We start from the raw sequence: 71,279 nt of genomic DNA, 5'->3' as shown, positions 1-71,279 counted from the left end.
AGTATCTCTAAGATCCATTTGGTATCAGAAGACGGATGGCCAGAATCGAAGTCCATGATGTTGATTGGATGGTTTGCTGGTCGGGTTCTTCGCAGTGTACGTGTGTGAGGTATTTGTCGAGGGCCCGGCTGGGCCGGGGTAATTTGGGGCCAATGTATGCTGACTAACCCACACTCAAATTTGCACAAAGTGCTTGTGCAGCCTGACTGCCCAGAATATTCGCAGTATATCTCCGGAAAACTTTGAACGCCATTGGCCAAGTCAACCACAGAACGAAAACGACACCACCGCTCGTAAGTATACCCACATCTCCCCTTAGCTGAAATGCGCGTGGTAAGAATGCTGACTGTTTGCATCCTAGTCAATGAGGGTGTGTAGCTGCGAAGAATCGGGGTGCCGGCAAAAGGTTTACCGGGACCAAAGTGGTGTCGAACAAATGGGGGTCCCGTTGTCGGACGTGTCTTTTCGAAAGCACCAAAGAATTGCAGAATTGAACGTCTTACTTAGAACGAGACCTGCCGATAACCAAGATCCTACCCCACAGCGCAGGTCCCTGGTCGTCAAACCCGAAATGTGTTCAACAGGATCAGGAAATCCACAAAACCAAGCTGCCGTCACACAGGATAACCGCCCAATGGGACTGAACACTAACGACGTGGCTGCTATATTGCAATCCACCACTGCTGGTCCAAGCCGCGGCCTTCACCCTACCGACAATAATCCCCCCGCGGTGCAAAGTGGAGATCTAGACAAGGAGTTTCGCTTCCTCGATCGACATGTTCTGCATGTTTTGCTTCAAGCCTGCCGGTTCCACTTCGAGGATTACGTGAGCAAAGCGGCTTGCGAGAGATTCCTGGCAGACGAGAAGCAGAAGTTAACACGGCTGGGGAACAGGTTTGGTTTTCAAACGGCAATCATGCTGAAGAACATACCGGCCAAAATGAGAACGGTCACACGGCGTCTGGGGCTAGATTGTAGTTTTCAAGAGCGTGCAGCTTGCCCAAAATGTTGGACGCTATACGAAGCAATTCCAGATACCGAAAGTTGGGCCAAACAAAAGATCCACCTTACCATGACAACTCATTGTACGGCTCGATTCTTCACAACCGCAAGGAGCCTATCGACATCAAATGAGCAAATCAGGAAGTGTGAAGAGCCGGTTTTCAAGGAATTCACAGCGTCTGGGAAACCTGCTTGGCGGCCGATTAAGGGTTTCTGCTACCAGAACCTGAAAGATTGGCTGCAGAGGAAGCTTATCTGCCCCAACTTTGAGGACCTGATCGATGCACCGTTGCGTTACGCACGGCAAGATGGTGTAATGAGGGATCTTTGGGATGGCAGCGTATGGACTACTCTCCGATTCCCCAGCACCGATTCGGAACCGTACGCAAGCAAATCCGGCAACCTTGTATTCAGTCTGTACGGCGACTGGTTCAACCCTCACGGCAACAAGATAGGTGGCAAGTGCTTGGAGGCCGGCGCTATAACCCTGGTGTGTCTAAACTTGCCTCCAGGCGAACGCTATCTAGAGGAAAACATTTTTCTGTTTGGGATTACTCCAGGCCAGCCCCCAGCCGATCACATATACAATGTCCTGCAACCGCTTGTGGACGAGTTCTTGGCATTTTCTACTGGGGTACACTTCGATGAAACATCACAATTTCCCACTGGACGAACCATACGCGCGATTATGCTACCCCTGATCGCTGATCTCCCAGCACTGCGTAAGGTGGCCAGATTTGCTTCTCATTCAGCAACCTTATTTTGCTCTTTCTGTAAGCTCCTTCGGTCGAAGATCGACATCGTAGATCCACAGCAGTTTCCTCCATGAAAGCATGAAGATCACATCGAATGGGCCAAAAAATGGCTGGATAGCCCAGACCGTACGCGCAAGACGGCCATAGTCAAGGAACAAGGTGTCCGCTATAGCCCATTGAACGAACTTCTGTATTGGAAGCCCTTAGAACACTCAACTATTGATGTTATGCATGCCCTAATGCTAGGCGTGCTGAAAGACCATTCCCTGTCCTACTTCGGATTAGCTGTCACAGGCAAGAAACTTGAGGCCGATCTGAAGAAGCTTGCAAACAAACAGCCAAGCGCCAAAGCCACCGTGTTTGAGGTGTTACTAGAGAGGAAAACTGCGAGCAAGAAACGTCCTGCCGAGGAGGACGAACACCCTGCAAAGCGCCAATTGACTACAGCAAATCTTCAAGCGTTGGCCGCCACATCTCAGCAGGAGGCGATTTCAGCCGATGCACGACAAGCAAATTCATCGCGAGGATCGCGAGCGTCTGTGGCAACAGTGCATCAATACAGTCTAAGAGCTCGCCTAAGTAACCAAAATAACAGTCAGTCAAGTAAAGCAACAGCCCATCCGCGCAGAGCACGAAGCCAAGGATCCAGACAATCTCAAAGCATGGCGAGCGAAGCGGAAACCAACGACGAGGAGGACAGTGTTGCGGACCGGGATTTAGATGATCTGATGCCTAGTCTACTCCCGGAGGAGCTTCTCAGTGTGCGGAGGGCGATTGAGCAAACCTCACTACCATCTTGGGTGGACCGTCTACCTCACCAGTTAGGCGCCGCCAGTGCAGGCTCCCTTAAAGCAGCCGAATGGGGGATCTTGTACGCCGTTTTCTACCCACTTGTATTATTGCCTTTGTGGAACCTGTGCAATGCAAACAAGGATCACAAGATATTATCAGACAACTTGGTAAAACTAGTTCACATTGTCCATATGTTGAGCCATCGTACAATAACAAACAAAAATGTCAGCTCAATTAGTGAGGCGATCCAACGATACAGGGGACACACTCTCGCCAACTGGCCAAACGTGAAATGTAAACCCAATATCCATATCCTACAGCACTTCCCGGGGGTAATTGAACGCTTTGGCCCGCCTGCTTCCTTTGCAGCTTGGGCTCAAGAACGTTTAAACGGCCTCCTTGGCAAAGCTAAAACAAACAATCACCCCGGTGAGCTCTATCTCTTCTAACCTGTGATTTAAACTGTTAGGCAATCAATCAACTTACTGTAAGCTCCCTGCAGAAACTCTGAGCAAGACAATCTTTCAACGATGGATCAAGCGGGCTACATTGAAGCGTCTGAGTGGTCTGACGGATGATGTGAATCTTGACAAGGGCGCGCAGGGGACACAGCCGACAAAGTCTCTAACTCCGCTTCAGGCGGGAATATACGACAAATGGCTAGATCACCTCAACACATGCCCCCCGTACTCTTCAACCAAATGGGTACGTGATACTCCGGGAGTTGATCAGTCGGATTCTACAATTGTAAAACTTATGGCGTTTTTCCAGCCGTATTTCAAGGATGCACAAAAGAAGAATTACACCGTTGAGACAGGCCATGCTGGAAACTCGTACATCCACTTTACCTTGGGAGGCAAGGACTTCTTTGGAAGTATACAAAAAATCTTTGCCACTGAGCAGATTCCTGGCGCCATATTTGCACAAGTAGGCCTTTTTGTGGACCTTGACCAGCAGGGCTCTCGAGTCAACCCTTACCGCGAGATTTCTAGCCTCCATTACCGATTACTCACAAGACCAAAGCCCCCCAAAACAATTGTGATATGCATCAAAAATGTCATTGGACATGTGGCGGTGTTGGCGAATGTTTCAGGAGTTTTTGGAATAGATATTGAAACAGTTTCGGTGGCCATAGTTCACCATCTAGTAAGTGAACCACCCTCTCTCGCTTCCCTGTTTCCCTATGCTTCACCTGAGCTCACCGCCTCGTCCCCAGGGTATCACACGGGCGAATCAGTCATCGCATGACCATCCGCCAGGACAGATGGCAACTCCTCTGACATCTGCACCCCTCTTGTCAAGTGTTTTGGACGATCGTCCAAGTCTTGATTAACCCCCCGAATTCTGTACCTGCGATTTATCTCAATCCGTCGATTTCAAGCCACTCTTCACTTTGGACGATTGTCCAAATCACTGTTGCAATCAATTGCCGCACCAGTGTTTCTATGCTCCTCTTGGAAGAGCACAGCAGGACCCGACCAATCAGCCTTGTCCTTTGACTTATCTCTCCTAATGTCTTCCGAGTTTTTTAAACATACTTACATAGTGAATGTTGTGTCTAGAAGTCTAACTAACTTGAAATAGCCACTCTACACCCCTCCACCCGGGGTTGCACTGATCGGTCTTGCGCCCAGGCCCCCCGGGACCGTGCCATTACTTTCCCTTACCTACCGGAACTGCATGTGGCTCTTCCGCTTGTGGGTCTGTTTTGCGCACGTCAGTGTCGCTCATGCGGGCCAATCACTTGAAATATTGAATACCACGGGGTGTGGGATCTAATCTTGGCCATGAACCCTAGAAGAATAAATGTAGCCCTTGCCGCGTTGTCATAAACTTCAGGGTACTTTGCAATTGATAATCTAATCACAAGGGTGGCCAGAGCTTACGGCTTCCCAACAAATCCACACGCCCAAGCATGCCTCATTCCCACCACAATGACCTCATGTCTCATGACGATGGTGTGACCCAGGCCTAACGAGTTCCCCCCGGGACGCTTTGTGAGTCCTGAAACATCTGTAAAATTTGCAAGCTTTTTGGACGATCGTCCAAGTCTCAAATCCCCAGGCTTCTGCCTGGAAAGTGTGACTGTTGTTGTCCCCATCTACACTCACATTTTCCCGTTTGGACGATCGTCCAAATCCATGTATAATGAAACCTGCACTTGATGAGTGTTCTTCAGCCGTGTCAGAAGAGCACAGCAGGACCTTAAACCTGTATGCACTTTCCCTTATCTTTCCTAACTCACAGGTTTTGCGAGTTTTGCACACATACCTCCGTACTTAGAGAGCTTGGACGCTATGCTAAGTATGGTGACCAGTAGGCAACGACTCCCACCCCGCACCCTTCCGCCCCCGGCTTGACCAGTCTGCATGCAGAGAGCTAGGTCCAGGACCGGCCAATCCTTTTCCCTCACCAAGATGGGCCACTGCATGCAGCAGCTTACATTAATCCATTTGGTGTAGGTCAGCTTGGTGTAGGTCAGCGTGGTGTAGGTCAGCGTGGTGTAGGTCAGCGTGGTGTAGGTCAGCTTGGTGTAGGTCAGCTTGGTGTAGGTCAGTTTCACTCACGCTAGCCAATCAATAGAAAGATTGGATAGCAGAACCACGTGTCTGGGTGGGCCCGAATTGCGCCGGCTGGTTTTGAGTTCTACCACACGAGTGCCGCGGTTGCCAAGGTCCAACGTGCTTGATCTACAGGCCGCCAGATCAAACAATTCCTTGATCTGGCTCACCACCTGCACCATAGTGTTGGCAGTGGGTGATTTACAAGTGGAGCCCTCCATGTATCATTGATGGTAATTGATGGTGTGTTGTTCTTCTGCCCCTGTCAGTGTCTCAACCCTAGCCCACCGCACCGGGTAACCCAAATCACTATCTCCAATCATGCCCACCTATCATACACACGTGTTTCTTTTGGATTTGCCTCCCAGCAATCCCCCAATGGGGTGACCTGCCCCTGCTTCCCTTGAAGCACGTTTCAAGATGCTTCATCTGGCAGTGGGGACGACGGTGGCCCCTTCCCCCTGCCGCCTGGGAGAGCCTCCTCATATATGAGCCCTAGCCCATCCATTGTTGGTTCTTGTGGCGCGTGCAGAATTCGTAGCTCAATCACCTACCTCACATTTGACCACACTCATCAATGGATCATACAATCCCGGCGCCACAAGGCAGTGCCGGCTCCAAGATTCTCACTGTTGCCCAGAAGGCATGGTTGGACGGGGTAGTTGCATCCATGCAGAATCGAATCAACACGGAACTCGAACCAGCCCACGACTCCAGAACCCCCCTCGAGAAGGTCTTGGCTGATGATCACGTCCTGAAGAACATGCATTATTATTACAACGGTGTAATGCAGGAGGCCAAATTCATGCAGTTGGGCAGCTCACAAATGCCCAACTTTTATGCCCTTTGGGTTGCCCGCCGTGCCCAGCTCCGCAGAGGTTAGTATTTGTCCCCACATGCACGGCGGCTCCATGTACATATGACTAACCATTTGTTTCCGAAAAGGACCGCCTCTCAAAAAGGAACAAACCACCGCATACAAGTCGGCGATTGCTACAGGAGAAATCCCCGCCAGCTACAAAGGTGATTCACCAAAGTGAAATGTTGTCCTGTTATAACTCCTCCACCTCCACCGGATACATTCCATGAATCACCCAGACTTATTTATATCCATCAAACATCCCATAGGATAGCACCGTGTGAAACTCTATATACATGTATATAGAGATAAGATCTTTCCACTACTTACAGTATATATAAGTCGCCATTCCAACCGACGGAGCTTACATGTTTCTATAAACTGAATTCCTAGCCAGATTTTATTTGGTGGCAATTCCGCCTTATTGTAGAGAGTAAAAAAATCAAGACAACAATCCACAAATCCCGCTTGCCATAAAAGAAGGTTCCAATGTCCAAATGTTCCAAGTAGCCCTTCCCTGTCACCGCCTACTAGGCCGCCGACGCTAGAACACACCCCAATTCAAGATTTCTAATCAGTTTTGAGAAAATATATCAACCTTATCAATTTCACGCACATTTATTCTGACATTTGCACCTCAGAACCAGAGGGCCCCGCCGTATTGCTGGAAGCCGGGGCGGGATGCTGTTGCGTTCTTGCATGAGTTGCTGGCGGAGCTGGCCCAGTTTGACCAGACGAGCCATTAACCGCGGGCAAGCCAGATCCAGCGCCAAATGCTTTCCTAACCATCTCGTTCCCGAGATTCTCTATATCCATTGGTTCGGTGGTGAGATGGTCTGCTTGGAATTCTCCCTCTTCGAGTAGATAGTTGGCGTCGTACGCATCTCGGGGGAAGCGGGCAGGGACATGTTGGTCGTTTTGCTCTTCCGCAGTTGGCGCCCGGACGTCCTTTTGGTCCAGAAGGCCTCTCACAGACATTTTTTTTTTGGGTGGTTTTGGCGCGCTTCAATGCGACGCGGTCAAGAGACCGAACAATCTTTTCCATGCCGGGGCTGCGCCAATGTGCACTCACTCGTTGTGGCATGGTGTTCGCATTGTCTTCCTTGAAGTCAGAGACTGCATCCGGGTCACGAAGTAAGTGTCCCAGAATCTTCTTATCTGGGTAGACTGCCAGAAAAGTGTCCGCATGCAGAGAGGCAATCTGAAATAAGTAAAACAAGGTATTATCTTGGTCAATTGGTGGTGATCAAGTCGGATGCAACATAGTTTTGGTACGTCATCTTACCTTCCTCTTTGTAGATCTCACGTACTGTGTGTGTTTCCTCTGCGCGGCAACTTCGACGGGGGTGAGTTGTACCTTTGCCCTTGTCAACCCTTGATTGGTGATCCACTGGAAAAAACGAGATTTAATGCCCGGGATCGATGATTCGGCAACATCAACATGGGTGCGCTTCGCCCACGGGAGCCAATTCCGGACCGTAATGTCCACCGCGACCGTGTTCCACAAGACATCGTGCGCAAATGCAGCATCCCAATTAAATTTGAAACGGTGAAATCCATGCTTGGCTAAGTCAGCTTCCATTTCCCTCTTCACGTGTAAGGAGACTGCCGAGCTGGCAGCAAAGGGAGCAGCGTGGAAGGTGACTGGCACAAGACGACTTTTGAGCTGGTCAATCACAGTTTTACGGATGTGTTTGATTTCCTGCTCATTCGCCTCCGGGTGTTTATCGGTCGCTTCTTTCAAACGCTGACTGAACGCGTCCTTGCGGCGCTCCCTCCACGAGTCCCAAGAGGCGAGTTCCTCTGCCGATACCGTTGCTGGAAGTTCTTGTGGCTTAGCATGAGGTGATAGGCCCATCATAGCCCAAGTAAAGGTCTGAAGACTACGCAAGACTCTCTCACGGTGAGAGGCTTCTCGTCTGCTGCCTGCGTTATAATGTTGGATAAATTTTGAGCTGTTTGTCGCTGCTGAGTGCGATTTTTGGCGGTCGTTCGGCGACGGTTGCTGCCCTCTGCTAGGGTTGCCAGTGGGACCTCTGCAAAGATAACATTGAAGCAAGCAATCCAATGGGTGTCAGATTGTTGAGTACACATTATAGTCGGAGAAAATGAGTTGATCACCTCCAGCGCGTCTTTCAGTGTGATCACCATTGTTCGCCTCATCCGTGAAGAAAACTTCATCGATATTCATGGTGAATTATCCCGAGGCCCCTCACCTGACGCTGGCTCAGGGATCAAACTATGGGTGGGTAGAATAGTGAAGGGTGCCCGCTCGAGAAGCCTAGAAGGTGTTCAGAGTAGATGAACGATTCCAGGGGGTATGTAGATGGATACTACAAGACAAACGAACATACAAATCAATGGGGGCCAACTGTTACTATGAAACCGCACAGGTTTGTAATACCTGATCGTCTGCCACAAAGGCGGGCTCACTGAAAATGGACACAATGCGGCGAAAGACGATCCGATGGGGTATCTTGGAGGCCATAGTTGTACACAAGTATGTAATGTGTACTGTATCGCTGGAGTTAGCCTCTCTACATAATCTTCTTCCTCATTTGGTTGCGCACATATTATGTACTTTAAAGTTGTCAGTGTCAAATCGCGGTCTTGTCATTCGCAAAACCGCGCTATTTTGAAGTGTTACAAATGGAGCCTTTGCCTCCACAGTGTACTAATGAATGTGAACGCCTGAGGCCTCCATCTGTGTCCGAGAGATTCGCGACTAGGGTTCCAACATTTTAATTCATTTCCGCCATTTAGACAAGAAAACTTGCCCGATGTAACTTGTTTTTGTAGAGCAGGGCATGGGAAATGAGCCACCGAGCGATCGAGGTCATAGCCAATCTCTGGTGCCACCAAGCATACTACATATTTATTTACATATTTACATAGATGGCTGTCTCCAAAGAGGTAGGGCGCTGATCGTACAAATGTCAAACCAGGCGCCCTTTGAGTGCCGTACCGACTTTTGTAACCCACACTCCTTTTGCAAGAAGTAAACACAAACGCAACGCAAAAGTACACCCCTGCTGCGAATTCCCACTTTGGACGATCGTCCAACACAAGAACAGAGGCATCACGGTCCTCAGATTTGAATGGTCTTGGAATACGTACTCCGTCAATTTTGGCACCGCTTAACCGTGCCATCCACCTCTTAGCCCGCATTGGTGTGGCGAACGGTAGAAATTGGCTTATTTTACCAAGTTGCAACCCCACATGATGCTAAGGCTTCCCTGTTGCTGATCTGTTTAGTTGTACTGAGCAAGAGAAACTCGACTTGGATGATCGTCCAAATGCAACAAGGGTCTTGAATGCCGGTCACGGGTATGGTGATTGCCACGGCGGGATCTCATACGGCACTCGGACCGCTATACCTGGCTTTCTTATGTGCAAGCTCCCTTCGAAGTATCAGTTACGTACATTCTCACCCGACTGATGGGCCCTGAATATGCATATACATATATCCGTGCCCAACATGGCACCGCACCACGTTGACTGACCAAATCGTCGCCAATGATCTGGCGCCGGGATGATTGTTGACTGCCAGTCTAAAGTGTGTTGACCATCGCTTTCCCCCCGGAGTAAGTCTGCTGCACTTCGAAATCCTCAGATCCAATCACCTCACCTCTCGCCCTCGTTTTGGACCGCTAACCTTGGAGTTTCTTATTTTCACAGCTTGGCAACACACAGCATGAGGTATTCATGTCGATTATCAGCCGGTGGTCCCTGCCCCATCCCTTTTACCCATGGCTCACCGATTACCTTTGCTCTTGCAACATGTTTATGCATGTATATTTTCCTTTCAGACTTTCAATTTTGTGGATTTATCATCCCTTTGAGCTGAACTCTTTTCCTTTGCTTCGTGTGCTAGCTCGGTAGATAGAATGATGATTGGATCATCATCTCGGCTACTTTTGTACTTTCTTAGGCGCACAGCTTCCTTTCACACAAAGTTTCCTGCTTGCTGACCCCACGCCATCGTGACCATGGCGTTAAGACAATCATCATCTGTGAGTAGATTATCTTTGCGGCGACTTGTAATCTGCATTGGCTGCTGCAATCTCTCCCTCACCACCACCCAGTCCACAGTCCACAGGTATATCAAAGGCTTCACCCTCTGTCCGTCTCGACTCCGCTCCCCCCCCTCATACGATCTTCCCTAGCCTTCAACCTATCCCTCACTCAAAATCCCCTTGGCAATCTCCCATTTTTTGTCTACTTGCCATCCGTCAACATATTCTTGCGACTCAATGGACACAGCTCCTTCTCCCGACCCGTCATTCCCACCAAACCCATCCCTCCCGCCAAAGGAAAGTGCTCCGGATGCCCAACCAGACACCGGGAATGTCCAAGGCACTTCTGGTACGTATCTATCATACTGGCCTACCCCCTCCGATACGCCGTGCTCATTGTTGGTTTTGTTCTTGTGCAGCTTTAGATACGCTCAAAGGACCAGCCCCTTCTCTTGAAGCCTACGCGAACTTCAATTCAAGCGCGCCACCTACGCTCCTCCGCAGTGAGAGAAGGCAAGCCGGCAAACAGGAGTATGTTACCAGCTGCTCCAAGCTCGAGGAAATACTGCAGCAGGCGTTGGGTCTTTCGGAATCTATTCCGGTCCCACCAGCGACAATCATTTCCGGCCTTCGAAATATGCATGAGGAGTGCCAAAAAAGAAAGCAAGGTGAATCAAATCTTCTACTGACTCATTCCAGCTCATTCCCCACTGATCGTCTAGTGCTTACTTCGCAACTTCTTCCAGACGTGAGCGAGGGGAAGCCAATCCCTCCTGAGGATTTAATAGACCTGACCAACTAGCCCGACGACGAAAACAACATGGAAAAATTTGTTCAAAGATCCTCTGTGTCTAAACCATCCCAAAAACAAAGGCGCAAGGAGGACAACAAATTATCGGACAAAGACAACCTTTCCAATCAAATTCCCACCAAACCTTCTGATCCTTACCCGGCATTAGGCAAGCACGGTCAGAATGACCTTTGTGCTGGAAAAGATGTAGTCCCGCCTACCCAACATTGTAAGTTTTTCAATCATTGCTCTGCGTCATGCTCCAAGGTTCTAACAGGTCCTTTTGTCTCCACACCTTTTTTTAGCACCTCCAGATACTCAAGATACCGCTGGAGTCCCTCCTAGTCCTAATCCTGCGGGCTCATCGACCTCCACCAGCCTTGCCTTGACTGCGCCACACGTCCCTAGCACTCGATCATCAGTCATCTCGGCTAGTCAGGAGGCGGACCCGGGCACGTTCATACCCAGCTCAGCTGCACCCGAAATTCCAATCAATCCAGCCGCCCCAACTTCAACTGCAGATCTTCCCCCAAGCTCAATTGCCCAGCCCGGTTCTAACTCGACTGGGCCGGTCGGGGTTACGAATCAACCTAACCTACCACCACCCCCCCCCATGATCATTCTGAAGTCTGCCTCATCCAAGGACCCAAATACCGATGTTGCTGCTCCTTTGGATCCAAAACCTAAGCAACCCATAACTCCACCGGCCCCCAATACTCCTAGTTTCATCTTAGATGACGACACAAGGGCCGAAGTCCATGCGATCTTGACCACTTTCCAGGGTAATCTCAACCGTCAAAAGTTCAAGCAAGCCCACCTTGCCGTCCACGCATTCATCGATTGCCGAGCCAAATCTATGCACAAGCGGACCCCACCACCTGAATTACCTCAGTTTGCCTTGGTTCAGTCGGAATCCTCTCACGCTGCATGGCTGAAGGATATTCAAAAATATTGTAAGTCTTTCTCACACTTTGTCTGATGGTCCTTTTTCTTCACAGTCCAATCAGCTCATGTCTTCTTTTTTGACCCTAGTGGAAACTATATTATTACCGGTACATGATGAGCCTTGGTATGCGCCTCTCTTGATCAGCACCTCGAAGCTCAAGTCACTCAAACTGGCAGAGTTGAAAATACAAGGCCATGTCGAATATCCCCTCGCCCTGTTACTCCTTGAAATCCAAAAACCATCGAAGTTTATCTTGTCTCGATGGTCCAACTGCATTGCATCTGCCATCCAGTTGACTGCACAGGAACTTGCAGTTAAACCGGCCTCATTAAGCAACTTGAACCACGACAACCTGGACTCCCATCTGCGCATTCTTGAGTATCTCAATAGCTGCAAGACTTCCGCATCAACTTCAAATTCAGAAGACGGAAAGCTGTGCAATGACATGACACTTAAGCCATTGTATCAGTTACACGACTCGATAATCGACATTTTCATCACCTACTCAATCATTCGAGGGTCTGCGGTTGCCGAAGTTGAACCGGACGCAACTTCCCCTGAAAGTCAAGCATTGGTCTTGCAAAAGAAGGAGCTGGACAAACATCGCTCACGACACAACTATACTCCTTTCTGCCTTTACCTTGTGGCCGGCATGCGTGGTCTCATCTTGGCTCCCAACAACAGGCAGTTTGCCTCCGGTGCATCGGCTTTAGGTTTCTTGAGCGCGGTGGAACACATTTTCACCAAAAATTTTCCTTGACCCGAGGGTTTGGAACCAGTTTGGAAAAGGCTTGGCGCGTACATTGACAAACTTTTTATGGATTCTTTCCTCACCCCCAACTGCCTCTTTAATTTCCGCCAGCCCCAAATAATGCCACTCGCCCAAGCTATCACTTCCGACTTCCTTGCGTGTGTTGAAACCCAATTCCCGGCGCGTAACTTTAAGCTTCCTCGGGCTCTCACTGCTAAATGAGCAGTTTATTTGTGTATTTTTCCAACATATTGCCCCTGTCGAGAGCGCTCCATTTTTACCTGCGCTATCCCTTTGCCAAAATTATTACTTGCTGCTACAAATTGCTTGTATATATCGTGTTGCTCACTTGTGCCTACTGATATCTGAAATGTGTTGACTTTGCCTGACTGATGGTCTATTAGAAATACTACCCTATTTTTAATTCTAAATTTTCAAGTGGACCTGGATTGGCTGGCAAAGTCCTGGCCAAGTCCTTCTGCCTGTCTAAAAGGCTAGGTTAGTCTGAATGGGCAAGACTTCATTAGTTTTGACTATCAATAATATTTCTTACATTTTTGATGTACAGGCTCCGCACAGATGTACATAGCCAATTGTTTGCAGCTCCACAGATAGAACTTGAAGTCATGGAGAATGGTGGAAAACTTGCTCCAAAGGATGAACATGAAAATTGGAAACCTAAAACATGGTTCTGAAGTACGCAAGGCCTAATAGCAATAAAATCAGATGAAAAAAACAGTTAAATCATTCTTTCAGAAAAGCATCAAAGCCACAAATTATACTAACTATGGGAACTGAAATGAATGATACAAAGTAAAGATTAACAAAAAAATAACTTATGGGTAATTCATGAAGGTGATCAAAGACTTGAAGTTATAAGGCTTGGTGGAAAACAGACTCGAAAGGATGAATTTGAGAAAAGAAACACAAAAAAAAATCATAAGAGTGTGTAAAAACTAAAAGGTAAAAATTAAAATCAACTCTTTTGCAAGATTTAATTCTGTGTTTCAGTGGAAAGTAAATCCATAGAAAGCAAGAATATAGTAAAAGCGTGGTTATGAATGAGAAAAAATTGAATCTTGGTGGATGAGCAGTCTGCAGTCAGAATGGGGAGATCACAGTGGAAGAATGTCATATTTACTGATAAATGATACACTCAACTGCCTTTGTGGACTTGAAAACAAGTGGTGAAGTACCTCTGCAAGGAGAAAGTAAATTCAAGGATGATAACACAGCTAAAAAAATACTTAACAATTAGGCCAGAAGCTAGAAAAATAGTTGATGTGATGTTGAATTTACATCTTTATGGGGATTGAAATGAACAGCCCTCCCATCATTCATTGACAGCTAGTGCTGTGATGTATTTCAAAGAGGAAGCTGGTGAGATGCCATAGCCGGAATCAAAATTAATAATATCCCCACAACACACAAGATTCTATACACAAAACAGGTGAAATTTTCAGTGACACAGCTGTCTTTTGAGGGGTTATGCAGGGTAAAGGTTATAAATGTTCATACAAGCTCTTGTAAGTCAAAATTTAGGAGGATATAAAAAACATAGAGGAAGCATATTCACCAGTTGTTCCAGTTTTGTTTGTTGTGTATACAAGTAGTTTTACATAGATGTTTGAGCATGGCAATGAGCCCACATTGCCTTGCTTTTGGGGGTGGTGCGTCATCATTTAGAGAGCTCTAGATGCCTCTCTAAATCCTAAATTAAGACACCTATCAAAAACTCAACCAGTGCGCATGAAAGTAATGAACTGTAGGACTAGGAAAACATTTCCCTTTTTGTCAAAAATTAAGCATTTGGGTGTGTAAATTGAGATCTGGGAGGCTCCCAGACTCGACGGTAAGTCCTCCAGTCCTCCATTACAGGCTAAAGAGAAAGTTGCAGCATCGTGACAACAAAAACTCAGGAATCACTCAACATCTGCATGTGCTACTGTGCTGTAACACGCTTCCAGCGCGGCTCTCAATTCTAATTTCTTGACATTCTTACATTAGTTGGGTATTTATACATGATAAGAGACCGGCTACCAAAAACCCCAAGCGATCATCGACATCACGTATGTCCTTACAAGAAAAAAGCAAAACAACCATTAAAACAAAAATCACAACTGTAGAGAAACCACATCCTCTAGAACTTGAAGTAAAACTAAAATATGATTAGCTGTCTTTTTTGTTCTGCTTTAACCAGTTGGCGCAATTGATTGATCTGATATTTATCCTTTGATAGATGTTAACAGAAGCAATCATTCAAATGAAACAATGATACAGAAGAGGCAATGTCCGAGAAAATTTCAGTCGCTCGTTGAATTTGACAGTGGCAATTTGGAGGTATGGGAAGATAGTTCATCGGCAAATTTTTTCATGAAAGAAGCATCTTCTGAGCCAAAAACTCTCTTGGGATCATCTGTGTATCCGGCCAAAACAAAACCGCCAGAGTCATTATAAGCTTCGGTACCAACAGCAAATATCATTGCGGATGCGTAGGGATTAGGCCGCTGCTCCTTGACCGTCGGGCTAGAGCCTTTAGGCTGTAACACGGTTTTTTCAGAGCTGCTAGGGTTTTGGTAAAGCAAACTACCATCGGGCTCCCTTAACGCACGGAGATGTAAGCCTGCGTCAAAAACTGGAACCGGTATAGGAATGTTGTGACCAGAAATAATCATCGTTCGTCCGGATTCATCTGATTTCCGAGGAGGGAGTACGGCTGTCAGATACACCAGGGAAAGATCCAAAGTTTCCCCGATTAATTGAGTCGCAAGGTCCACAACCTTTCGCACCTGAGGGTTCAAGACTGCATCGATATCTTCGAAGAGACCTGCGCGGGGCTGAGCGGCAGTTTGTGACGGTACTTTCGTATGCAACGATGGCGAGGTGGTGGGAGTGAATATGGAGTTGAGTCCTCTCAATCTTCTGAAGCTGGATTGATTGGAAGATGGGGTAGTCCTTCTGCCACCGGTCGGAGCATCGGGGAAAGGATGAGGCGTTAAACTTAGGGAGTCTTGTCTGTCCGTCGTGGGGCCAAGAGCTCTTTTCACCTCCTTATTCCAACTTTCTTCACTCGCCCTGAGCTGATCCCTTTTTTGCTCCATCTTGCGCGCGAACCATCTTTCGATTTCTCTTCTTGCGTACTCCGCCATGTAGACAAGCCTTCTGCGGTTTTCAGCACTAAAATCCTCTCGAGGCTCGAAATCCCCGACGCACAACGAGCCTATGGGGTATGAGTTTTCTTCGGCTTCTTGACTTCCATCTAAATTGGGTGAGATTAGGGGTACACCTGAGTAGAACAGCGTGTTCAAACTTTGCACTGATGGATTGTTCTCAAACCTCCAATCCTTGCGAGCGTCGAGGATTGTCAAACCTTTGCGATCACCAAGAATGGTATGAGAACCTTATGCGCCAAAGAAAATATAACTTAGAACTTAAGCAAACAAAGGATATTTCCATGTGTAATCAGTTCGAAGTCATGAAATCACTCAACGCACAAAAAGTCAACTCTCGGGGCGCGTCCCGCACTCCACCTATCCCAGCATCAGCCAAACCAGATTCAGCCAATATTATTAAGCGATCGTCATCAAAAACCTGTGTGCCGGAAGTAGACAAAAATGAAATTGTCATTTCGCCAGATACTTGTGATATTACGTAACGATTGCGCTTCTTCTTGATAAGAATAAAAACTCACTGATAGTAGGCTGTATGCGACGCCACAAAGCTCTCGACACTGATTAACAATTTTCCGCAAAACAGGATGCTGCTCTAGCGTCTCAAAAGGTGGACGATCGAATTTAATGTCACTCTCTGTGGCTATTTTATCGGTGGTACTTATGGCAAGGTCATTCATGAAAGAGTTACAATGATTTAGCCAGGGCGATTCGAGACTAGATGGGGCTTTTCCTTCTTCCATCAGTTTGCTGCCGATGTCAACTCGATCCTTCCATCTGATAAAACCCTCGTCTGTTCCATCATATGGCTTTCCTCCAAAAATACCAAGCCGATTCAACACTAGCTGTCTGACTGATTCGTTCGCTGGGTTCGGAGCCGCAAAATATCTGGCTTCCAACACGGAAGGGGCACGCCTCCCATCGTCTCCCTCAAGCATTGGTACAGGAGGGTTACCGATATCGATTTGCTCCTAGGGTGGAAATCAAGTGGAAAATAAAAGGATCAGCATTCAAGCAGAGTGCCTTGTACAAGATGAGCTAAATAGTGGGGCGGCAATAATACATGCAGAATGCTCGTTTCAAAGTGTGAGGTGAATTTTACACAATAAACAGCGTATAGGGGGAAAACCCTGTCAGAGTATGACGAGAATACTTACATTCGCATAGAGTCGAGAGTATTCATCCCATGTTTTTGGTTGTTCCTCACGTGGACTGTCAGCACTGATACGATTTTTCAAAATAGCAACCATCTTCTTAGCTCGTGGTTGTGCTGAGCCTCTACGCTTGAACTTGAGAGATTTGAATATTGTGATCCGCTTGCTAGTACCCTTCGACTTCATAGATCCACGTTGACCGACATCCTCAACCTTTCCCTCTCGAAAAATGACTTCTGTGCTCGTCACAATGCTCTTTTGTCGATTTGTGTTATTAGATTTTGGGGCGAAGGCCTTGAAAGCAATTCGTCTTAGTTGGGTGAAGCGCAAACTTTTCTTTGGTCTGACGGGCGTGTTCTTGTGAGCTGCTTCTTCGTCGTCATCGCTAGGGGTTCGCACGCAGAGATCGAGCCACCAATTATCAGCCTCGAGGCATGGTTCACCCAGTGATCTAGCATCAGAAACTGTAGGACTAGTAGCTTTCTTCCAGAAGTAATCAGGCGGCCGTGATTTGACTTGACGCGTTGATTTATCCCGCAAGGTAACATTGAATAGAGAGGAGTGTGGTAAATTGATTCCACAGGAGCCTGCTGCAATGTGAGCCATATTCATGTGAAGCTGGACTAGAGTGGGTGAGAGAAAGAATATGGGGAGTGAGAGGTCAGCCAGGCAATATTCCTGCTTCAGCTCGCCGGCCCACGCGGGCAGCCGAGTCTGCGCGGCTCAGAGTCGCCGGCTCGGACGGTTTGATAATACCACAGCATCTTCATTAATCACATACAACTTTTGATTGATTACTGTCAACTGCAAAACATGATAGGGGAGTGGAGGGTCCCTGCGGGATAGCGACCCCCCTCCTGTTACAGAGGGACTTAGCTTAGGTTAGGGATAAATACCAAAGAGATTCGTGACAAGATTTTTTTTCGTGACTTCATTTGAAGATAAGTAGACAACGCGCCCTCGATTGGGGTTAATGAAAATGCTTTGGGCCCGTCGATGAACATTTCAGCTGAGCGTTCCAACTTATCAACATATACACCACAGGAGCGATCGACAGAAATCTCACCGTTCCGAGCACGACAGCTCAAGTCTGTCGTCGGCAGAACCCGCGGGACGTTGGAGGGGCGCGAGGGTCGCAAGACTGTTGAGGGAACCCTCTCTCGACGCAGATTGTCTTGCAACGTCCGGGCCAATCGTTCAGAGGACATACCCTTGCCCAAGGGTTTATGAACGGTAGCAAATGGGAGCCCTGTCCCATGAACATTCCCTGAACGGGTGAAAAAGCGTTCAGAGGAAGTTTTTTTTTTATTTCAAAAAAAATGCCTTGGCAAAAAAAGACAAGGTCGCATTTGGTGAGATGGTGGTGCAGTGGTGATAATATCCCTTTCTCATTACATGTTGCTTGGCCCCATGGCGGGCCAGGTCTTTTTTGAGCAACATGCGTCGGTGCTGACTGAGCTCTCAACGCTCCAGGAGCAGTCAGCCGACATCTTGCCATCGGCCCTCATGCAAGTGCCTGGTCGGGAGAGTGTTCCCTGAACGTCGTCGAAACCCAAACCCCAAAAACCAATCGAGGTATCAATTGTCCCGACTGCGCGAGAATGTGCTCCCTGGGCAGGAGCAAATCGTTCCTCGGACAGTCCTGTCCCCCATTGTCAGGACGTTGAGATGGGCTGCATGGTGTAGGCACCATCAAGAACTTCGAGCTCTTGATAAATCTCGGGAAAACATGTGACTGAGCAGGTTAGTTTATTGTAGAAATCATTCTTGAGGTGATCAAGAGGGATCAGGTATCATTATGAATATGTGAACATTTCCATTCCGGCCTTCGTGATGCGCCGTCCGCGGGGGCTACATACGCGGCCTATGAGCTTGCATGTAATGGCCACATGGGTCCCGATGCAACCCGCGTCCCGGCGTCCCGGCGCTCTGCAGAGATGCGCGACGCGACAGGCGTTCGGCCGAGAGACTTGCGTAATTCTTGTGGTTCAGCCCTCCTCTGACCGACTTTTAGCCGACTCCTCCCGACTTACTGCTGGCCACCCACTGGGTCACCTGGAGGTTGCAGCGGGCCACATTGACGTGGGCGGGGGCGTTTCACGGACATCCTATGACGGCACTTCGGTGCCGATTTCGATATGTGAAGTGTCTGGGCCGGGGCATTGTCACATCCATTGATTTTTACGCTCATCTACTTATCTTTCAGCGGCACATCCTACAGTTGTGGTCCAGCTGCTCCCATGGACCCGCAGGAATGCTTCGATGTCAGTATCATCCGGTGAGCCGAGACGGCGCGCGCAGACTCCCGACTTAAACGTACAACTGGAGACGGCTCAGGCCAAGGGCCACTTGATCAAGACGCCATGCCAGAATCAACATCGCTGCGGTACGAATCACCGGCTGATACCTCGTGAGGTTCAAAACGTGTCTCGCTTTCGCCACTCAACCCGTGAGTGATCCTCATCACCTGGAGTCACAAAAGCGGTACGGCCGAGCGTCCTTTTATCGCTGCATACAGTACCCGATTCCGATCAGGTATTACAAATAGCTGCATGTACATGTTGAGGGGCTCTCAAGGGGCAGTCCGGAATTGATAAAGAGGGTGATGTATGTACACAACTATCTTTGCAAGAAAAGGCCACTCCATACATCTTTCAATTACGCTCTTAAACACCAGACTGATTTTCTTATCACCCAAAGTTTAAACCCATTTGATAGCCCTTTCCCTGCGCCACAAGACCCAAGTTTTTCACAAAAATTCTTCCATATTGACTGGTGGAGGTTTGAGCACTATCCTTCACATACCTAAACAATGGGTCACAGTAACTACAATACTGATGCCGAGAAAGCGATTTCACCTGTCATAGCATTATCGAATGCTGGGGCGGAATCGAGTGACTTGCCCGAGTCTCATCAGCTTCATAGGCAGCTTCAAAATCGACATGTGGCCATGATCTCCATGTAAGTACCTTTTGCAATGGAGCTGAACCAGTACAGAAGATATATGAAGAACTTGTAGCAAAAAATGACCCTCTGTCTTTTCTTTTGCTGTAGTGGAGGGGCAATAGGTAAGATTATAAATTCAACTCGACCAATTAGCGTAGACCCCCTAGCTGACGCGCTCAACTGCGATGTTCCCCTAAAGGCACGGGATTGTTCATTGGAACGGGTTCCGCATTGGCCAACGGGGGGCCTTTTACACTAGTATTTGGCTATTCCTTGATGGGATTAATGATATGGACACTTATGTGCAGCTTAGGTAGGCAATTCACCAAGAATCACTCTTCAAAATACCAAAAGAATAATGAAGTTTTCAATAGGGGAGATGATTGCACATTTACCTATTCCCGGTGGTCATCTTGCGCTTGCGGATCGCTTCTTTTCACCAAGCCTATCATTCACTCTGGGATGGTCTTATTGGTATCTTTGGTAACCGTACCCTTGTTTGGATTCGGATTTGTTTTTAGTATGAGATTGACCGTTTCTTTTCGCAATGTCTTCATCTCACCAGGTCAATGACTCTCCCAAGTAAGTATAATCATGCATCCACAGAGATACAGCTGAAAAATAATATTCACTCGGATCATCTCTTATCTGTCACAGCTGAGCTTTCAGCCTCGGCGCTTTTTGTTGGTTTTTGGACAGAAAAGGTGAACATGGCAATTTGTCAGTTATATGTTTCAATGTCCCTGTCACAGAAAATAAAATACTCTTCTGAATAAAGCTACTAGCACTACAGGGATTTTTATTTTCTTGGTTATAGTTTCTTTGATAAACCTGGGGTAAATTAAATATCTACCCTAATTTTTTTTGTTGTGTAAATCTGACTTTAAATTCAATCTAGAGGAGTACGATTTTACGGTAAGCATGGCTAGTGGATTGGAAATTTGAAGTATTCCCTGATTAATTTTTTTGTTGATGTGCATTCTAGGGGAGATGGAATTTTGGTTCTCCAGTGTCAAAGTCATTACAATTGTTGCAGTCATTATCTTGGGTCTAGTTTTGGACCTAGGTGCCGTCACGGGAGACAGGATTGGATTTCGATATTGGAGAGACCCAGGTACAGACGACGACTTTTGCGTATTTTAGTTCATCAAACAGCTTGAAGTCTTCCATTAACCATCAACTTTCACCACGCTTGACAGGTCTTTTTGCTCAGGTATTTTCCCTTTGACTGTGTAATCTCATGGAAACAATCCATGTACAATTTTTCTCACTATTTCAATTCTTTTTAGTACGCTGGCGTACCTGGAGCTTCGGGCCGATTTTTGGGATTTCTTTCAGTGTTGGTTTCGGCCGCATTCTCTTACATTGGAGTCGAGATGCGTAAGCAGTGCACTCTCTTAACATGAGGCTGAGTTACCAACCGTGAAGTCTGGGCCTCCCAATTTTCCAGCTGCGATTGCGGCTGCTGAAGCCAAAAATCCACGGGTAGGTCATGCTTCTAAACAATTCAAAAGCGGCGCACATTTACATAAATATGTTCTGAAATTCGAATTTATTTCAGAGAAATTTACCAAGGGCGATAAAACGCGTGGCCGGGAGAGTTCTGGGATTCGTAGGTCCCCTGCTGATTGTCACATCTTGATGTTTTGCTAACGTCTCGCGAGCGAAAAAAGTATGTTTTGAGTACGATTGTAGTTTGTAAGGCAGCACTATCCTCCCATCAATCAGCTTTCTGATCCAGGTGTTGAGCTGATATTGGAAAACATGTTGGCTAGCAATGCTGGTACCTTCGAATGAACCCCGACTACGTCTAAATTCTTCCACGGGAGCGACGTCACCCTTTGTAATCGCGTGAGTATCGGATCATTCAGCACTTGCGCTCACTGCCAGTGCCTTTATGTCTACCTCAAATTGATCTCCTGCAATTGATCTAGCATACACAATGCTGGTATAAAAGGGTTGTCATCGGTAATCAACGGATCGTTGTTATCATTCACACTATCTGCAGCCTCTTCGGACTTGTGAGATTGTTGAGCTATTAGTCCATCCTCTGAGACGAACCCCCTGCTCACGCTGGATGGCCTTTTTGTTGGTATAGATATATTTCGAGTCGGACTCTTTATGGCTTGAGTATTACTGGAAATGCGCCCAGGTTCCTGTGGGTTTCAATAAACTATCTCCTCGAGTATCTTCTGCTCATGATTGTACATGATTTTCAGAGCAAAAACAACACGAAATGGCTTACCTATTTACTGTTATTTCATTGGGATAATCATGGGGTGAGTATTCCTATGGTTCTGTCACCAGCTGTTCCTTTTTAATTCTTTCTCTGTGCCTTCTTTCCCGAATCAGAGCGCTAGCATTCATGGCCGCTAGTCATGGCCAAGTAAGTAACAGTCACTTCCATTTTAAATAATTCAAAGTGCTGAATTAAGGCATGGCTCACCTCATCAGGCAGGAGTGGTTTTTGGTTACCTTTCAAACATGACCAGTGTAACCGGATTGATGAGCTGGGCGGGTATATTCATCACGTATGTAACGCCCGAAGGTTGAGTGAATCAAAACTGAAAAAACTTTTGCTGATTAACTGTCATATGCTGACTGTGAATAGCTATATTCGATTTCGGGTACGTGAAGGGACGCGAGCATTTGTACTCACACATGCAGCCAAATTACGGGACACTGATGGCTGTCATGAATTTTCTTAGGCTGGAATAAAAGTGCAAGGTTTTGACAGATCCCAACTTCCCTACCAATCCCCGTGAGTTTAACTTTCAGCGCAATTTCCAGGATTGTAATATTTCCACAAGCTAATTAATCAAAACCCAGGGTTGGAGTCACCGGTGCATGGTGTGGATTCATATCCTGTGTGATTATCACTGTATTGAATGGGTTCAGGGTTTTTCTGAAAGACAAGTGGGATGTTGCGACTTTGTCAGTGTTTTTTTTTTTACTTTTGTATTCATCCTAATGCTAACACATAGAGTCTTTTTAATGCTTCAAAGTATCACGTGTTATTTCCCGGTTGCAGCATTTGTCTTGTTATTTGGCGTCCATAGATGGTGGACAAAAGCAGGCATGGTGGAAAAACGACACATGGATTTCGGTGGGTCTTCACATCAATTCACGATTAATGTGAGGTGCCGCGAAGAGGTCACGTATCAATTCTGATTTTCGTTTGTTTGGATTTTGATTTAGTAACGGGAAGCGACACTGCTGGTAAGTGTTAATAGCTGGACTTGGACACACAATTGAACCTCATTTCTCACTGATCTTTCATGATTTGTTGCATTATCCATGCACAGCCGAAGAGGAAGAAATTCCACCCAAAAACTGGGTGGAGAAAGTGTGGAGAGCCCTCATGTAGCCCACCTTGAGTGTTGCAAAATCAGCACCACGGAAAACTTCCGTACAGATCACCAAACAATGGCCCAAACTCCTCTCAATTTTGAGAATCAAAATTAGTTGACTACTAACATTGAACCAATTGCTTTCCGCCACTTTGCTTCTGCTACATTTTGTTCATTTTTCCCCTGTTGTTTAAGTTGATCATTGGCTCATTTTTCTGCAACATGTTATCTCTTATCTTTCAAGCAATCCTCTGAAGAGAGAAACAAATCAGAAACATGAGCAACTAGCCAATTCCCCTTTGAATTCATATTCCTTGCTCCTCATCTATTAACCCATATTTTTTAATACACTACGCGGAAAAGACATCAGGGTGACGTGGAATATCTCAAATCCATTTGTCTTAACCACCTTTGCGCCCTCAACAAAATTTGAGCAACCCGGGATTTCATGCCGACGACCAACCCGTCATCCTGTGAGTCCGGCAAGCAGATGGAAACACAACCATTACAGCAATGATCAAAGACGAGCAGTTGCCTGGCAACCAATGAGCGGCGCCGTTGGCTCATTTTACCGTAACAGCGTTTTTGAGTTTTATCACAAAATAGCGGCAAGCAAAGGCTGCCAATTTTGTGACATGTGCATAGGAATGGCTCCCTTGGCTGTCAATCTCAATGTTTGCCCTTTAATTTACACAACCGTGTGCGAGGTCAGGTAAGGTGTGAGCCTGAGGTATTAGGGTTTTTTCGGGGAACCGGGGATAACGGAAAACTACAGACAAGCTACCAGAATTTCCGGACCTGTTTCCAAGGTCTAATATCCTTTTGCAGTGTAACTTTGACGATGTTTTTGGGATTAGGCTTTACGCGGATGTGAGATGGTTTGATTTGTGAGTGAGTTTGATTTCAAGTTTTGAAGAAGGCAATGATACAAAGATTTTGCCACGAGGGAAAGAGCTCCCTAGTGGCTACAAGGACTTTTTATAATCTAACACAGGACAAGGAAATTTCCAGAATTAACTACAACATGAAAGGATTCCTGGAAAAATGGAAAGGAAAAGAAAAATAAGGAAATTCCTTGAACAACACTGGTGCACTTCTCAAATATTCTTTGTTGAATGTCTTTGATGATCCTGGGAAAACTTAAACTGAATGAAGTTCAGCCATCTGTAAAGGAACCTCAGGATATGGTTCAAGACAGGAATGATGATTTTCATGTATGTAAACATAGCTAGGTTTATATACATGAAAATAATGTGAGAAAAGGGGTCTAGATGAGACCCTCCATGCGTAACCCCCGCTGGGTTACAACACTCCCCCCTCAGCTAGACACCACTCATGATCCGCCCCCGGAATTTCTCAAACGTCTCTTCACCCAGCGCTTTAGTAAAGATTTCCGCAAGTTGCTCCGTCGTAGGTACCCATATGAGATCTGTTTTGTTTTCATAAATAGCTTGGTTGGTTAGAAAAAAATTCCCTGTTGACATGTCTTACCCCTTTGTTCGCGGAGTCATCTGTGCTGACACGTATTGCCGCCTGGTTGTCGCAATGCAAATGTCCTGTGAAGTCTTTCTTAAGTATGTCAGCAAGTAAGTGGTGTATCCACAGTACCTGGCGAGTCTCAATACCCAGCGCCATATATTCCGCTTGGCAAGTGGATGCCGCTACTGTCACAAATCTCCTCGAAGCCCATAAAATTGGACAACCAAAAATTTTTACCAACAAACCATATGTAGACCTTGCATGCTCCCCACCCCACAATGCATCAACAAAACACTTGAGAGCCTTGTAATTTCCTCGAGGGGTTAGGCTGAGTGTGATGTCCCGTGAGCCTTCTAGGTACCCAAGTAAGTGACGTATCCCTTTCCAGTGGTTGACTCCAGGGCTCGCCGAGAACCGCGCCAGTAGTTTTACCACAAAGGCAATTTCCGGTCGGGTGCCTACCGCCAAGTAGCTAAAAGAACCTAAAATGGAAAGATATTTAGTAGAGTCAGCAGTAACACCATTTGGGTCTGTTACCAGATCCAGCGATGTGGGTAGGGGTGTCCTATATGTCAGTGCACCATCCCAATGATCTCTTAGTACCTGATTGATCAGCTTGGGTTGTCACAGGAAGAAACTGTCCGGTTGACGCTGAATTTCAGCTCCTACAATTGATTCTAAGCCATCAGTCCATTTGATTTTCAGTACTCCCTTCAGGCTTTCCTCCAGTTGACGCAAGAGAATATTGGAGGAGCCAGTCACCACGCCGTCATCCACGTGGATCCATACCACACCAATCTCTGACTGATGCTGTAGAGTATAAAGACTATTATCACACTGACTTGCCTTATAACCTAGTTTGTCGAGTATTCCCTTCAGGTGCAACCACCAACATCTTGCCGCCTGCTTGGTGCCGTAAAGTGCTTCATGTATATTCATGGCATGACCTGGCGGCAGGTTCATGCCTTCGGGGGCTTTCACCCAAACCTCTTCATCTATGGGATAATTGAGGTAAGCAGCGACGAAATCAAAAGACCTAACGGGCCAGTTAAACTTAGCAGCCAAGCTTAATAGTAGTTGCAGAGAGGCAAATGTTGCGGTGGGAGCAATTTTTTTATTGAAATCATACCCTTCACGTTGTGTGAAACCTTTCGCCACATAGCAAGCTTTCCATTGTACCACTTTGGACTGATTGTTGGTTTTCTCCGTAAACACCCATCTCCCATCAAGTGGACACCTATCCAATGGGCACGGCAGCGCTGACCAGACTTTCATTCAAAACAGATTCCCCAGTTCTTCCTCAATTGTGTCGCGCCATTTCAGCCAATCCGTTAATTTCTTTGCCTGGAGAAAAGTCCGTGGGACCGTTGACGCAAAAAAGGAACATTCCTGGAGAAGCTTATCGACTACCAATTCCTGTTGTGTAACGAGAGAGTCCGCACTGTGATCGCCCAGACACAGCCTGTTCATCACGAAATCTAGCTTGTGTTTGTTAGCTGGTGCGTCAATAATGGGAGCTGGCGGCGGGTCGACCGCAACAGCAGGCAATTTGGGCTTTATGGAAGGAATAAAAGAAACAGGTCTCTTGACCTTTCAATCTACAATTGTAGACGCCACCAGTTTGTTGGATTCCTTCACCCAAAACACCCAACCTTTGCTGTTGTCACAGTTAGCAACCAACCGTCCTTCTAACACCTGATGGTCAAGTTTCTGTCGCTTCTCCACTGGTACTTGCACAAAACCAATTTCGCCAAAGATCCGCGCAGTGTCAAATGAAGGTAGTCGTCCGTAAAAGGCTTCAAAAGTCAAACGTTCACCGCTTCGTTTGCTGGGAATGCGGTTTAGCGTGTTGCTTGCCCAGATGTAGCTAAAACCCCAAAAAGATTTGTCGAGCTTGCTGTCTATCAGTAAAGTTCTTCCCATTTCACTTAAGGTCCTATTGTATCTTTTGATTGCCCCATTTTGGTAATGATGATAGTGCAGCGCGCATTCAGCCTTGATTCCCTTGTTCGCAAGGAAAGAGAGAAAAACATTACTATTATATTCCACCCCCGTTATTGCTCCGGAAAACACAAACTTTATCCCCAGTCGTGCACTCCCATCTCTTAATGGTTTCAATCACCAACACACAGGCTTGGTCTTTGCTCTTCATAATATTTGCCTCAGAGAATCCAGTGCCGAGATCCTGGATCATCAGCACAAATTGACCATTGTTGAACGTTGGCACCTGGAAGGGTCCTATAATATTTGTGGATATAATACTCAGTTGCGGGAGGATTCAATCAGTAGAAGAGAGTCTAGTCTTAAGTAGGCTCTTGCTGATAGCGCACACCGAGCACTTGATATTTCCCGGAGGAAGGGCAGTGGAAAGACCCTCGCCATTCCCCATCCTGCACAGATGCTTAATCTTTCTCAAGCTGGCATGCCCGAACAAGCGGTGCCAATACATCAGCGTCCGTTTGTTGGCTGTCAAGTCTTTATCAGCAATACTCAGGTCATTTGGCGCAGTGTCAAGAGGCACATAGAAATTATTCCTTATATTCAGAAGTTCAGATGTGGATATAGGACAAAACAGAGGATTGTGAACTTTGTGGACATTGTGGATTGGAGGAATACACTGGGAGTCATAGGCTGCGTTGACAAGGGGATGGGGAAAAATCCATTTGTTGTGTCGAGCCCCAAAAGGGCAGGAAAACACATGTCTACCGCTGCGACTAAAAATCTCATAGCGATCCTGTGACACATCATATGTGAACTAGGCGTTAGCTTTCCTCAACGCGGCTAGAGAGATCAGAGTCGTTCTTGCTAGCTCACAATAAAGTACGCCATGAATGGTTACTCTCTGGTTGTTCAGACCATCAAAGTGAAAGTTGCCTTGGCCCGTGATAAAGGCATTGTTGCCTTCAGTAGCTACTTTAAGTGGAATAGGACGAAGGAAGGAGCAAAATTTAAGAAAAGAACGATGGTCACCACAGAGATGGTGGGACGCACCAGAATCCACAATCGGCTCACCATTGGCCATCACAACATGCGCATGGCCAAAGTGAAGATTGGCAAGATCATCCGCCAGGTCACCGAGCTCCACCATGCGCGCACTGTGATCTTGATGGTTGTGCAATGGTGCTTTGGACATCCTAGCAGCGGGCTGAGTCCAGTGTTGCTGAGTCTCCAATGACTGCCAAGCCCAATAGGCACAGTTGTTTTGGTATTGGGGTTGGTAGGAGTTGCCAGGCGGTAGGAGTTGCCAGGCCGGGAGACTTGAGGAGACGTCTGTGGAACGGGGGGGGCAAGAAGCGAAAGAAGGGGGCTGGACCAATGGATAAGTACCAGTGTACCCAGCAGGTGCCACTATTGGGTAGAATGGTTGAAATCCATGTTGCTGGGGGAACGGATACTGATTGTAACCCCAATGTTGAGGCATTCTTCTGGCTGGACCACGGTTTGGATTGGCACAGACACGAAGAGGGCATTCGCGGAGTAAATGATTGGGCAAGCGGCATTGCCAGCAAAACCCTGCCTGCATCACCATGAAATCCATCGCGTCCGGGATGTTGTTGGGGTGCTGAGGAGGCAAACTAGAGACGGGAACCGCGGCAACTGGGTTAGCTTGCATGACTAACGGCTGACTGGCCGGCATTGGTTGGCTGTCAGTGATGCCTTCACGTTGATGTCTGATGTTTTCTTGCACCACATTTACCGTTCGGACTATTGTGTCGAAATCCGCTACCGTCCTGCTTCTGGAAGCTTGTAATGCCATATCGATCCTTTGATCCACCTCCCTCATTACTTCCGGTTCTGATCCTAGTCCGTTCTGAAGAACCAATCCAGGCTAATTGAGGCAGATTGCGTGTGAGATTGATGTTTTGTTGGTGAAGTTCATTGAGTTGGTCGGTGATCGCCATGTTGATTGTTGCCGAGGAGGGATGGTCGCGTATGTTGAACAAAAGAAGTCTACGGAATGCATTGATCTTTGCCGCTCTGGTAATGACATTGAAACGGAGATGGATGTCCGCAAACATTTCTTGCGTGGTTGCAAAAGGTGCCATTGGTCGGCGGAGTGTGCGGTCAACAGAAGCCAAAAGGATAGATCGAGCAATTTGTTCCTGGACAGCACTCGTCAACAGGAACATAAGATAATCGCCATCATTTACACCATTGCGCATGCGTTTTTCCAAGAAGTCCCCCCAGACACCAAAATTGGATCCATCTGGTAGCAAGCGGTCTTTGTCACGGATAAGGTTGACTACCAAAGCAATGATGGCAGCCGTGTTCCAATCTTCAGCAACATTGACAACTGCTGGGCGTCGTGCGGCAGGAGCTGGAGGGGCCGGGGGATCAGCAGGTCTGGGAGTATTGCCGCAGGAGTTTGGGGTGCTTATGCCAGGGGAAGACATGGAGAAGAAAAACTGGTGGAAAAGGGATAGGTTGGATGGAGAGAGAAGCAAAAGAAATCAATTGTTGTGTAGGGAGAAAAGTTGGGTGAAGGGCAGAAAGGATATTTGGATTTTCAGAGAGAAGACTTTGATGATGGTGGTGGGAAAAAAATGGAGTATACAGGAATAGATTGGAGGAACAAGAGTTAAGAGATGAGTAGTCGGGAGATGGAGCAGTTTTAAGAATAAGAAGGGATTTTTTTTTTTAATGTGTTCTGGAGATTGGTAGAGTTGAAGAGGAATGTCAGTTGAGGTAGAAAACTTTGTTCGGAAACGTGGGACAGGCAGGTAGAGAAATAGATGCGGTAGACGTAGAGATGATATGATTTTTCTGGTGAGTCAAAAGAAAGCAAACAAACTTTTTGGCCCCTGAACTCCGCGTCCTGAGAACAGGTATACACAGCAATAGCTACTTGCGTGCAGCTTAGTAGGTGTAGTAAAACTTTGTCGGGTAGATGATGAGCCAGTCAAGCAAGAAAAGTTTTGAATGATGTTGGAATTTCCCTCGTCACCGCTCTCCTTTTTCCTTTTCTCATATCACAAAAATGTCCCATCTTTTATGCATGTACCTTTTTTTTCCTTATTCATTTTGTCCTCTAAAAAGCGCGCCCACAACTTGAGCACATTGTATGTAGTCTATTTAAACATCACATACTACTCAGGAATTCAGCATCAGCTCTGACCATTTTGATCCTTTGTGCGCACTTGAGCCCGCACTCTGTCTTATCTGCAAAGGCACATTAGCCCCTTCGAGTAAGTTTATTCGGTCCTTTTTCAGACTATTTGTCTGCTATCAGCTAAGCCAATCTTTCTCCCTTTGCCCGCTCTGCTTGCCTCCGGTCGTAATTCCTTCAAATGACAACGGGCCAATCACACCCTACGCTGGGATACCCTGATGATAGATGGACAGAGTAGAAGAGAAGAACCAAGTAGACAAGAAAAGGAAAAGAAAACGATGTTTGTGAGATGTTTCAAGGGCTCATAACCTAAAGGAACCTCAGGATATGGTTTGAGACAGGAATGATGATTTTCATGTATGTAAACATAGCTAGGTTTATATACATGAAAGTAATGTGAGAAAAGGGGTCTAGATGAGACCCTCCACGTGTAACCCCCGCTGGGTTACAACAATCTGTTTGTTACACAAGGCCCCAAGAGGGTTTATTTGGCTCAAATTTAAATTGTGATGTACTGTATTGTAAATGTGTGATTTCCAGCAAGCCCATCCAATCAATCAATCATATACCTCACACGCATTTAAACACTGCATGAAGTCTGAAGAATTGGAATTAATTTCACCTCTTTGTGGGTGGGCACTGTTGAAATGGTGCGGAGGACCCGAGTTCATGTTGGAGGAGATGAACAAGGCCCGTTTACTTCATAGCCTTGTGGTTTGATGATGGCCAGCCCGCGTAACTGCGCACATACGCATAAGGAGTACCATCTACCAGCATTTCCCTCAGCTGGAACGCATGCCTTGAATCACTTGCGTTTGCCAGTCCATTGCCTTCTAAAACCGCTATTGCCCATCCCCAATCAGCTCAGGCTTTGACAATTCTCCCAACTCTCCGTGCACCAAACTTGTCAAAGTCTGTGTCCCTGCTGCGGCACTTTTGGCCGGTTGAGATGTGTAGCACTGCAATCTCTCCTGCAGGGAGAGGACTTGTGACTAAGCAGGAAATCTGGCTTGACAGGATCTCCTTGCTTTGGTAGTGGAGGATAAATTTCCCTCATAACTTGATCACCACCAACCTATGGTGTTGCAAGCCCGTCTGGGCACTCACCAAAGTTTGGCCAAAAAAAAGGCCAAGCGCGCGTGGCCAACGCTAATCAAATTTTCTGGTTTCGTTATGTAGTAACTTTATTTTAAACTTCACACCAAACTTTAAAAGCCAGACACAACTTTAAACAAAACCTTGGAATTGACTTCCACCCGGGATGTCTTTGTGTCACGACCCAGCGCTTGGTCGGCCTCTCCCTGCCCGGCCCATACTGGCAGAGGGCAACGGCCAATGGTCATGGCATGTTGTGGGCCGGGTAAAGAAGCTGCTCTGGTTCTGAAAATGAACTCGGTATTTCTCTAACCCGACTCCTTCACCCCCTACTGGAGGAAATTGGCTCCGGTGTGGTAAGCCAATCCTGAATATGGCACCAAAATCAAAGTCTTTTCACCTCAATATAAACCTCTCTGGAATACTCAAGCACCCACCTCCCTTAAGGATCAAGGCCAGGACAACTCATACCCATCAACAGGCCCCCCATTCTCTCTTCACCCTTTTTCCCCACCTTCTGGATACCCACCTACACCAAATCAGTATTTCTCAAGCACCCAGCTAGGCACAAGTGGGAGAAAGTCACCCATCAGACAGAGCCAGACTATTAGGAAAGACCCTGGATATTCATCATCTTTTTCTCCCTTCCCAATCCAGCATAACAACCCCATCTTGGCATTAGCCACACATGTAATAACCATGGAGATCCCATCTTGATTACCCCTTGTACCCTTTGGTTTCAGCCCTTCCCTTTTCAGACTCTCATATGATATGTAATCCCTTTCTTCTGATGTTTCATTGTCTCTCCACATTCCAGCCTCATTCCAGAACTTTCCATCCCCATAGCATTTTCAGCCTCAGCCCCTTGATTGAGAATTTTCACTGTTTCATCTTTTCTTCCAACCACAACTCAGCCCCATAATATTTTGTATATAGTCTGCCCTCTTTGGCCCTACCTTTTGTTCCCCATCAGATCCTGTCCCAGCAATCCAGATCACTGGTCACCATTCACTAGCCTAGCTTATGCCATTAAATCAGAGTGGACAAGCTTGATAAGTCTATGCCAAATATATCAGGTTGGACAGACTTTACATTACCTTTACCTTGCTATTAGATTAGTAGAAATTAAACCCTTAGACATACCTCAAGAATCTCCATAGCCACACCTTTCCTTAAGAGTCCATACTCTTATATTCTTTTTCTTGTTCCCCTGAGAGGCAGCCCTTCAAGCACCAAATCCCTCTCAAGCTCTATTCTTCCCTCAGAGTAGTTCCACACCGGGGGTGGATTTAGCCTTGGGCCTCATCTGACATCTGTCAAGATGCACCATGTGGAAAGGATATCAAAAATATGGAGTTGACTATGGAGGCCCTGACACGCCATTCTGGCCACAAAAAAATCAAAAAAATCAAAAACGCTTTTTGAATGAATCCAAGCGCCAGAGTTGCCATACAAGTACCAAAACTTCCTGCAATCTTCCAATGCCCCCACTTACAATTGTTTCAGGAGCATATTGGGCTTCTGCATGTGGAAGGGTCCGCACATCAACACATAACCTATCCCACATAGATGTACAATTGGTCCTGGGTACACACCTTGATGACTTCAGTCATTGATACCTCCTTGACCATAGGGATTCCCCCGGTCAAGAGGTATGTACACCTCCCTGACCGGAGGGATTCCTTCCGTCAAAGAAGTGAGTCAACCCGCAAGCTGGATGTGTCCAGCTCGCCGGGAGGACCTCTCTCGCCAAGCTGGATACATGCACCCAGCTCGGTAAGGAAGGTCCCGGCGAGAGTCCACCCAGCGAGCTGAACGTGTCCAGCTCGTTGGGAGGACCTCCCTCGCTGAGCTGGATACGTCAGGTCCGGTCAGGTCCTGGCGAGCTGGATACATATTTATCCAGCTCGGTGAGGTCCTGGCGAGCATGATACATTTGCATCCAGCTTGGCGAAGGAGGTCCTCCCAAAGAGCTGGACACATTCAGCTTGCTGGGGGGACTCCTTGGCAAGGGATGTCATTCTAGCTCACTGGGTGGGAAAAAAGGATCCCAGCGAGCTTGAGCTGGGTACATATGTCCAACTCATTGAAAGGACTTCGCCAAATGGACTTCTTGACAAGGCAGCCAGGTTTACAGCTGAGCCCCAACCGCCAGTCGGGTATACCTGACTATGTATGCGACACAGTCGGATGGGCCGCAGGACACGCGTCAGTCAATGCTGGCGCTGGCGTTGGCATCTGTGGTGCGGGGGGAGATATATAAACATCCTCCTGCTCACTGACTCAGTTGGATAGTCAGGTATACCCGACTGGCCTTGGTTGGGGTCCAGCCCTACCATGAGGGTAACATTAGCAATGGGGGCATAGCCTTATATTCTGTATATTTTGTATCATGCTCCGTGTATGGGAGCGGAGGGGATGAGACACAGGGCGGGCCGGACAATTGGGGAAGGGTGATGGCAACTCTTGCATCTTGGGGGTCGGCACAGTTGGCAGCACAACACTGTGAAACAGTGATTCTTCCTGAAACTTGGCATGTATGGTGGATGAGATCAATATCAGCCTGGCAAATATGGTGGGCCAGGGGCATGTTTTGAGAAAATTGTGGCAAGTTGGTCATTTCAGGGGCGGGAAATCAGGGTTTTTGATTTCTTATGGCAAGATTGGCGCGTCAGGGCCTCCATAGTTGACCTTGGTCAACGAAACCAGAAAATTTGAGGAATCATCCAAGCTTTATTCAAAACACAATAGCTGCTTCTCAATTCTCATGGTTTTTTCCCCTGCATCTTGCTATAATTTCCATCAACTCAAAATTTGAAAATCCATTTTCATGACATATGTATAATTTTTTCAAAAGCTTGGATTTCAGAGGTTTGGTTTTGCAGAATTGGTTGGTAAGTCATAAACCTGACCTTACTGAAGGCTGTTTTTTTTTTTTTTTCATCGAACTCTCTTTTTTTACATCTGCTTCATATCACCATTGATCACTGATCGCATCCCCCCATCTTTTTGCATATGTACAGTGCCCGGAAGAAAGTTTTCATTAAATTTCTTTTGACAAGAACACATACAAACCATGCCTGCTAATTTCTGATTTATTAGGAGGATGGACAGAAAGGTTTGAAAAGAATGAATACAAGTAATGTTTTTGGAAAAAATAAGTGCAATATACTAGCTGAAAATATTTTTTTCATTAAATGATAATTTTGGAAAATCTTTAATACTATTCCAAAAAAATTGTGAATAATCAGAATCAATAGACTGACATGTGACGTGAATGATAATAAATGAAAAAAATGAATCCCAAAATCCATCCTAAATTTTTGTGGGCAGGGAAAGTACCTCAAAAATTGCAAATTTGCACTGCAGGTAACAAAAAAACAGTGTCTGAGGTGTTTTCACTGCCAACTAAAATTTAGGATGAATTTTGGGATTCATTTTTTCATTTATTATCATTCACGTCACATGTCAGTCTATTGATTCTGATTATTCACGATTTTTTTGGAATAGTATCAAAGATTTTCCAAAATTATCATTTAATGAAAAAAATATTTTCAGCTAGTATATTGCACTTATTTTTTCCAAAAACATTACTTGTATTCATTCTTTTCAAACCTTTCTGTCCATCCTCCTAATAAATCAGAAATTAGCAGGCATGGTTTGTATGTGTTCTTGTCAAAAGAAATTTAATGAAAACTTTCTTCCGGGCACTGTATATTGACCTCCAACGCATTCCCTCAACACCTCATCACAACAATGGATCCGGACCCGACAAAAAAAACCCCATCAGGTCGCAAGAGTCAAAATTTACGCTCCATTTGCAATCTCATTGACGATCTCAACCTTACCCCAAAGCAATTCCTCACCGCCTTCTTGACCGGCAACAACATGTCAATGGCCTTCCAACAACAATACTTCGGACTAGGCTCATCACGGCGTCGACTTGGACGGTCTTGGCAGACTCATTTTAGGGGAAGCATGGCAAGCAGTCATCAATGATTGCATCACAGAGGTCAGCGTCACCCATTTCAAGCAAATGCTTTGTGAGGGTAATTTTCTTTGAAGGTTTCTTTGTTTTCTTTTGTGTTCGTGACGGCATCTTTGCGGTTGTAAACGGTGGGATGGCTGCTTCAAAGGGTTGAACTAGTCTTTTGGGTGGCTGTTGCGACTCAAAGAAGGCTTGTATCGACTTCACGGAAGATGGAAGATTTAATTGTTGTATCCTTTTTTATTTTCTTACTCCGCTGTTGATCCCTTCCGATCTCTTTAAGCTTAATGAAATCAGTATGGCATTGATCCTGAATGCCGAGAGGTCCGAGCGAGCTTTTAATTGTCGTGAAAACAATACTGTTAAAGCTCAATCGGACCCAAGGATTGCATGTATTTCAAAAAATTATACTGTACATACAAAAAAAGATGAGAGAAAATGGAGGGGATGGAATGATAGCCAGGAAGCCAGCGCTTCATGGAGGTAGGTTGGAATTTAGTGGCAAGTGAGTGTTGATTTTTGAACTAAGATGCAAAGAAAACTACGGTTCCAAGTGAGATCCTGTCACGCGAGGCTCTGCTTGTTAGGCATAAGCCCCGCTTGCACCTACGGCTCCGCGGTGCCGCGGGCTTTGTTACGCTCGGGGATTTGGACGAGGTTCGCTTGGTCTGGCAAGGTTTGCGCTTGGGATGATTACATATGACAGTACTGTCATCATCATAATAACCAATGATGACATCATCGGGTTTTGACACCATCATTAATTCATTTAATTTAAAAATCCTAAACTTCACGATTTTGAGTCCAAACTTATATGTACAAGAAAGAATCTCCGTAGTTCTCGTTTTGTAACTCCATCGGCTGACAATCCCAGGACTGCAACTCCTTCCTCTCCTCTATACTCATCACGTTTTATCGCTCACCATGGCTCACCTCATAGCCTGTCCTCGCGGTATCACACTACCTTACTCGTCCCTGTTCAATGTGGGTTTGCGCGATAAGTCATCGCGCCCGGTGAAATCTAGGCCGTCCGAATACTTTTGGAAAAAGGCAATTAGTGAATCAATTTCGGACGCGGCACCACAGGGTGAAAACGATGAAGGACCCAATGAAATCTGGCTTGATTCTCATGCGCCTGCTCTTAGTGATAGTGAAAATGAATCCACACCAAAGGTCAAGAAAACAGCCCCAGTCAAGTCAAAGAAAAAACGATTTACTCAGATCAGAAGAATTGCTTTCAAGGCGTTTACACTCAAATCAGATGGTACGAGCCGTCACAAGAATATTGTGACGAGCACAGAAATCATTTGCCGCCAAGAGAAACTCGACGATTCGGACCAGTATGGCACTGCAACTCCAAAGGCTAACAAACGGATTACGATCTTCAACTCGTGGAAGGTCAAATCTACTGGCGCCAAGACGCAAGTTCAAAAGATGGTTGCCGTTTTGAAAACTCGTATCAGTGCTTCTAGTCCTGCCGATCAACAACCAAAAACATGGGATGAGTATCACCGTTATTATGCAAACGTGAGTCTTATGTTTCTTTTTTTTTTGTAAGATCAGCGCCTCAAATCCAATAAGCACCCATGCTAACTAGCTCACTTCCCCCGCCAGGAACAAATCGATGTTCTCAATCCTCCTTTGCCACCGATGGAACCAGAAGGAGAGGAAGACACTCCCTCTGCGTTCCAATCCAGATTCTACATGGCTCCTAGACCGGCGAATGAGCCAGCGCGACAATTGGTCCTGAATCGACTCGGTGTTTTGGGAGAGAAGGGTTTTGACGAGACAGATGAGGGTATGGCCAGATCTAAGGCCCGAGCCGAGGCGGGCGACAAATTGATGGAAGAAGGAAAGGTCCCCGTAAGCCTCGAAGAACCTTGGGAACGGCGTGATTCCCTTGTCAGTGAAGAGTCCTCAATGGGCGTCGACGAGGCCCGAGCCATGATGGATGGCGTACGACGGGGCCAATTACCCCCCGAGACTTTGGAACAACATCCAGTTTTCAGAAAAATTGTTAAGCAATGTCGGGAACTTTTTGGAACTGCACTTAGTATGCTATCTGTTAGTTTTCGCCTTTGTTTCCTGTTTTTCGTGTTTTCTTCCTTGGCGAAAAATACGTAGCATGTACTGATCAGTCCGAACATATCCTATGGTGCAGATTCTCGATGATGATCGTCAAATATTTCTGGCGGAATCTGGTTTAGGAGGAAAACGAGATATTAGCCGCGATATTGGTTTTTGTGCGTAGTGATCGATTCCTGACAAGGTTTGCTCAAGACTAATTTTTCTAAATTGCGTTTAGGTGCACATACTATACTCAGTGGTCGTAAGGGATTTACGGTCCTTGACACTCACAAAGATTGGAGATTCGAGAATGGTCCCTTGACACAGAATTTCGGATCAAGATTTTACGCCGGTGTGCCTTTGATGGCGCCCAACCTGGATGGAAGCCAAGAATCCGAAGACAACGCATGCCCCATTGGCACGTTGTGCATTGTGGATACCGCTCCTCGCGAGTCCTTTAGTGTGGAGGACCGCAAGAAGCTTGTTTACATGTCTGAATACGCACGACGAGAGATCGAGAAGTGGTTCGCTAAGAAGATGGAGCGAAAGATGAAAAACCTATCGGCAGGCCAAGAGAATTGGAATCACGAATTGAAACGGGTTATCAGCTCTACGAGTGACGGCGACGAAATACTTGAATCCGAAGTTTTGTCCGATACTCCAGCGTCTCCAGACCAAACCGTGACTACATCCAAGCGATCCAGTTTCAGAAGGTTGGCCAGTATCAGCTCCATTTCTACTGCGCCCACTTCACCCGCGTCACACACACATACGGCCTTGAAGTCACCAACTAAAACTGGCCCAAGCTTGTTTGAAGATGTCAACGCAGTCGTAAAACCCAAGATGCGAAAGGTGTTCGATCTAGCCACCAAGTTGATCGGCGAAACCTTGAGCCTCTCTTTGGTGTATTTGACCGCTGTTGTTCCCCATGGCGAATCGAACGAATTGGGCAGGACATTGATCATCTCCGGCCACAACATCCCCCTCCCGGTTCCAGTCTTCGACGCCGGCCTGCATTTGCGTGCACTGAGAGCACCTGAAGGCGGGTTTCTCTACCAAAATCCAAGCGTGGAAGAATGTGAAGAGGACTCCTTACAACCTAGAGGTTCGGGTACCAAGCCGTATGCATCGGCGATGCTTTTGGCCGTTGGTACTGAGGCTCAACCCAACTCAGGCGGCTTCGTTCTGGCTGGATATACTGATGACCCCAAAAGAGTTTTCGGTGCCGAAGATGTGGGCTTCATGAAACAATTTGCGCAGGAATTATCTCGATATACTTCAAGGTTGCAACTTTAAGCGATAGAATTTGCTCTCTTTAGATCCTACCGAATCTTCCTATTCCTGCCAGTGCTATACGTTTGGCGGATTCGTTTTTTGAGTCGTCTCTTAATACTCTTGAGTCGTTGTCTGGCAAATTCTTTTCATTTGGCCCATTTCGATTGCATGTTTCTTTCTCTTTTTCGATTGTCAATCATCACCTCTGCAATAGCATTTCTGTCAAGGTATTCATTGTCTGTAAGATTTTTTTATAATTGATGGGTACTGATTTCCCAGGCAAATTGGGAATGATGTCCAGATCTGGAGAACTTGACATCAACTTGCTTTCTGTGCATCTGAAAGACTCCTTCCGTCGCCTAATGGCATGATTTAGCAGGAGCCTCTAAATCTTGTTTGCTGGTGAAAGCTCGCTCTGAATCACGTTCACCAGCAAGTCTTGGTAAGATTGCCTGTTTGACTACGTATACTTTTGAATGTCGGAAAGTCCCCAGGCCTCATGTGAAATCATCCCTCCCAAGCTTGGGGCCCTTCTCCAACCACTTCTGGTAGTCACATCTGATTCTCATTGCTCAGGAGGTAGCGAAGATATGTAGAGAGATAACTAATGTCCACCGTTCCATAATTTTCACAAATGAACAATGAATCACAAGCCCAATGATAGCCTCTTTATTCTTGTTTCAGCGCTGTTGACTTGGTGGCTTATGTCTGATAAAAATAGTAATACAATCTTGACTTCTCTAACAGGCATGTATGTACGTAGATCCGCATCCAACATCTTGAAAACTCTATGCATCAATGAAAACAACAACAGGTGATAGCACACTCAGACACATACCTTAAGGGCGTCACACAACATTCAGGGAGATAGGGAAAAAGTGATAAATAAGGAAAATTTGAATACAGGCTCTGTCTGTTAATTTTCGACGTGTGTAAGAAGGGCATACCCAGAGACGATAGTGCGAGTTTTTAAAGCTAATCAGATTGACATCAATGATGCCAGAAACACACAAAACAAATTGTTAGCTGATCAAGTACATCAAGAGTACATAGAAGAACAATACGAAATCGAAGCCGAGGCTAGTATTATGGGGGGAGTAGCTTACCTCGTCTGGGGACAACTCAGCGCCCATGACCTCGGTGACAGTCTTCGAGCCGGCACCGCCGCTAGCTTCGTCATAGCTGTGTTCAGACTCGCCGGGAGTAGGTGGGACGCTTTCAGCGAAATAGTGGTCGGCCGAGGAGCGGGGGGTTCGTGGAGTCCTTGGAAGACGGGCAGTGCTACCCGTTTGGAAGATCATCCAGGCCACTAATCCTGTCCATCCGGTCTGGTGGGAGGCGCCAAGACCCTTGCCCGTATCAGCGTGAAAGAACTGGAGAGCCGGAAATCCATCAATCTTCCGACATATTCCACTCATCACGTTTGCAGAAGGTTATGAGCTCTCCGATCCACTCACTTCATGGAAAAACACGTGGTTACGGAAAAAGGGATCCTTGTCAAGTCTGTCCAAGCCTCCGTTGCAAGCTCTCCTACCTTCCGCGTCACGTGCGAAAATATGGATAATTCGATGCTGGATTTCATCGGCTACAGCGGCCAAGTTGAGCATATCACCACTGCCCTTAGGACATTCAACTTTAAGGTTGGTCCCATGGTACTATGGACGCCAGAAAAGCACGGTCAGTCCTGGTATGGCGGCAGACAAGCGAGATCCAAAGAAATAAAATCCCGCACTTGATAGAACCTTTGGAGACTCTCGATGAGCAGGAATGTGGTGGCCAACCAAATCGGCCCTCTCCAATTCGAATTTCCACCGAACATTCCACTCTTCGAATCAGCAGGCCAGTAGTCTACGCTGAACTCTTCTCCGTTCACGTGCATCTTGTAAGGGTTCTCCTTATGGTACAATGAGAGCCTATAGATAAAAAAACGTGTTGGCGACACAATTTGTTTGTCATTTTCATGGCTTCCATTAGCCATAATCTCCATTCACTTACGATCGGATTCCATAAGCACTGAGAAACTCAGACTCGTCCAACATTCGTTCCAAAATTCGTTTCAACCGGTCCTCATTGGCCAGAGCCAGCAGCTTACGTTCATGTTTACCAACCCCGCGCATGTTAGCAATGATGCCCTTGGTAGCTAATTCAGGACGGTTTTCAATAAACCAATCCATTCTCTTCTTGAATCCTGGGAAGCGCTTCAGCACCCCTGGCTCGAGAGTCAAAGTGGCGTAGAGAGGAATTAAGCCAACTAAGGACCGAACAGGTAGTTGTGTCGAATTACCAACTCCCCAGCTGATCGCATCATAGTAAAAGCCGTCGTCATCATTCCAAAGACTGGATTGCTCATCATTTGGGTCCCCAAAAGTCATCGCCCTACAATCCAGTTAGCAAATATATGAGATCAGCAATTTAGTTAACCTCATCAAAGGTTAAATGTGAAAAATAAACGATCGACTTACTCAGAGATGAACAAGAAATGCTCGAAGAATTTGGAGGCAATGTCTTCGTATACGGGATTGTGTTTGGCAAGCTCGAGAGCCATGTTGAGCATGTTGAGGGCGAAAAACGCCATCCAAGCCGTTCCATCCGCTTGACGTAGGTGGCCACCAGTAGGTAATGGCTCCGAGCGATTGAAAAGCCCAATGTTATCTAAACCTAGGAAGCCACCCTCGAACACGTTTTGTCCACTGGCATCCTTTCGGTTGACCCACCTGACAGCGACGGAATACAATATCATGAGCCAAGAATGGAACACATCGAGATGAAGGGCGAGCGACAGCTGCTTACCAGGTGAAGTTTAACAACAACTTTTGGAAGACTCTTTCTAAGAATGGCAAATCTTCTCTCCCATACATCTTTCTTTCAATTTTGAAAACTCGAAAAGTTGCCCAAGCGTGAACTGGAGGATTGACATCGCTGAAGCTGAGATAATAGAAACACAAAGCGCCAGGGAGATCAGCCAGACTGTTAATAAATCTGATTTTCAACACAGAATGGGGACTAACTTCCATTCGTAGGCCGGTAAAGCACCGTCAGGTTTCATGTACCATTCCCGAGTCATGATGTCTAACTGATTTTTAGCGTAAGCCGGATCGACCATGGCCAGCGGAATGCAGTGAAAGGCGGTGTCCCATGCTGCAAAAAACGGATACTATTACATTGAAAGACGGCGCGTTAGTGCTTAGTGAATGCTTATCTGGTTACAGGGCAAAAAAGCCTAGATGGACCAATGACTTACCTCCCATTTATCAGGCATGGACAGGATGTCTTCGATATACATATGCTTCCACTCTCGGTTTCGAATGTATTTACGCTCGGGTGGTGGGGGAGGTTGGCCCGGGTCACCAGCGATCCATTCGCGTTGGACGAAGTAATAGAACTGCTTCGTCCATAACATTCCGGCCAAAGCTTGTCGCATGATGTTTCGTAAATCCTCGCTTAACCCGTTGACCGAACCTTCGCCCGGGTTGAGTCTAGCAAAGAATTCATCCGCATCCTGTCGACGGTCTTCCAAGTGCTGATCAAACTTCTCCTCATCAGAAATCGACGGATCTTGGGCAAGCGTTTGGTTTGTTAACTTGAATCTAACTACCGCGCATCCCCCGTGTGGAGGAACGTCTTTAAAGACGTAATGCGCGCCGGCTTTCGTACCGTTTTTTTCAGGATTCACATATTGTCGGGGAGTATACGGCTCTTCCACGATTTCCTCCTCTTCCATTTCCTCCTCGCCGGCCAAATTCAACGATGGCATGACTTTCGACAAGTTGTCAGCCACAGCACTGGCCACCTGCGGAAGATAGCCACTGCCTGCTGAAGAAACGTCTTCGGGAGCTGCGGTACGCTGTTTCTTGACTTTCTTAACTTTTGGGCGATCAGATAAGGGACGATGGGACGGGATGATGTGGTCGTGAAAAGCGTCTTTCGCAAACGATCGGTTTTGGCCTCCATACAAACGCTCGAAGTTGCTTTCGTTTTCTGTGAAGAGTAACTCGGGACAAACAATGTCTTCCGTTTCAATTACCTCTTGCCCTCGAATTGGCGCGGAGGCGGGTGCCGGACTAGGGTTGGCGTAGAAATGGAATTTGTCGCCCAGCCCCGGATGATGGATGTCGACGGTGAAAGGCGACGAATCGGAGCCTTTCTGGGTGGTGGACTCCTTCATGGACGGCATCTGCTCTCCGGTTGGCCTCTCCTTGGGCCAAGACCAAGTGTTTCTGAACCACACTTGAGGAACTATGTGTAGAGTCGCCGGGTCCGGTCCACGGTTGTAGGCAGCGATTCGAACAGAAATGCCGTTTTCATTATCTTCGTCTTTGGCATACTGGAAAGTTTTAAACCAATTCCCGAAATTAGTGGGAAAGAGTGGGCAAAACCCAACAGGAGGAGTAAAACGCACCTCAACATAGACATCCCAATATCTGTTATCATCAAATGCATCCGTCTCCAAAATCTCAAACTCGGACACATCACGACTACGGTTCATGGACTCATCAACAAGTTTTTTGTAAGGAAACTCGCGCTGAGGATATTTGTACAAATACTTCATGTAAGAATGGGTCGGGGAGCAGTCTAGATAGTAGTAGATCTCCTTGACGTCTTCGCCGTGATTACCTAAGAGAGGCGTCGGAAGCCCAGAGTGGGATTAGTCGTAAGCTTTCGCATCTCCTTGTCGATGCAACAGTGACGTCTGACTGACCCTGATGACCTGTCACGCCAAACAATCGCTCTTTCAAGATAGGATCTTTCTCATTCCAGAGAGCAAAAGAGAGAGCGAGACGCCCATGGTTATCAGAGATACCGCCCAGGCCATCTTCGCCCCATCTGTAGGCTCGACTGCGGGCGTGTTCATGCGGGAAGTGAGTCCAGGCATCACCATTGGCGCTATAATCTTCTCTCACGGTGGCCCATTGACGTTCGGAGAGGTAGGGACCCCATCTCTTCCAATGTCTACGTTTCTGAGCATCCTCCTCGAGCCGTTGCTCTTCCACAGATTTGTAATCGGGGAAGTATTTCTTCTCCTTCAAACCGGGGGTAGGGAACGGGCAAAACTTTGAGAAGTCACGAATCACCGAACTCCGCGTGGGTTGAGATTGGCCATTCGCTGAAGGGTCAGGATCGGCGCCAAACTGGGCCGCCGGCGGCATGTCGACCTTGGTGGGGCGAGACATGGGATTATGCCTGAGCTTGGTAGTCGGAACGCCAAAGAGAGTGTCGAGAGAAACAGATGAATCGAAGGGCCTATTAAGCGAGTTACCGTGCGAGGTGGATTGACTGCTATTGCTCTGTTGACTGAGCGATCGGCTTGAGTATGCACGGTTACCGCGGGGGGTCGCAAGGTCGAGCGAGTTTTCCTGATCAGACTCTTCAGGGTCGACCAAGGATGACCAGAGTGACTTGGAGTGAGCGCTGGATGGTTTAGGACTTGAGGGGATAGATGGACACACACACGGCCAGTCAGCAGATGGATGCGGACTCGGTGGCCAGCGCAGGTTGTGGTGAGACAGGCTACTGACTTGGTAGTATGACTTGGGCCGGTGCTGGCGTGGTTCAAGTCAGCTAGCTCCGCCGAGCCGGAGGACGATAAGGATGGCTGGGGCTGATGACGTAACAGGCGATCGGCAAGCGAAGACGGCTGGGCGTGATTGGAGGTGGTGGTAATCCAGTCCCCGATGGCCCTCGGAGTACCCGGGGAATCTTCCCGGACGCGAGTCGACTCATCTGTGGATGTGATCGGGGAAAACGATCAGGAAAGAGGAGGAAGGTTCAACTGCCGGATTTTATGTTGTGCGCGATCGATATTTCTCTTCTTGTCGAGGCTCCCAGTGGGATCAGCTCGAAACAAAGAAGGGATGGCTTATGACGTTTCTACGGAGCAGTCCTCTGAAGCGATGCATGGTGACAGCATCGGCCAGTGTGACCACGCAATGAGCACATGGAATGAGAATCCAAAGCAAAACATCAACACTTACGGGCCGGTAGCGCTTGGGGGGGGTTTTGAAGCTTATCTGACGGAGGCTGGCGGGACATGGCTTGTGGTGAGAGCTGAGGGGCACGATGAGCAGGAGAAGAATATTCGAGCTTGACCGGATTGAAGTCACTGATGAATCAAAAGGGAATCTAGTAGTGGACAAGGCACAGAAACAGGCGGCCATTCGCTCGAAAAAAGACAACCTGCTGTGATGATTCACTTCAGAGGTCCCGTGCATTGAATCATTTTGCTGTTTTCCAGCCGACTCTGTGCGCGTCATGTGCCTGTCCTTCGAATCACCCTTCAAGTTATATCTTGCACCTTCAGATAGATCCTGCATGATGCATTCTCTGATTCTCCTGTCACGCCTCCTACCGGGATGGCCGCCATGGCCCATCTACTGCCCGTCTGCTTTCTAGAGATGGCAGTGGACTGCAAGTCTTCCTTGAGCTATATTGTACGGTGATCGCATCAACGTACTCGGCAGGCTTGATTAACTACAGATCAGCTCTATTTCACACCTGCATCGCACCCAGCAACATCGTCCTCGATTGCCAGGACATAATGAACCTTGACCACTGCTCGTGCACCGCGATGGCCCAACCCTAACTTGTCTACACCACAGGAGCGATCGAGAGAAGTCGGGACGTTGCCCAAACAGTCGCAGGAATCACGCGTCCTGGCAATCACTAGGACCGCGGGGGGACGTTGTGGTTGTCTTGATGGCCGCAGGACAGATTTTAGACGGAATGTATTCACTGACGTCCTCATCAACCGCGATGGTTGCGGGATCTGGGGTTTCTGGGTGTTGGAATTTCACAGCTTGTTCTCTTCCTTCTCCGCTCCTCTGTCACACTCTTTCCTTTCCCTGCAGATGCATATGCATTTCATCTTCTGTCCCACAACCTGGCCACTAGTTATAATAGGTTATATATCACTAGCACAGATAGAATAAAGAATCATAAGTCCTCTGCGCCTTTTCCCTGAGACCAAAGAGTCTCTTGTAGTGCGGAGCCTTTTTCCTCCCACAAATTAGCAGACTAGCCCTCTTTTTGGGCTTCCTTTTTTCTCAAAACCTGGCCTTGAGCTTTTTTCCTCAGGCCACTGTTCTCTCCTCTCTCCGAGTCGGAGCTCCCATTTCTTCACTGGGACGTCAAAGTCCCTTTGACGGAAGATTTGGCGTTGAGAGGATGATGGCCTCAACCCAGCTGTTCTTGGGATACCTGGGTTATCCTGACGCTTTCACCGGGGTCCGGAGGACATTTGCTGAAGCCATGCGGTCAATAGGACACTTGGGTTGCAAGGACAGCCTGCCCAAGCGTCCAAACAACGTTTTGAGGATCCACTTGTTGATAGGATGCCAGGGTCCCTGGGATCGCTTGACAAAACGTCAAAAAGACATTTTCATTAACCAAAACTTCTCCATGACAGCGAGGTCCCCCAACTTGAGCGTTTCTGGAACGGGATGGTCTGACCAACCAGTTCTGGACGCTCAGGTTGCAGAAACTTTTCTTTTTTTTTTGCTTTCCTGCGCCCACCTGCAAAGATGCTATGCCAAGTGAGTGTTTGAGAAGACAATATGATTTTGATTTTTTTTTTTCTTCTTTTTTCTTTTTACCTTTGATGTTTTTTTTTGTGGAACAGTGGAAGCAAACTGGTTTGCTTAGATATTAATTTTGCAATTCCACATGATTGGTATAGCCAGTGTTGTGTAGTGTAACTGGCAAGAAACTCCTTGGAAGGAAGCCTGCTGGGAAGAATGAGCTGTGGGTTTGAGCCTGCGGGAGTTCCTTTTGTCTCTCTGCACTCACGGGATTGAGCTGTTGCCAACGTTGTGGGCACTGGGCTTGATCGCTCGATGCGCTTCTAGAGCGCGGAGGGAAATGCGTCAACTTAACGTTGCCAGAGTTATTGGCAAACAAAGGTGCAGAACCCTTGTTGGTCCAACAATGTAGGCGCGCCCGCCCCTCTTCGCCGGGATGTGGTTGTGACAACCAAAACCACGCCAACCAATTGTTTTGTGGTAATTTCTGACCGCGTCAGAACGTTGCCCCCTGTGGAGGAAAGCAACGTTTGGGGGACGCGAAGGCGGAGTGTCAACAGAACGTTGACCTGCTCCTGTGGTGTAAGTCCGGAGATGGAGGCGCGAAGCGCCTCCCCTCCCAGAGGGGGGCCTCAGGAGGTCCAACCCCAAGCTCCAACAAACTTATCCAAGCCCTCGTCCCCGCTGCGGCCGGGGGGCGGTTGAGATGCATACGGAGTCCCTGGAGACTTCCGGGGAGCTCGCAAAGCGAGCCTGCGTCAGGAGGGACTTGCCCCTTTAGCTCCCCAAACTCACACACCAAGAATGAATTTTCAGGGGTCGCTATAATTTTACAACCCTTTTTTTGCAACTCACATGGGTTGTAAAATGTATGAGCCGCAAAAATATACAAAGTACCATGTATTATGGAATTTTACAACACATCACCCCAAAGTGATGTATTGTAAAGTGGATGTAGGCAAAATAAAGCTTGTAAAATGCCAAAGTATAGGTCTGAATACAAATTTTGCAACACATATTTTGCGCTTCATATGCTGCGCAAGAAAAATCACTTGCAAAATTACAGAATACCTACATTAAGTAGAATTTTGCAACCCATTTCTTCGCAAGTCATCATGGATTGCAAAATAAAGGGTGTAAAATAACATCAAGATCAGGGTAAATACAATTTTGCGCACCATATTTCACAAACCATTTATACATTTCTTTTTTAAAAAAAATAAGGAAAACATGTAACAAGCAGAAATATAATTGCGGTCAAGATAAAAAACAGATCGGAAAATAAAGAGAATAAACATGTGAACAAAAATAAAATAAAAACAAGTCTGCATCACTTTTTTCCTGTTTGGTTGCCTTGAACGTTTCACACTTCCAGGTGGGAAGGGGGGGCGGGCAGGGGGTAGCTGGTTTAGCAGGGGCTTTGAGCTTCAGACAAATTCAATTTTGTGAAGACTGTGGCTGGATTTTGTTTGGAGTTGGATCTTTGTCTTGATCGGCAACAAAAGACTCCTCTTGAATGGTCTGATCCAATGCCCTGTTTGGAGCCAATATAAATATAGGTGATATAATCATTTGTAAATTCAATAAAAAATACAAAACTCAACATAAAGAATCCAATTTTTTTTTAGGAAACCTACAGTACTGGTCTCATCAACTATGAAGTCAGATTTAACTGATTCAGCCATCTTCAGAACCATAATACCATTATATTGCTTTGTTTTGGTCAAAAGCGATATAATGGTACTACAGTACTGAATATGGCTGAATCAGTTGAATCTAACTCCATAATTGAAGAGACCAGTATTGTAGGTTGCCTAGAAAAAATATTTGGAGGCTTTATGTTGAATTTTGTAGTTTTCATTGAGTTACCCAATGACTATATCACCTATATTTATATTGGCTCCAAACGAAGCCCAAGTTTATTAAAACCACAGTTTCACAGAAACTGACTTCATGGGTTCATGCTGCATTTCATTGAAATTGCAGGCAAAAAAATGAAAGTTGGATATTTGTGTTTTTTAAGTTTAAAAGGTTCAAGTTTGTTTTTTTGTTTGAGTTTAGACTTGTTTTTTAAGTGTAAATCTTTGGTTTTGTTTAAGTTTATTTTCTTTTTTTGCATGTTTTCATTGTGGTCATATTTTTTGTTTTGTGTGAGTTTGAAGTTTAAATTTTAAATTTTTGTTTTTTCAAATCAAGAAGGGGCCTACTCAAGTGAAATAGGGGGCCTTCAGGGAGGAGGTGGGACAAAACCAGATCCCCTGGGGGGACACACAGCTTCAGCCCAGCCCTTTACGTATCAGTCCCAGTTCGCATATGACACCAGGTGAAAAAAACCCTGGGCGCTGAAATGCTTTGCAACCACCTGAACACCACAACATGTTGCAAGGTCCCTCCACCTGGGCAGACAAAATGCTGGCCTGTACACACTCGTCTGAGTGTTTACAGGTCAGCTTCAGAGGTTTTTTCCTCAGGGTGAATGGTCAGGGTCATCCAGACGTAATCCAAATCCGAGGCAGTTGGCTTTGAGCAGAGAATGTGTCCATGCTTGCCGGGGTGGCTTTGACCTCCTTGGCGGTCTGCACATCTCTCAATGACCGGTCTATGCCGGCCATCAAGGGGACTGACAACTATCAATGACTGGTCTGACTGGCCATATAGGGAAATCAGATATCCTCCCAATGACCGGTCTGCACCGGTCATCGAGGGGACTCACTCCTCTCAATGACCGGTCTGACTGGCCATTGAGGGAACTCACACCCCTCAATGGCCGGTTGGCCAGTCTGACCGGCCATCGAGGGGATTCAGATATCCTCCCAATGACCGGTGTGGTGTGCCAAATCTGTTTCAAGTATCAAATTACATAAAGTGATGGTTGAATACATGAGAAGGAGGCATATTCTTGGATGTATTATTGCATTATTAGATTCTAAAGGTCATTTAACCCCTAGTCACTCACTTGAACCACTAGGCTAGCTCCACTCAATCAAAAGTTATTTGGATTAAACTGTTTGTGACAGAACATAATCAAATACTATAGAATTATATTTGGTAGTACATAGTATAGAATCAGGTATAAGTACATAGTTAGGGTGTAGTTTATACAGGTGCACACATGTACCCCTGTATGGTCGCATGACATCATCAGTCACATGTTGGATCACACGTTTATCAGAAGGCTCACTAGCTAAAATACCTCAATGGAAGCTTCCATGCAGCAAAAATCCCTCACAGGAGAAGTCACACCAGCATAAATACCTCACCTGACTTCCCCACCAGCAAAAATCCCTGCGCCACGCTTTGAACTGAGTCTACATGTGTACCATGCGGCACACCACATCTCCACCACGCTTGCAGTCTGTCTCTAGACTGCTCGCGTCCGCCGTCGGGGAATTTAATCGAGGAAGAGAAAAAAAAACAAAGAAAAGGGGGAAAGAGCCTAGAAACTGCGGAGGAACCAAAGGACGGCGCGGTGCTCACGAACGTGGCATAAAGTAGGGTTTTGAAAAAAAACAAGCGGTAGAAATACCCTGGAGGTGCACACATTGGGAGGACTTACTTTTGTTCTCCTGTGCCTCCACGAGAAAAATACCTTTTTACCTGATCTGCTGAAAAACGCCGCGCCAAGGGGGTCCCGTCGAGTTCCGCCAAGATATAGGAGCCACCGGGAACCTGACGCACCACGCGAAAAGGCCCATTCCAGCGGCTGGCGAAGAGCTTGCCCCACTGTGTCTCAAGGGCCCGGTTGTACGCCAGCACCATGTCGCCAGGCTGGAGAGGCGTCCGGAGCCGGCTCGCGTTCTTCTCCTCCCAATACTTGACGGATTCCTCGCGTGACTTCATCAGCTTACGGTGCGCCAGGTCACGCACTTCTTCGCTACGCTCCAGCTGCCGTGAGCGCGCCGCTAGGAGGTCGGCCGTGTTGTGAACTTCGTCCCAGTCGATTCCGAGATAGGATTCCATCTCCAGATCGATAGGCAGCACAGCGCGCTGGCCAAAGACGAGCTCGTAAGGCGAGTACCCCGTCGTGCGCTTTGTTGAAATCCTATCCGCGAATAAGACAAGCGGGAGATATTTTCGACAGTTCTTCGCGCTTTCACCGGCGAGCTTGACAAGGGCAGCCTTCAGAGGACCATGGCCGCGCTCGACCATCCCTTGACCTTCTGGGTAATAAGGCGTAGAGACGCGATGTTGGCCGGGAAGTTCGCGCAACATCTCCGCAAGCTTGCCGCCAAATTCAGACCCGCCGTCTGTCGAATAAGATCGCGCCAAACCGTAGCGCATCGTCCAGTTCTCGTGAAGAAACGTTGACACCGCCTCTGAGCTGAGGTTATTCAGAAATTTAGCCTCAACCCAACCGGAAAAATCGTCACGGGCCACGATGAGGTATTGAGCGCCAGGGGCTTTGATATGGACAACATCCATGGCCACACGCCCAAAAACAGATGATTCACCCGTGGGTCCTCTGATCTCTAAAGGCCGTCGCAAATCGCGCTTCTGGCATGCCTCGCAGCTCTTGCACCAGAGCGCGACGCTCTTCTTCAAAGAGGGCCACCAAAATCTTTCCGCCACGCGTCGATACGTCTCTGTCTCCCCGCGGTGACCTAATCCTTCATGCAGCTGCTCTAGCACCGCATCCTGCTTTGCTGGGATCGTGATAACAATTCGCGGGCAAGGGGAGCCTCTCTTCATGAGGCGCCCCGCGTGGGCAAAAAACTCTGACGATTTGCGCTTGAGAGCTCTGAAATCTTCCGTCGCCATCCCATGCGGCGCCCGAAGGTCGATCAGGTAGCGCTCCAACTGTCGCCAGAACCCCTGCTGGTATCCTGAATATTTACCGTTAGCAGTTGTCAAGCAAAACCCTAGGGGTTTGATCGTGGGCTCCTCTTCGTCGAAAACAGAATCAGGAGGCGACTCATCTTCACCCTTAGGACGCCGGGACAGACCATCAGGCATCAGGAATGTTTTTCCCGGCCGGTGCACAATATCGAACGAGAAAAGTTGAATGAAGGCCACCCAGCGCGTCATCGGGGCGTTAGGCAGACTTGGCGCATTGATCATTTCAATGAGAGAGTGGGCGTCAACCTGAAGCTCGAAGTGTTGGCCCCAAAGGATTGTCTGGAGTTTCTTGAGTATCCGCGCCACGCCGCACAGCTCCAATTTGGGCTGTGAGTACCGCGATTCGACATCAGAGAAGAGGAGGGATTCATACAAGGCTGGCCGATCCAGTCCGTTTGAGTCTTCCTGCGTGAGAACCGCGCCCGTCGCGTGAAAACTAGAACCTACAGCTAGCTTAATCTTCCCAGCGTCAGGGCCGTAGTTGATCTTGACGAGGACGATGTCCTTGCCCACGATAGACTTGAGTTTTTCGAAAGCCGCTTGACACTCCTCCGTCCAGATCCAGTCGGCGTCCTTGCGCGTCAGGAGACGAAGAGGAAGGCAAAGCTGAGAGAGAGCGGGAATGAAGATACGAACGTAGACAACAACTCCAAGGAAACCGCGAATTTCTGTCGCGTTGACGGGGGTCGGCCACGTTAAGATCTTGTTGACCTTTCCTCGAGACATCCTTCGCCCTTCCTTGCAGACGACGTGCCCTACTATCTCAAGCGCTGGCACGCAAGCAGCAAGCTTTGAGGCGGAGACAGTGAGTCCTGACTCCTCAATCCTAAACAGAACGCGCTCCAATGTCGTGGCGTATTCCCAGATGAAGCGGCGAATACCGGGGTGCCAAGAGAGAGACGCATTATCATAATCAGAATTGGGGCCCTTGATGCCACCATTGTCTATGAAGATACCGGCATGATCTGGAATCTCCTCTTGAAGGATCCACATCATCTGGGCCTGATAAACAGCCACAGAGTTAGTGGCCCCTTGAGGGAGGCGCGTAAGCTGGAAACGCCCAAGAGGAGTCTCAAAGGTTGTGAGAGGACGAGAAATCGGGTCCAGAGCGCGCTCGTCGTAGCCGCCCATTATATCGCCGAGCCCGTAACACGCCCGTCCCGCAAAAGACTCTACAAACTCTTCTGTGGCGGGCGGCACGCCCGCATCCTTAATGGTGACCTTATTTAGGGGCTGGAGATCGTGAACAACTCGAAGTTTGCCGTTGCTCTTGAGGACGCAGAAGACTGGGGAAGTGTAGCTGGAGGTAGACTGTTCATACAGCCCCGTCTCGACTCGCTCCCGGATGACCTTGATATACTCGTCTAGCTTGGCCGCAGGGATCGGAATCTTTTTCTTTTGCCACGGCGCGTGCTCCACAACGGGAATGATGTATGGCATTCCATACGAGTCTTTTAAGAGACCGCGCTCCGATGGCGTAAAGGCTATCGCTAGGTTTCGCTCTGCTAAGACGTTCTTGATCAGATTAAGCTCGTCAGGCCGCAGCCACCCGTCGGGACCGAAATTGACCACAGCCAGGCGTTCTTCCGTGACGCGCCCTTGGGGAACAAAAGGGCCCGCAAGAGAGCGCGCGAGTCCGCGATACGGATCGCGTGACAGAGGAGGCCGGCGTAAGGGAGGATTGAGGCCCTGGGGCATAGCTTGATTCACCGGTTTGATCTTCTTGGAAACAGGCTTGTATTTGGCCGCAAATGTGAGGTATTCGCCCCGTGACCACGCCTCCAGAAGGGCCTTCTGCGCCGAAAAACGCAGACCGTGCTCCAAAAGGGACCAAGTGCGCTGCTCGTCGTCATCCAAAAACGCCGCTTTGTCTGCGAAAGAAAGACCGGAGGGACGTCCATTGCTCACGAGTGTGGCACGCGGTAGAGTTTTCGACAACGGAGTGGCATCTAGCCCGGAGGTGCATCTATGGAGAGAACTTACTTCTGTACTCCTATACCTCCGCCCAATACCAAACTGCACCAATCCCCCTTCCGCCGCCATCCAATGACCATCTAGTTTCACCTCATTCCGGAGGATCTTTAGTTTTCCCTCGTTGCGGAGGCTCGGGAGTTTAAACTCATCGCGGAGTCTAGTTTTACCCTCGTTGCGGAGGACGTCTGAAGACGTATATAGTTTATACTCATCACGGAGACCATCTTGATGAACGGATAGTTTATTCTCGTTGCGGAGACGGGATTGAGAAGGATCTAGTTTATTCTCGTTGCGGAGACGAGTTGGGTTGTATGGAGAACCACCTGGAACCAAAGGAGAAATCGAACATGGGGGGCGGCTCACGAGTGTGGCGGATCGTAGGGTTTTCGACAACGGAGTGGCATCTAGCCCGGAGGTGCATCTATGGAGAGAACTTACTTCTGTACTCCTATACCTCCGCCCAATACCCATTTCCTCCTCAAACGCCCTGGCCTCCACACTCAAGGGTCTTATCCGCCGAAAGTCCTGGCCTTCAGTGCCTAACGAAGCCATCTTGCTATGAAACGAGGAGAGTTGAGAAACTGGTGGTACATGGTATCTTGAAGAAAAGAAAGCCGCTTGCGAATCGGAGAGTGGATTGGAAACAACATTTTTAGGCTTTGATTGATTTTCTTGATGTTTTTGGGTTTTGCGGTCTTGGAAAGAGGAAAACTGAGATTGAGAAAAGCGCGACCGGTGAATCTCTTGAAGATGAGTTAACCCAGCAGCTCGAGAGCGAGATTCTACATTAGCTCGGCTGACGTCAGGGTTAACTAAAGTCATAAAAAATGCGGTTCCGCAACGAGATCGTCGCAAACCACCGCCATCCGGGACAACACCGCCTTCCTTCCCTTGCCAGGGAAGTCACGCTCCCACCGCCCTTGATCCGTGGCGCACAACGAAAGCTCTATCTGCCGCCCCTCGGAATCCGGCAGCAGGATCTTCTCGCCACCTTGCCCTGAGTAGATAAGAGTTGCCTCGAAATCAATGAGGAATGGTCGGCCCAATATCAAAGGCCCATCGGCGCGAGTGATCCAGAAGTGACAGGATCCGACAATCGTACGCCCAACACGGATCGGCACATCCTCCGCGACACCTATCAATTCGCAGGACTGATTCCCAATTCCGTAAACCGCCGAGCTAAAATTAACGCGTGGACTGATATTGAATTTGTTAGCCAGCGCATTCGAAATCAGGTTCAGTTGGGAACCAGAATCAATCATGGGAGAAGCGGCACTCTCCTCATCCCCAATCAGGCAGGGCAGAAAACCCAGGGGACATGAGTAGAGCCGAGAGTCCGCGCCTGGGCCTTCTGGGTTGGGTCCCTCTGCTAACAACGTGCCCGAAGCCGTCCTCAGCTCCTCGGTGCCCACTTCCACACGCCTCTTCGTCACCCACTTCTTCCAGCCCTCCGCCATGGCCGGAGAAATCGCCAGAAGCTCCTTGACCGTAACTCCTGGGACCGGAAGGTCCGAAACTTTCTTGATCATCTCTTCGATCGCGTGAGGCTGATCCTTGGAAATGGCCCTCTCGAATCGAACCTTCTGAGCGGGTGACTTTGGGCTGCTAGACGCCTCGGGTTTACTCTGCGGAACCGAATCCGCTGAAGGCGCTGCCGGGCTCCTCTCGAAAAGCTCGGGCTCTTCGTCCATATCCTCCGCTTCAGAATCTGCTGGTGGCGCTGCGGTCTTCCTAGATGGTTTCCGTGCTGCCGAAGGCGGAACCATTGGCACCTTGTAGGGATTCGGGGATTCATGCTTCTTACGGGCTGGATCCGCTTCATAAGTGCCAGAGAAGGACTGAGAAGAAATAGCTGGAGGGTACCAGGGCTCAAGCGTGCCGCAAGTGGCACGGAATTCTGGAGCTGTCGAAGCCACCGAGGCCTTAGGCTGAAAAGACGCCACCACGTGCCGAATTGGGCGTGATGAGTCAAAAGGGATCAGCGCGCCGTTTGGCAGAAAGAAATTGCTGCCCTTCTGCTCGACTAGATTCGCCTCCTTATCCTTAACAAGCTCCATGCAGCGTCCCGTGCCGTGTCCCTCGCGATGACAGTAGTAGCAGACCAAAGGTCCACGAGACTCCCTCGGCGTCCCGGGCGCGGAAGATGCGCCTTTCGCCGCGAACTTCTTCTCCAAGCGCTGCTCGAAGGACTGCAGCATCTTGGAGATTTCATCTACAGTGGCCGGGGCTCTATCCGAAACAGGGGCGTCCTTGGGGCGCCGCTCGACCTCCATCTTCTGCATAATCTCATTTGAGGCCTTGAATTCAGAGGTGGAAGCTGTGGCCGGCTCTGGTTTGATCTGCTCGGAGGTAAACGCCACCTCCTCTTCCATCTCGGATTTGGCTGCTAGTCGAAGCTCGCTAAGAACTGGGAGACGATACCGCCCGTCCAACGTTTTGACCATCTTCTTCTCCTTAATTAGATAGGACTTGATACGCTGCTGGAAGCCGGGGGAGAACGAGAAGAAAAAATGATCGACGGCTAGATCCTCCGACGATAGATGCTGGTAGCGAATCAAGTAAGATAAGACGACGTCGAACACAGATTTAAACGATCGATAGGCGTCCAATGAGGCGACGCCGCCCTTGGCGGTCCACGAGTCTTTAAGGGCTTGAAGATCGGCGACAGTGTACCGGACTGTATCCACCTGACCCCAACGTTCAATCATTTGTTCACGAAGCGTTGTCCACGACTTCGTCGCGTAGCCGCTCATGTCCCAGACAGCATCCTGGATATCCTCACTTCCGAGAAAGGATGGGATCTGAAGAACCTTGTCTTCATCAGACGCGCCGTCGAGATTAGCCGCTAGCTCGTACTGGCGGAGGAAAGCTTCAACTCGAGTCCCGGTGAACCTGAGCGTCCGGTCTTGAGGCTTTATTTTTACCATCTTGCGCGACGGTCCCGAGCCCTGAGACGCTTCCATGGTGGCCTAGACGAAAGAAGCGGAAACAGTCGAGGCGGCTCACGGCAGTGGCAGATGTAATGCTTTCGAAACTCGTAGTAGAAGCCCTCGGAGGTGCACTTATGGAGAGGACTTACTTCTAGCTCTCCTTGCCTCCGCTACTGAACACACAAAACAGAAATAAAAGATTCCCGACGGTAAAACTCGGATCCGTCCGGAAAGATAACCTAAAAAAAAGAAACTCGACCGCCAAGCGTCTCGAAAACCGTAAAATCGGCGAGACTGTAAATCTTGAGGTCGCTGGTTCGATCCCGGCTCGGGGGACCAAATGTGGAACTCCGTCCGGTGCTAGGCCGGCGGCAGTTGTTGGAGGGAAAGAGTGTTTTTCGAGATGAGTGCCCTCCGGGTTGTTTGGTCGGTTAGGGTGCTGAGGATCGAGGGAGCGATGAGGTTGGGGAAAGATTTTACGACCGCGTTGAGCGCGCGTCGGCGGTTTTGTTGTTTGAGGAGAAAAGAGGAGATAAGAGAAGCTCGAGTGGGATCAATAAGATTCAGGATCGGGCGTGGAGTGCGCCAAACGGGATCTACGATAAGATTTGATGGATTTTCTGACTTGGGATCAGATAGGTTCCATGCCGCCCCTCGTCTGAGTTCGGGGCTGAACTCAGACTCAGGGAGGCGCAGCGGACTGCGGACCCGTCATCACGCCCCGCACGCGCACAAAGACAAACAAAACAACATGAAACAAAAAGAGAGAACAAACCAAACCCTCCCCACTGAACCCATCCAAAGCGCGCAGTAGAGAAAAAGGAAAATAAAACAGAGGATCCATGAAAAAGAAACAACAACCGGAGAGCACAAGCAGAACAAACAAAGGGAAGAGTGATCCTGAACTCGTCTTGAGGGCGCGACGCGCGCCGCGTCGCGAAGATCTTGACGGGAGCTGAGTCTTGAGTCTTGAGGCTTGAATCCTAGGGCACCTCGACCAGCCGCGCGCCGGCGCGCCACGCTTTGAACTGAGTCTACATGTGTACCATGCGGCACACCACACCGGTCTATGCCGGCCATCAAGGGGACTGACAACTATCAATGACTGGTCTGACTGGCCATATAGGGAAATCAGATATCCTCCCAATGACCGGTCTGCACCGGTCATCGAGGGGACTCACTCCTCTCAATGACCGGTCTGACTGGCCATTGAGGGAACTCACACCCCTCAATGGCCGGTTGGCCAGTCTGACCGGCCATCGAGGGGATTCAGATATCCTCCCAATGACCGGTGTGGTGTGCCAAATCTGTTTCAAGTATCAAATTACATAAAGTGATGGTTGAATACATGAGAAGGAGGCATATTCTTGGATGTATTATTGCATTATTAGATTCTAAAGGTCATTTAACCCCTAGTCACTCACTTGAACCACTAGGCTAGCTCCACTCAATCAAAAGTTATTTGGATTAAACTGTTTGTGACAGAACATAATCAAATACTATAGAATTATATTTGGTAGTACATAGTATAGAATCAGGTATAAGTACATAGTTAGGGTGTAGTTTATACAGGTGCACACATGTACCCCTGTATGGTCGCATGACATCATCAGTCACATGTTGGATCACACGTTTATCAGAAGGCTCACTAGCTAAAATACCTCAATGGAAGCTTCCATGCAGCAAAAATCCCTCACAGGAGAAGTCACACCAGCATAAATACCTCACCTGACTTCCCCACCAGCAAAAATCCCTCACATTTTACTATATAAGGAGCATGTTTTCCCTCCTCAGTTGGAGCATGCCACTCAGGCAATCCTAATCAGAACACACATCTCACTCAGAGGCTTCAAGCAAAAATCAACATAAATCCACTAGTGTGATCTCAATCAAGTTGCCCATCAACATCTTTCATACCTCAGAAGATATATAAGTAGTCAAGTAGCAAGCATCACCACTTTTGCCCTTAACAAGTCAAAGTGATCTTAACCCATTGTACTCTTAACTGAAGGTTAAGGAGGAGGGCAAAGACACTTTGAATAGTTCACATCTGCCATTAGTCTTTTTTTTTGCTCTCAACATTCTATATCTCCGCACATACTTCTCTCACTCAATAAACATATAAACCATATAAAACATATCTTACGTTCCTACTGATTTCCACCACCAACTCCATTTCCCCGTATCCACTCAACATTTCCACTGAATTCAAGTTTGATCTAGGTTTGATTAGAGACTGCTACATATAGTTATCTCTATCATTAGTTTGCCACAACAATAAAATAAATTTGTTGTGATAACTCTTGTGTAGTATTATAGAGGGGCAGGTCTTTCAAACCACCCGTAACAGTTGTAAAAGCTTCATACATACTTGAAATATTATAACTGCTATTTCCCCCTCACAGAACTGCCACCCGTCCCAAAGGAGTTCTCACACCGGTCTGCACCGGTCATTGAGGGGACTCACTTCTCTCAATGAGCGGTCTGACTGGCCATTGAGGGAAATCACACCTCTTGATGGCCAGTTGACCGGTCTGACCGGCCATTGAGGGGATTTGGATATCCTCCCAATGACCGGTCTGCACTGGTCATTGAGGGGACTGAGATCTCCACCCGATGACTGGCCTGTGCCGGTCATCAAGGGGAGTCACACCTCTTGATGACCGGTCTGTACCGGTCATCGAGGGTACTCAGATCAGCTCAGATATCCTCCCAGTGACCGTTCTGTGCCGGTCATTGAGGGGAGTTGCAACTCTCGATGACCAGTCAGACCGGCCATTGAGGGGACTCATTCTCCTCTCAATGACTGGTCTTTACCGGTCACCAAGTGGACTCATATCTCCAAGGCTGAAACGCTGCGCTGCGCTACAAAAAAGCGGTCTTTTAGCGCAGCGCAGCGGGGAACCGCTGCGCGGTCAGCCCAAAAAGCGGTAGCGCAGCGCCAGTCCCGCTGCGCTACCGCTGAAAATAGCGGGGTCCCGCTTTTTTCCCGACCCAAAAAGCGGTAGCGCAGCGGGCGGGGCCACTCCTTTCAGCGCCGCGCAGCGGCCACCAAAACAGCTGCGCTGCGCTTTTTTGGCTGGCAGCGGGGGAGCGCTACGCGGCCAGCTCAAAAAGCGGTAGCGCAGCGATGGTTCCGCTGCGCTACCGCTGAAAGTAGCGGGTCCCTGCTTCTTGCCAGACCCAAAAAGCAGTAGCGCAGCGGGCGGGGCCGCTACTTTCAGCGCAGCGCAGCGGCCACCAAAAACGCTGCGCTGCGCTTTCACCCTTGATATCTCCTCGCCATCCGGTCATTGAGGGGGGCTGAGACTAAGTACAGGTGGATTATGTAATCTAACAATGATAATTGTGACAGCTTTGTGAGACCCCAAAGGAGGGGGCTTACAGCATGGCAGAGTCTACACCAAAGATTGAGGCTTCTGGCAGATGTTGAACTGTGCACAAAGACCGCGTATCTATGGACTATTTTTATGGTGGAAGCGCTGGGTGCATCAGCCTAGTTGCGGGAGGTGAGATGGGGCCAGCAGGGCAGAACATACAGCGGGTGTGTGTGTAGGGATTTCAGTTACACCTGGATTGGGTGTGAGAACAACGGTGATGGTAGCGGTGGCAAACGGTAACAATCAAGGCGGTGGCAATGTGCACTACAGTCTTTTGCAGCAAGTGGTGGGTGGAATTGGCAAGCATCAAAAGTGCTGAGTGGGTATTTAATGGAGGGAGGCAAAGCTATTTGTCCCCCCAGGTGATCCGGTTTTGTCCTAGCCCCTGCCTGGGAGCCCCCTAACTGCTTGGTTAGGCCCTCCCTGGACACCTTTAACAACTGGCCCACTTTTGCTCATTGCTACGGCACAGCTGGAGGGTCATCCATAGGGCCTTTGGGTCTTTGGGGATTTTGTGAAACTCCATAAAATATTATGTGTCCTATGGGAGTTGAACCCATGTCTCTTATATCCATGTCAAGTGTACTAACCACTGTACTAAGGACGCTTGGATATGAATGGCTGCAGGTGGGTGAAAGAACATCCACTGGTGTCACATGAAGATCCCTAATTGAGGGGAAGACCCGTAAATGACAGGTCATGAATGAGTGACACCAGCAGGTATGATAAAGCTAAGAGTAGCAGAACCACAACCTGACAGCCCCCCGTGCTATGAAAGGGGTTTATCATACCAAGACTCCATAATATCCTAGGTATCACGCGGTAGCGCTGGGCTCATAACCTGTGAAACTCCATAAAATATTATGTGTCCTATGGGAGTTGAACCCATGTCTCTTATATCCATGTCAAGTGTACTAACCACTGTACTAAGGACGCTTGGATATGAATGGCTGCAGGTGGGTGAAAGAACATCCACTGGTGTCACATGAAGATCCCTAATTGAGGGGAAGACCCGTAAATGACAGGTCATGAATGAGTGACACCAGCAGGTATGATAAAGCTAAGAGTAGCAGAACCACAACCTGACAGATTTTCAACTTGTGCCTTTATTTGACTTCTGTGTGCGCTATTTTTTGTTGTAAATTTGTAAAAAAAACACCCCAAAACTTAGATCCAGAGGTCTAGGATTGTGTGGATTTAAGAAAGTGGGATCAACTGCTGGAAAAAGGGAGACAAAAAAGAGGAAAAAGAAGAACATGGCAATAATAAAGGAAGCGGACAAGAGCAAAGTTGAATTGGATGTGGCCAACCTTCTACAACAAGACATTTCATTTGTTGCCAATAAGACCGTCCAAGAAGATTCTTTTATTGCCAATCACACGGTTGACAACCATTCTTTTAGGGAGTTGAAAAATTGACTCCCAAGAATTAATAAATTGACTCCCAAAAGTTGTTTACATCGCGCGGACCACCTCAGGACGTTCGTCCCAGGTCCTTGGGACCAAAGTTCAACCCAAGGATTCTGGAAGTTGGAAAATTAATTTGGCTATCCAGAATGGGAGTCGGAATTTTAATTTCACAAAAAATGACAGAAAATAAAGAAAAATTTATACCTCTGCACTGGGGCACCTAAAGCCCCGCAAAATTTTGCAGCGGCCATAAAGCACTCTGAATAGCACTTGATGAGCTTCACGGCATTGGCACACCCCAGGAAAGGGGTGTGCTACTGGAGGACTTCCCATGCAATCTGGGACCCTCACAGATGTCAATCTAGACCCAAAAAGTCTAGATTTTTGCAGGGAAATCTAGCTTTTTGGGGTCCAGATGACTTTTGGGAGACCTTCAGATTGTGACGGGAAGTCCTCCACTGTGGGTCTAATTTGGTGGATTTCCTACTAAAGAAATCCACCAAAGCCTTAGCTAGAGTGCCCCAAAGCCCCCAAACATTTTACAGTGCGCATGAAAGCCTCTGAAAGGCACATGGTGAACTTCTCTGCAGTGGGAAACCCCAGGAAAGGGGTTTGCTACTGTGGGTCTAATTTGGTGGATTTCCTACTGAGGAAGTCCGTCAAAGCCTTTGCCACAGTGCCCCAAAGTGCACCAGAGTTTTGGATCATGAAATAAAATACTCTGTACCCAAATGTTTAGCTGCAAGGCATTAACACACTAGCATAAAATAATTTTGAGGCAGCTGGGATTAACTGTGGTGGAGGCACTATTAACTGTGGCAGAGGCACTATTAACTGTGGCGGAGGCACCCATGGCAAAGGCACTATTAACTGTGGCGGAGGCGCTATAAAATGTGGCAGAGGCACTATTAACTGTGGCCAAGGCACTATTAACTGTGGCGGAGGCACTATTTGTTGAGACACATATATGCTTATATGTATCAGGTTGTATGCTTCAATCAAAACTCCAGCAATCTTGTATTTAGTCCACCCAAGATTACTGTTGTAATTTTCTTCCCTGGTGAATTCAAACCATATTTCTCTCAATCACAAATTGTCACTGGCTTGTCAGCCATGAACTTTGGTTTTCATCTTGCATCCCCCGCAACACTATTAACTGTGGCAGAGGCACTATTAACTGTGGCAGAGGCACTATCAACTCTTGCAGAGGTGCTATCAACTGTGGCAGAGGCAATATTATCTGTTGCGGAGGCAATTAGTAGTAGAGCTGCCTCAACAGTATTTTATGCTGGTGTGTTACTGCCTTGCAGCTAACCATTTGGGTACAGGGTATTTTTTTTCATGATCCAAAATTTTGGTGCACTTTGGGGCACTGTGGCAAAGGATTTGGCAAATTTCCTTAGTAGGAAATCCACCAAATTAGACCCACAGTAGCACAACCCTTTACTGGGGTTTACCACTGCCAAGAAGTTCGCCATGTGCCTTTCAGAGGATGAGGCACTATTAACTGTGGCAGAGGCACTATTAACTGTGGCAGAGGCACTATTAACTGTGGCAGAGGCACTATTAACTGTGGCAGAGGCACTATCAACTCTTGCGGAGGCGCTATCAACTGTGGCGGAGGCAATATTATATGTTGCGGAGGCAATTAGCAGTAGAGCTGCCTCAAAAGTATTTTATGCTGGTGTGTAGTTACACCTCTCCTCAATGACTGGTCTGTATTGGTCATTGAGGGGAGTAACCTTGATGAACCTCAATTACAGGTACAGACCACCAGTCATCAAGACCTCCTCTCATCTGTGCCGGTCATTGAGAGGGGCTCAACTTCTCCACAAATGTGGTATAACACCCACCCATCTCAGATTGCCAAGTCGCTAATTTCTCTGTAAATTCCTCCAATATCTGACCAACAAATCTAAACATCAGATCAACAAACCTCTCAACACAATCTTCATCTTTTGTCAGCAGGGCTACTACATTAAGTAGAGCCCAGCTAACTTTTTATGTTAAAATAATTTGAAAATAAATTGCAGCGCAACAGCTCCGCATAAGTAAAAGATAAAACAAAAATAAATATTGTCTTAAAATGTAATATTACATATAAGCACCGGCGCGAGAGCGCCGCGCCTTAGAAATGAAAAATAGAGACCAAACTATCTATCTCTAGCCCCCCAAAAGGTGTGTACTTTAGTGTACTTTACAGAAAATAATGGGCTAGATCACGAGGTAGCCCTAAACATGACCAAGATTGTGCACGCGTGGTTCTAATAATAAACTGCGCGCGTGCTTGATCTAGTACTTAGAATTGAGGTCAGGAAGCTTGGAAGATACCATGCTCCGCGACTTTGCAAGAAGAAATGGATAACTAATCTTTGCCCTAGATCCCTGGTAAATACCAGGAGATCTAGAGCCAAATAGTTTAAAGAACCCTCTGGGTTATGACCTTGGGGAACCAAGCCTATAAGCGTGACCAAGGATCGGTGTGGACTCACGAAAATGGTGAGCACACACGATTGTTATTGCAGACACATTAAGACCGATAAGGCTATTTTGAGACTCCTATAATGGACTCGTGATCAATAGATCACAAGTATCCCAGAAAACGTGTGCAACATTTGATCCATCCTGTGAATAAAAAAGCCCAAGAACTACCCTGAAGATAGCGATGAGGCTGCACCCAAGTCAAGGGCCAACATGATCCGGAGAATCTAGCCTTGGCCCCTGACTAACAACCGTGCCTTACCAATAAAAAGAAATAGAACTATGCTCTGATCTCGTGTGCAGAACCAGACGAGATCATCAGCGTAGCCCCGGCCGATAGGCTGAGGGACTTGGGGACTAGCGAAGAAGTTCGTCGCAGACTCTTCGACTCCTAGGAGACAGAGAACAATATAAAAGGTGGGCCTTCGAGCGAGTGAAGGCCTCCCAGAATTGTCAACCACTTCATCGCAATGCCAGCCTCGACCCCGTCTACTCAAGACTTGTTTGCCCGCTAGCTCTCCGCTGAAAACCTGACCCGATTCCCTGTTTTTTCCTAAGGATTCCCTCCATTGAGTGAGTCCTTTGTTTCTTTTATTCTCTATTGGAGCAATCTCTAATACTCCTGGGAACTGTATAGTTCAAACACCCCTGCTTCGCAGGCCCCAGACGTACAGGCACCTAAGCACCCCTGCCCAGCAGGCCCTGTAGCACTCCGGAGGGCACTTAAATACCCCACGCGCTCGTGGCCCCTCCGTTAAACACCATCTAAAAATAATAATATTATTATTTTTGTATCTTGCGCTCCTCTGAGCGCTACTGAACGCCGTCGCCGGTGTAGCTAGAAGAGAAGTATTTCTCTTGGCATCACCCGAGCCTGACATCTTTCAAGATTTTTGACAAGGTTGGACACTCAATTTCAATCATGGTAAACTCACACTCTAGCAGTCTTGTTAGTCTGTGCAAACAATGATTCATTCTAGAGATGGACCCGGATTTGAACTGATGCCAACAGATTTTTACCATTTGCAATCAAGTGATATCCATGCACAACCTCAAATGCCCAATCTTGAGCCTTGAATGCTAGCTGTCTCTGTAATTGTTTACATTTTTCCCAAATTTCATCAAACTTAACCCTCAGGATATTTCCAACCTCTCAGACAAGCAAAGTTGTCAGAAAAGTAAATTGAATTGAAAGGCTTGGTTTGCAGGGTGCCACACCACCAAAAGCTGTGCCTGCCATCAAGGAGAAACATTTCCCCTCCTCAAGGGTATGTTGTTGCTGCCTTTCAAGGCAGAGGCAAGGGCCATAGTCTGATCACTGGCATGTGCAGTGTGCATTCCAAGTCACATATTCCATTGGCCCAGAAATTGATCCTGACCAAGCAGGACTTGGCTGTGTGCAAAGTTCTGCCTCTCATGAATCCTGCCTGATCAAGCCCCCTGGGAACATACCAAACCCCCAGTGTCACTTGGCCAAGGAGTTGGGCATGTGCCCAGACACACTTGCAAGACCATATCTATGTATATCCTCAGGAAGAGGCTTTCCATCAGCAGACTTAGGCTAGAATAAAATCATAAACCTTCAAGCCAAAAAAAAGATGTATCACCCAAACACTTAAAGGAGTGTGTTAATTCTCAAACAGTACATAAAAAATCAGCACTCAAAAGCTTTGTGAACTTATCTTACAAATTTGAACACCATTATTGAATAGTAAATCCAGAGATCACTTCATGAGGATCACAATTATTCCATACAGCTTAGATGCTAAGGCCTGGGAGTGCAGCGGCGTGTAAGCTCTCGATTTGAGAGCTTCACTTTTTGAAGGCGAAGGCGGAGACGAAGGCACGAAGGGGCACAGCAGCTTTCTAGAACCTCGGTTTGATTACTATCAGAGGAAGGAAGCTAGCTCGAGGGAAGTCTCAGTACTTCCCTCTATCTACAACTGGAGGATGGAAAGGGGGGAAAGGGGAAAGAGAAAAGAAAGAAGAGAGGAATTGAGGGTGCTCACCTAGCTCGGGGGAAGTCTCAGTACTTCCCTGCCGAGCTAGGAGGGGCTGAGCTTGGGAGGTTATATGTGAGGCCGGGGTTGGATCGGTGACAGTCTCGTGACTGTCTCTGTGAGTTCGCGGGAAGCGCCGCGGCTCACACGGCGAAGCCGCCTTAGCCTCTAGTTGGCAATAAAAGAAGGGAGTTGAAAAATTGACTCCCAAGAATTAATAAATCGACTCCCAAAAGTCATTCACATCGCGCGGACCACCTCAGGAAGTCCGTCCCCGGTCCGCGGGACCAAAGTTTGACCCGCGCGGATTCTGGGAGTTGGAAAATTAATTCCGCTATCCAGAATGGGAGCGGGAATCTTAATTTCACAAAAAATGACGGAAAATAAATAAAATTTATACCTCCGCACTGGGGCACCTAAAGCCTCCAAAAATTTTACAGTGGCCATAAAGCACTCTGAATAGCACCTGATGAGCTTCACGGCATTGGCACACTCCAGGAAAGGGGTGTGCTACTGTGGGTCTAATTTGGTGGATTTACTACTAAGGAAATCCACCAAAGCCTTAGCTACAGTGCCCCAAAGCCCCCCAAAATTTTACAGTGGGCATAAAATCCTCTGAAAGGAACATGGTGAGCTCTTGCCAGTGGTAAACCCCAGTAAAGGGTTGTGCTACTGTGGGTCTAATTTGGTGGATTTCCTACTAAGGAAGTCCGCCAAAGCCTTTGCCACAGTACCCCAAAGTGCACCAAAATTTTGGATCATGGAAAAAAATTCTCTGTAACCAAATGGTTAGCTGCAAGGTTGTTCCTTCCCTAGCTCAGCAGAGATCCCTGTAGACTGACACATTGCTCTGAGCTAGGTAAGCCATTCACCCCTTTCACTTTATCCACTCTTTCTCTCTTCTCACCAGTTGTATAAAAAAGAGATCCCTGTAGACTGACACATCTCTCTGAGCTAGCTCCTGCTCATCTTGAAATACAGTCCTTGGTCATAGAATTTGTGTCTTTCTGCCCCTCTTGAGCCACTTCATCAGTGAAGGAGATTCCACTCCTTACACTTTTTTTCTAGACCAAAACCAACCAGAGGCTCGCCTTCATTGGTTCCCAGCCTCAACCCCTCTGGATTTTTCTTCTCTCCTCTTGACCTTCTTCAATCACGCTTGCTCGCCTTCCTTCGGTCTCAAGGAGCTGACCCAAACAGCGCCTCTCCTTTTCTGAACTCGACCGGAATAACAGTTACCGTCTTCCCATCGGAGCCCCTTTTCATCCTCTTACTTGGACTTGACAGGACAATCAAACACCGGCCCTTTTGGATCCCATACGGCGAAGGGCCGAGGATTTCTTGGTCTCTTGAATGTACGGACGGGTGGTTGATTGCGTTGAAACTTGAGCTGATTGCCACCGCGCAGAGAAGAGGAGAAAAAAGATTGAGCTCAATGGCTCGAGAATGATGAGCAGTGAGGATGGTTTTCTCAATGGATGCGGCTCAGTTGCGTGCGCGGAAAAGAGAGGGAAGAGAACCAATGGTTTGATTGACATGACACTGCTATGTTATAAATAGACTATGTACATGTGTCAGACTTGTGGTTTTGAGATATAATGAATAAAGAACAAATTGAATATGAATACTATCACAAGTCTACAAATGAAGTCAGACTGACTGACACAATCTCTACTACTCAAGGTTCAAAGACTACAGGGTGTGAGAAGGTTGTACTATTTGACTTACTATTGATGCTAATGATTGATTCTAGACAAGAAGGAATTCATTCTGACAAACATGATTTTTGGGATAAGTAAGAGAGAACATCAGAAATTCAACAGATTGGACCTGTCAGCTGAATGATCAACACAACCTGGCCGGCCCTGCCTCTGTTTTTCCCCCAGCCAGCCACTCCTACCCCTGTCATTGAAAACAGACAGTCCTGCTCAACAGCCTCAACCAGCTACTCAGACAAAACAGATGACAGACTCTTTGAAGGCAGCGGTGTCCCAAACACAACCCCCAAAGCGTCCTTGGAGCCTTTGGATTATTTCAGACGCTGCCGTCTCTGCTTCTGACCAATCGGAGACAAACAATCACCTCGAATGACCCCCCAGATGCTTGTCCCTTGCTCTAGACGGACTACCTGACCCACACCTCCGCCAAGGACCAATCCTCATTAACCTGCTTGACTAGACGACCACCAAACCAAGAACTTAAGAGGGGTTAGGGTTTAGGGGGGATATGAAAAAAAAAACTTGGGCAATACTGGTCAGAAGCGTGTGGTAACCTTGTTTTCCGCGGTTCTGACACAGCTCCTCCCAGCTCCATCCAGCTCAGCCCTCCCATCGGTTCCAAGAAGAAGATAATAGCAAATTTATCTTTGGTTTAGAACCAATGGATCAAATAGCCATGACCACCGGAGCTAATGGAAGCTGCTTGGCCAGCTCAGGTCTAGCTTTAGGCACAGGAGCGGGATCCAAATCCATCTTTTCCAAGCGCTCCCCCAGGAGAACTTCCCCCGTCTGTACGCACTTCACATTGCTGGCTACAGCAGGCGGCTTCCACACCATGCCCTTGATCATCCCAATGTTCAATTTGCCTTCTACCTCTTTTCCCTTAGCCAAAGGTTTTCCAGCCCACACCACGTCCCTCGGAATTGGCCCATCCACTGGCATTCAATCTGGCCAAAAGAAAGCGCGCCCCCACAAGGAAACCTTTCCCACAGCCCAATCTGTTTCAAAGTAATCGCACTGATTCCGCATATGGACGGTCTCCTTGCAGTAATCACACACCGGAGGCCCTCGCCTCCACGGCGGCATCCCACCAGCCTGCAGAGCCGCAGGGGTTGAGATATTTTCCGTCAGAGAAAATGGGTTTGATGTGGTGAGAGTTTCAATCTTGAGGGGTCTTGAGATTGGACCAAGGAGCAAAGGTGGGTCTGAGTAGTTTGGGCTCTGACTTGATGATTTGATTTCAAATACAAGCAGAGGAAATATGTAGTCACTACTAGAGAGCCCCCTTGCAAGATCCAAAGGGGGCCTAAGTGACAAAACAAACAAAACAGACATCTCACATGAGATGGAAGGAGAGATAGACACATGTTAAAGAAACATTAACATGTGGAAGGCATTGTAACTTAACAATGGAAAGAGAAAATACACATCACAATCTTGTGATTGAAAGCATCAATAAATAATTGATGGAAATAAAGAACACATCACACATTGTGATGGAGATTAGATTGAAAAAAGGGGGGGGGGGGTTTAGGGCATCACTAATCAGTGATGGAAAAAGGAAGACTGTGAGCAAAGAAGATGAGCCAGAATTTGGACAGGGTGGCTGCCGGTGCCACAGCTGCTGGTTGCTCCTTTGGTTGCTAGTGCACCGCTTTCTGCATGAACAGTTTCAACTCCTTCAGCGTATCGGCGGTCACTCACATCTTTGACCGTGACCGGCGCCTGCGGAGCCGGTTCCGCCCTTACAGCCGCCTCTCCTTGACTGTTGTTCATGAGCTTCAATGCCTCGAGTTCCGCCTTGACAGCGGACCGTAGCTCCTTCATGCTGGGCAACAGTTTTGGCCCTCCAAGTCGTGGTTTAACCATCAAACCCCGCTTGTTGAGCCCTTGTAGCACCTTCTCCGTGAATGCCCGATTGAATCCCTTCAAGAAGTTCCGCTTGGTTGTGCCCATGTTGGCCGTCACTATCTTGTTCTGCTCCAAATACCGCAGAAGCTGGTCAAAACTGGTAATATAGGACACGTACTCCGCTCTAGTCCAGACACCACCTTTTTCCACACATGCCAAAGCCACCTTCTCCAGGTCACTTTCCCAATACCTGGGCCAACGATGTTCCCACCGCTTGAGTATCTCCTCCTTGAGCTTGGTCCAATCCTTCTTCTTGAACCCCTTCATGTCCTCCACTTCCCGCAAGTCCTCGCCCTCCGGAAAGAAGTTGACCAACTGGTATGCTTTATCCGCATCAGTCAGGCCTTCCTGTAGGGCTGCCCTTTCAAACCGGTCAATAAAGCGCTCCACTTCTGCCTCCAAGAACTTAAGGTGCAGAGAATCCCTTGGCCGTGTCTTTGCCCTGCTCGGCGCAGGGGCCGCAGGTTGTTGTCCGCCTGGTACTTTGTCCATGATCTTGTCTTCAGTCTCCTCTGGTTGAACTCCGTAAGTTCTGCTCGCTGTCCCTCCAGTCAACACCCCCGGTCGGTCGTTCAGAGTGCTACGCTGATAAAGCTGTCGCCTCTTTCCCGCAATTGACTGATTAGGAGAAAACTGACTCCGCACTGACAAAAAGGATAATTGTCCTAGCAAGTCTCTTGGTCTTCCAGCTGCTCCCAACCACAACTGTGTTTTGGCTGGTCTTGAGGAAGAGCCTTCTCCGCTTTCCGCAGTTATCATGTCTCTGCTGTCCAAAATGCCTGATACAATTTGAGCTTCTTTGTTGCCTGGAGTAAAGAATTTGCCTTCCAAAGGGTTTATTCACCGTTTCCGCGCGTATCTAGTTCCCAAGTATCCAATGACAACACAAAGTTGGGTTCCCGGCCAGACCCCCACTTGTGAGAATAAAGGCTGGTATGTGGGTAGAAATGTCCGCTAGACGCCCTCTTCAAGAATATATGTGTCTGGGCTGTGTGATTATTGGTAACTCGGCTCCACACTACTACTATCCGCTAGCCTTCAGCGCTCCTCTCTGAGCCTGATCTATAGCGTAATAATCCGCAAGTGACTAAAACTCCGCACTCCGCAAGTAACTCTGTAAGTAAAGATAAGGTCACGTATAACTCTCCTAATACTTGAGTGCGTCCATTGTAAGACTCAAAAGTGGTAATGAAACCCTTTTGCTGAATGTTGAAGGGTATGGTGGAGTTGCAAGCTCTGCCCTTCTGTTATCAGTCAACAAGACCCACCAAGCTCAGCTTGGCAAGTTTTATTAAGTGATAGGTCTGGTCTGTTCCAGATGAAATCTGTTTGACTGGCAACATGTAAGTGTTTTAATTGTTATAAGGGTTGAATTACTTTTTTATAAGGGTTGATTTATTGTTATAAGGGTTTTAGGATTTGAGTGTGGATGAGTGTTGGGTGACTTGTGAGTTCTGGGTGAGGAGCTGGGGAGCAGGCCACTGGGGGTGGAGAGAGCTGCTTTTATAGACAAAAGTGGAGCCCCAAAGGGGCTTGTGGGTTAGGGTTTCAGCTAATCTAGACAACAGGGTGAGGGATTTTAGCTGGTGGGAGTAGATACAAATGATGTCATAACCCCTCAGGGGCGCATGGATGGTGTCAGAATATACAACAGAACATTCTAAACAAGCCAGGGGTGCATACATGATGTCAGAATATACAAAAGAACATTCTAACGCATGAATAAGGTGACAGTAGACTGCATGAGCTGTCATACAGGGGGAATTAGTGTATACACAAAGTCTGAGGCTGCAGAAACAGTGTAAATGATGTCATACTATGTATATAAAGGAGTGTATGTAGTTAATATGTAATGAGTGTAGCCTGAAAGGGAGATGTATGTTTGTATCCTGTGATGTGTATAAGTGTACTACTGTGAAACTTGGGTTGAGGCAGGTGACAGCTGGGTTACTGGGGCTGGCCGTGTGACAGGTGTCCATGAGGGGTAACTTCCACACTAGAGGGGGTCCAGGGGTACTTCCAGTGGTGACTAGGGGTGAGATTGGCCGTAGAATACATTTCTGGGGTCCATTTGATGGTATCTTGAGGCCTAGTATGAGTAATTATGTGGCATAGAAAAAACTTTTTATTTTTCCACTTTTCTGTCTACCACACCGTAAGTGTAAGTACAATAATGAGTAATCCCTAAGATGCCAGGATAATCCAATAGGAGAGAGAGAAGAGAAACTGTGAGCCTTTCCCCTTCCTTCCCTCCACGCATGTCACCGTTCCCACCCAATCCCGCAGATCCAACACTTTCCCGCACTAGTCCTTCAGCTCCACCCGCTTTCCGCACGTCATTGTCCCAGACTCTGCTCCTCTCTGACACTTTCCCTCCAACCGTCCTCTGTCTAGCCCCCGCCAGTCAGTCTCTTGCCACCCCCTCCGCCCCGGTTCCACCCGCTTCAGATGAACGTGGCTCACATTCTGACACGCCACTGCTACCAGTCCACGTGTGTAGTCCGCCGCAGTCCAGCCCTGTCTTTCCGCTCCGGTCCAAAATCCGTGATCAGCAATCTGTGCATTCCATCCGCGCGCAACTTGCCATAAGCTTTCTTAGCGTGCTTTTTCTGACATCATCCTCAGTGCTTATGTCACCAGAATGCACTCTGCCTGAACTGTTCTGTTCATTCCCGCCCCGCGCTATCCCCGAGTGGACATTCTACCACGCATGCCTATATAAATCACCACAGCGCTTTCCGGCCATGCTGCTTCGTGAGCGTCGGAGAGAACCGCCAACAGATGATAGGAGAATTGACCAGGCGATCCACTCATGAAGGGGGCCTGTGGACTGATACATCAAGAATCCGGATCATTGATTGCGTAGCGCAGTATCTCTTTGATGAAGTCGCCCCAAGCACCAAAATTGCTGCTGTTGGCAAGTAAGCGGTCTTCATCTCTGATTTGGCTGGTGATGGCCGATATGATGCCGGCCGCACTTCTGTCATTGGCAATATTCACATGCGCAGGAAGTCTTGGAG

General features: G+C 47.6%; 6 protein-coding genes across 6 annotated transcripts in view; 3 read left to right on the top strand and 3 right to left on the bottom strand.

The window, feature by feature from the left end:
- PtA15_1A273 (uncharacterized protein) overlaps positions 1 to 56 on the bottom strand; it is a gene marked incomplete at both ends in the record, with an annotated part of 902 nt that extends 846 nt beyond the window's left edge. Inside the window, one exon of the mRNA XM_053165283.1 lies at positions 1 to 56. This exon is cut by the window's left edge and continues 31 nt beyond it. Within this exon, the coding sequence (XP_053016490.1) occupies positions 1 to 56 (56 nt within the window).
- A 14,719-nt stretch (positions 57 to 14,775) lies between these two features.
- On the bottom strand, positions 14,776 to 17,408 carry PtA15_1A272 (uncharacterized protein; the record flags this gene model as incomplete). The annotated part of the gene is made up of 4 exons (XM_053165282.1): positions 14,776 to 15,872; positions 15,967 to 16,063; positions 16,164 to 16,613; positions 16,800 to 17,408. 4 exons carry the CDS (start codon positions 17,406 to 17,408, stop codon positions 14,776 to 14,778), a joined length of 2,253 nt encoding a protein of 750 aa, XP_053016489.1.
- A 1,287-nt stretch (positions 17,409 to 18,695) lies between these two features.
- On the top strand, positions 18,696 to 19,253 carry PtA15_1A271 (uncharacterized protein; the record flags this gene model as incomplete). Its single annotated transcript, XM_053165281.1, has 2 exons — positions 18,696 to 18,936; positions 19,003 to 19,253. The coding sequence occupies 2 exons, from the start codon at positions 18,696 to 18,698 to the stop codon at positions 19,251 to 19,253; spliced, it is 492 nt and encodes a 163-aa protein (XP_053016488.1).
- Positions 19,254 to 19,608: 355 nt separating this feature from the next.
- On the top strand, positions 19,609 to 20,885 carry PtA15_1A270 (uncharacterized protein; the record flags this gene model as incomplete). Its single annotated transcript, XM_053165280.1, has 9 exons — positions 19,609 to 19,757; positions 19,851 to 19,864; positions 19,942 to 20,055; positions 20,117 to 20,225; positions 20,308 to 20,324; positions 20,400 to 20,462; positions 20,560 to 20,578; positions 20,641 to 20,657; positions 20,728 to 20,885. 9 exons carry the CDS (start codon positions 19,609 to 19,611, stop codon positions 20,883 to 20,885), a joined length of 660 nt encoding a protein of 219 aa, XP_053016487.1.
- Positions 20,886 to 35,688: 14,803 nt separating this feature from the next.
- On the top strand, positions 35,689 to 38,127 carry PtA15_1A269 (uncharacterized protein; the record flags this gene model as incomplete). Its single annotated transcript, XM_053165278.1, has 4 exons — positions 35,689 to 36,291; positions 36,379 to 36,828; positions 36,926 to 37,007; positions 37,070 to 38,127. The coding sequence occupies 4 exons, from the start codon at positions 35,689 to 35,691 to the stop codon at positions 38,125 to 38,127; spliced, it is 2,193 nt and encodes a 730-aa protein (XP_053016486.1).
- Positions 38,128 to 39,128: 1,001 nt separating this feature from the next.
- On the bottom strand, positions 39,129 to 44,136 carry PtA15_1A268 (uncharacterized protein; the record flags this gene model as incomplete). Its single annotated transcript, XM_053165277.1, has 12 exons — positions 39,129 to 39,479; positions 39,564 to 39,761; positions 39,839 to 40,019; positions 40,102 to 40,482; positions 40,569 to 40,820; positions 40,897 to 41,031; positions 41,115 to 41,260; positions 41,348 to 42,430; positions 42,506 to 42,720; positions 42,806 to 43,530; positions 43,623 to 43,827; positions 44,079 to 44,136. 12 exons carry the CDS (start codon positions 44,134 to 44,136, stop codon positions 39,129 to 39,131), a joined length of 3,930 nt encoding a protein of 1,309 aa, XP_053016485.1.
- Positions 44,137 to 71,279: the final 27,143 nt, after the last annotated feature.

Source organism: Puccinia triticina, chromosome 1A, assembly GCF_026914185.1.
Source record: "Puccinia triticina chromosome 1A, complete sequence".
NCBI classification, from domain to species: Eukaryota; Fungi; Basidiomycota; class Pucciniomycetes; order Pucciniales; family Pucciniaceae; genus Puccinia; species Puccinia triticina.
The sequence above is the reverse complement of the archived record's forward strand: the minus strand, read 5'-3'. Positions and strand labels throughout refer to the sequence as shown.